A 72089-nucleotide genomic window follows, 5' to 3' on the forward strand; every position below is an offset into this window, starting at 1 on the left:
CCACCTTGTTGATTGAGGTCATTCCCTATTTCCATTAGATTCAGCATGATATGGGGATGTGGCAGTGCATGGCATTTTCTCTCTGTGCCAGAGAAGGTTTATGCATTCCTACCTGTCAATCTTGATGATTCCACATATCATCATAAAGTTAAAGGAATAAAGACCAAAGCTCATTATTGTTTTTTTTGTGAGTAAGATAGGCATAGCTACAGGTTCTTAAGTACCTCATGGTACTTGAAGTCTTCCTAGTCCTAGCCAAGGTTGTCCCACATGGGGAGAGCTGCCACTGCCTCAATGCCTGGCTGCTGATATACAGGTCTTTTGTTTTTCTAAGCTTGCTGGTGGTGGTCTCAGACATGACTGTCAGCCAGGCAGCCTATAAGTTATGCCTTTAAATGAAATAGGTTTCCAAGTTGAGAGGAGTGGTACCCTGTAGCATCCTGTTATGTCAATCTGCATGTGATCCTCACTAACCTTAGTCACCTGTATGATGAGGCTGTCAATTATTCCATGGTCAATGTGAAGGTGCTGGCAATTTTGGAGTATGACCCAGCACCAACTGGACAAGCAATTCCTTAAGAGCACTATGTCACTGTCCTAATTTGAGAAACACATCCCCTTCTGGGACCTTAATTTTACAACAGACAGGCTGGTCCATCCAGTAGTGTAGCTAGGTTGTGGCAGCCACCCCTGGCACAAAGTGTTATGGGGTGTAATTGGCAAAAGCCAATGTTTTTCAATGTATTATTGGTAAAATACTGGTGTCTGAAGTCAATTGAAGTGTTTAGCACTCCCTGTGTGGCATAAACTGTAGAACTGCTTGCTACAAATGCAGTATAAAAGGAGTTTTTTTCTTTCTTTCTTTTTTTTTTCCTAGAACTGAAGTGTTTTAGTACTCTGTGTATGGCATGAACTGTATGAACTGCTTACTACATTTGTAACAAGCAGTTGCTACAGTTTAAAAGGAAACACAAGACTTTTTTTCTGTTAGCACTTTATATGTGGCAAACTGTAATAACAGTTTAAAAGGAAAGATTTTTTTGAGTGTTCCATATGTTGCATTAAAAGAAGCTGGTAAGAACAGCTTTTATCTAACTCCTGAACTTTGGGAGAGCAGAGAACCTTTTTGTTACTCAGCTTAGAGTTGAGGGCGGATCACTGATCGGGGAACGGCTATGCAGATAATGTACAGATTTACCTCTCCTTATTTCAGGATAAAATATCTACAGCAGACTGTATTGATGGAGATTTGAAATACATCCACAATTAGATGATTAGAAATTGACAGCAAGTTAACACTTCTAAGACAGTGACCTTGAATATTAATAATACATTAAGAAATTCCAACTGCCTGGACTTAAAGATTTTACTACTGACTATCTCCCAAATAATTCTCCCAGAAGTACAGAATGTTATTGTCTATATTTGCTCTTTGTATATAAAGGCCAGCATCTTCAAAATCTACATTTTTCTTATGAGATTTACAGGAAATGTTGCTGTCATAATTACCTGTAAGACACCTAAGACCATGCTCCTAGGAAATCATGGAGGACTCCCAGGGAAAGAATCTGATGTCTTTCTGCAAAGAAAAGAAGTTGGATCTCCAAATGGTCTGAAAATGGCGAGCAGAGTACAATAACCTCAGTCAACAGGTGGACAAGGAAATGCTAAGAAGTGCAAGTGTGGATCAGGGTGGCAACCATTATTTCCTGAGCTGGAAGACATCATCTGTGAATGGATTTCTAACAGGAGAGCAAAGGCTTTGGTTGTACGCAAGGCTGATATTTCCCTTGCAATGGCACCACGGTTAGAAATATCCCCAGAAGAGTTCAAAGCATCACAACATTGGCTGGATGGCTTCCTTCAGCGATATGAACTGTCTTTGAGAAGATCGACAACACTGTTCAAGCTGGAAGATACTGAAGTTATTAAACGTGCACTTGCATTCAAGTCCTTTGTTGATGACATCGACTTTTCTATTTACAAACTCTCCAACATGATTGCTATGGATGAAACTGCAGTGTTTATGGCCCAAGGATCTCAAACAACAATTGATCATAGGGGTTCCTCATCAATCTACATTCCCTCCACTGGTTATGAAAGGGCATGTGTTACCTGTATTTTGGCAATTCATCTAGATGGAAAGAAAACCCCACCTTTTGTCATTAGTAAGGGCAAGAAAGATAAGATTGAACGTGTTTCAGGCACTTACATTTTTGAAACTGAAAAAGCCTGGTGCATACAAGCAGTTATGAGGAAGTGGGTCATTGTAATGCTGACACTTGTTTTGCGAGTTGGCGAAAGAGGTCTGCTAGTCTGGGACTCAGCCAGCAGTCTCCGCGCTAAAGACATGAAGAACTTCCTTGCTCAGAGAAGAATAGATCAGATAATGATTCCCGGAGGAATGACTGCCTATCTCCAGAATCTTGATATTGCAATAAACAAGCCATTCAAAGACCATTTGCGCATGGAACTCAATGACTACATTGAAAATAGAATGGAGAGAAATTAGCACGGAAACTTGGTGAAGCCTAGCCTGCAAGAGGTTGTGACTTGGGTGAAGAATTCATGTGATAAAATCACTGACAGCTGTGTTGCCAATGCATTATGAGCAGGCTACATGGACAAGCAGTGCTCATTTATGGAGAGCTCTATTGCTAGGCATGACAGATTGAGGTCAATGGTTCTACAGGAAATGGAGTCACAAGAAATTTAGGCTGGAATTTTGGGGTTGGAGACTTATGACAATATTCCAGAAGAAGATGACATGATTGTATTTCAATCATTTTTCTGTTACTGGGGCAACAGAATAGATTGCTTCTGCTTTTAGCTGCTAGCAAGCTCTTGTCAGTTTTTTGACTTTATTGTATTACGGTAACATTTCATTACCAAGGGGTAATTACAAAGTAAGGCCACTCATTCCCAGACTTCATTTTTATGACTTTCCATCATTCTTCTCTTATGGTTTGGGTAAGGAATAAAGAAAGCATCACCATTCAAAAAGTGGCAGTTATTCACCTGTTTTATTCCCCTCTTCCAATACACATGTATTGAGATATTTTTGCACTTTCTGTTAAGCATGAAATATTGCACTGTGAAAGCCAAGGTGTAGATATTCTGAAGTTAAAATGTTTGTTACTGTTTAAGTAGAATTCTACACAACTGTTAACGTGTTACCTAGAACCATACCTCTCAACCTGGAATAATCAAAAATCTGGACAAAGGCCCATGAAAAATAGGTACAAAACATAACATTTGCATACATAATTATGTAACCCCACCCACTTCAATGGAATTGTGGGATATCAGCTTTCAAATGCAAACTGAAGAACTGACAACCAAAATATGGCCCAGACCCTGTAGTAAATGGTAACCATTTATTTTTAATGTGTAGCAATGATGTTCACCTGGAAGGGAGAAGATGATGAACCTTAGGCTTAGGATTTTGTTTTTAGTGACTTGCAACATGTGGGTTTTGTGATAAAAGTAGGGCATTTAATGGTAGCAATAGTCTAATCTTAGCAAAAGATTATTGTGGTTTGCTAGGATCTCCAAAAGTCATTCTCCATGGCCTGCTGATCAGTGGGATAGCTAGAGTTTGTGCCACCCTGGGCTGTCTTTGAGTTTGCCGCTCTTCCCCCGAACAAAATCATGGTCAAATGGTGCCCCCCAATACACAGCCCTCCCCCCTGCAGCCATTCCAATGTCCTATTACTTGGCTATTTCACCCCATTTACCATAAACACTGTAATGTACATACTGATTTACTTCTATAATGATTATTTGGATTTCATTTAAACTTTTATTTGACATTTTATAGCACAAACACTGATAGACATCTGCTAAACAAAGCAATACAGTCTCACAATGAAAGTAGACTTAGCATTAAACTTCTCTGCCCTTGAACTCACATTAATTTAAACAGCATTGAAACCCTCATTCAAAGATTATACATCTGGCCAGTGGCGGATAAAGATTACCTTTATGCTGTTTTCAAATCATAGGCTCCTTGCACATGAAACACATGAGTTCTTTGATACACTTTCTTGATTGTATTAAATTATATTCCTTGTATAATACAGCACACTTGTTAGGGATTGTTTTAAATTTATTGTTCTGAGCATTTTTCCAGTAAGCAATGAAACAAAATGCATGAACTAATAATGACAAAATGGCCCAATTCAGAACATTTCCATCATAAGTGTCTACTCAAACTTCTACATATCAGTAAATATGCCCAATATCTGCAGAAGTAAAAGTCATCTAAATAATTCCACAGTAAAGAGATCTGTAACTAATGCAAAGGTTGCTGCTAGCAAACAACTTTATTTTATTGTTTCATCTACAAATAAAGTGCATGTTGCCCTTGAGGAATAGATTGCCTATGTCACATTAAAAAAATGATAAGCTAGTAATATTGCAATAGGACTGGATGGCAAACTGATAACAGGTTGATAGTTACTAGGTATCGCCACCAAAAAGGACATTCCCAGGACTGCAGCATCCACCCTATTTAAAACTAGAACCCACAGCCTTATGCATCAAGAGCAAGAATTTGACCAGTTGTGCTACTAACAACACAAGAAGGCTTGCTATAAATAGCACTAAACTTCTCTCCCCCTGAAGAACTATGCAGCGCAAGAAATCTGTAATTAGCCAAAATTTATTGGGTGGGGGGCAAAGGCACAAAATCAGAGGCACAGTTTAAGCATTACTTGTAAAATCTTACAAAAGTTGCTAGAATAAAATGTTTTGTGTTCCCGTGCATTTCCTGAAAGGTAGAAAGACTGAAACTTAAATGGCTATCATTATTTAATGAATTCAATTCTCACTGATTTGCAGAAAAACACAAATTTGTAAGAGGAACAGACCAAAAGTATGAGACAAACATTCTGGACATTCTGAAAAACTTTGGACAATTGATAACTATGGACTTAACTCCCTGAATCACAGGTGGTGGAATGTGTATAGAGAATTTAGGCTCTTGGGGCATTTTACACACACACACTCCCCAGTAAAGTACCATGTTAAAGAGTGTTGGTTAAGTTAAACAGTGATGCTTTGTAAAGTAAATGTCACACCTACCCCCATAAAAGTAATCTCCAAGTCAAAAAAAAACACACCTCGTAAAGTAGTGCATTGAAGGTAAAGTTAAACAGTGATGCCTCTTAAAGTAATCTCCAAGTCAGGTCAGTTAAATGCATTAAAGTTAAACAATGATGCATTCATTAAAATACTGCCATTTCTGTTAAGTTAAACAGTGATGCCTTGTAAAGTAAAAGTCACACATACCCCCATAATCTCCAAGTCAAAAGACACACACCTCATAAAGTAGTGCATTAAAGGTAAAAGTTAAAAAGTGATGCCTCATAAAGTAATTTCCAAGTCAGGTCAGTTAAATGCATTAAAGTTAAACAGTGATACTTTCATTAAAATACTGCCATTTCTGTTAAGTTAAACAGTGATGCCTTCATTAAAATACTGCCATTTCTGTTAAGTTAAACAGTGATGCCTTCATTAAAATACTGCTGTTTCTGTTAAGTTAAACAGTGATGCTTGTAAAGTAAAAGTCACACATACCCCGATAAAAGTAATATTTTTTTTTATTATTTATTTTACATTTGTTAACCGGGCTGGTCTATCTGGATACATATCCGTTTTCAGTAGAGGCCCGAGGAGAAAAGCTCCAATACACAATAGAAGTACATATTTAAATTGCAAGATTCAAAGTATTGTTACAACAAGAGAATACAGCTTACATATGCAGGAATGAAAATTTACATAGATGTTATATAAGACTAAAGGACAGACAGGAAATTATACACAAAACATTGATTTCGTTAAAGATACTGAGAAATAGACTGAAATCAGAGATTTTCCTTATTACTAAAAGGAAAGAGAAATTTTAGAGATCTGCAATTAGGGAAATGGGCTAGGGAAGTGGAGCTAGAAGTAATGAGATATGTAGTTAGTCAGGTTCTCGACATGGGCATGTCCATTGTGTGGAGAGATATTCTTTAAGGTTAGCTTTGAAATGATTGAGAAGAAGTAAGTCTAAGGTTGTTTGGCAGGGAGTTCCACTGCTTGCCAATGGAATTTGCATAAAGGGCATCCCCACCTGAGTTTTTTGCTTTGATGGTTAGGATCTGGATGCTGTTTGATGATCGGAGACTGTTGAGGTTAGTATATGGAGTTAGAATTTTGCACAGTGAGGGAGTTCTATCAGGATGGTTGATTATTTTATAAGCTTCGGCGAGTTGGCTAAGTTTGAGGAGATTTGGCAGTTCCAACCAGCCAAGTCTTCGCAGATTAAGGCAATGATGGGTTCGATAAGGGGAACCTGTAATAAATCTGACAATGTGGTTATAGGCAAGAGAGAGCATGTTAAGTTCACGTTTATTAAGAAAAGAGAGGATCGGGGAAGCATAGAGGAGGGAAGAGAGGAGATGGGTATCCAAGTCAGTTAACACAGTATGCCTGCCATTAAACAGTGATGCCTCGGCCGTTAAGGTTAAACAGTGATGCCTCAGATATTAAAGTTAAACACTGATGCCTTGTCAAGTAATCTACCCAAGTCAGGTCAGTTAAACGCATTAAAGTTAAACAGTGATGCCATCTGTTCACCTGTTGTTTCTGTTAAGTTAAACAGTGTTGCCTTCATTAAAATGCAGCAACAATACACTTGACTGCCATTCACCTGCTGCACTTGACTGCCGTTCACCTGCTGCCGTATCTTTTAACTTAAACAGTAATGCCATTGCCTCATAAAGTTAAAGTCACACATACCCCTATAAATGTAATCTCCAAGTCAGTTAACATAATATGCCTGCTGTTAGTTAAACAGTGATGCCTCATGCCATTTCTGTTAAGTTAAACAGTGATGCCTTCATTAAAATGCAGCAACAATACACTACACTTGACTGCCTCATAAAGTAAAAGTAATCTCCAGTCAGTTAATGCATTAAAATGCAGCTACAATACACTTGACTTACCGCATTTCTCACAGAAGAATTCAAATGCCTCAACGCCCCCCCCCCCCCCAAAGACTGCCATTAAGTAATTCAAAGTTAGATGCCTGGAGTAGATACCTGAAATAATCCATTTCCTTCCCACTTGCAGAGCCATTCAAAATGTCCTTTCCGCTTGCAGATAGTGAAAGCACAAAGCAGCCAGCCGGAAATGCGTGCCCTTGAGCTCAATTCTGGCAGGCTGATGGAGCTGAGATCACCGCACATGTGATTATGTCAACTAAAGAAGATTACCAGCCTCAAACATATGCCCTATGCAGCCCAACTGAAAAAACTCCGGCTGTACTCAGTGGCATATCGCTTACTCAAAGGTGATCTCTGCCTGACTTACAAAGCCATATCCAACTCAGAATTGATGGACATGCTCCACCTAAAAAAATCCAAATCACTGCGAGCCACGCTCTCTAGTGAGCTAAACCTTGCCTCAACAATAAATAGAACATGCTGGAGGGATAGATTCCTGTCACAGAGATTCCCAATGCTTTGGAACAAAATTCCAAACTACATTAGGCAGAGCCCCTCACTAACACTCTTCAAGAGAAACCTTGACGAGTGGATGGGTAACAGAAAATACACCCCTGGGATCATTTCATTGGCTCTGCTTGACAGAGGATCAGTTAATTAATCAATGGGGTGGTGAAAGCTGGCACACTCTGGCTAGGCATATAAATGCCCTCGGGCAGATAGCCTAGTACCTATCTATGAACCTATGAACCTAAAACTGCAGGGGGGGGGGGGGTTAAATAAAAACCTGAAAAAAATTTTACCCCAAAACTTGGTAAAAAATGAGTAATTCAGTACGGTTGGGAGGTATACCTAGAACTGTTGCCCAATAATGAAAAAGTACCAAATAAATGTCAATTTGTGTACATGAATAAATGTCGATTTATGTACATGAATAAATGTTGATTTTTGTACATGAATAAATGTCGATTTGTGTACATGAATAAATGTCGATTTTTGTACATGAATAAATGTAGATTGTTGTACAGGGGGTTTTATAAGGCATCCCCTGATAATACGTCCTAATGCGTATTTCGGCGGGGTAAAAAGTATAAGACCTGGTCTTATTTTTGGGGAAATATGGTAGCAGCAATTTTAGTTTCAGTACTGTTTAGTAAGGTTGTAATTTGTCAATTTCAAAACACCATTTTGGCCTAAATTTGACCCAGCCAACAAATGACAAAATTTCTGGACCATTTGACGATATTCTTATCAATGTTTCAGGAAAAGCATCTGGATAGTCATCCTTATGCAGCATATTACATGACTTAATAAAACATAAATTAAGCAGACACCAGAATATCAAAAATGTGAAATCCAGTAAGAACAGATACATATGTGTACTTTGCTATATTTAAAATGACTGGAAATATCACTTTTCTGATAAAAAGTATTATTTTTCAATTTGATTTTACAAGACTACACTAATTTTACACACACACACACACACACACACACACACACATATATATATATATATATATATATATATATATATATATATATATATATATATATGCACACACAGAAATATAAATTGAGTTTTCTGTTTAGCAATATATGAAATAAACATCTTTTTTGAACCAAACAGCAGAATACAGTGCACTCATCTGGTTATATAGGCATAGTAGTGATACATAGAAATAAAAGACAATGAGACAGATTCAAAGATGCTCAGGGCAGCATAGCAGAGAGCATCCACAATCCTATTTTGCTATTCCAAATCTGAATTACACTGCTTCTGGGTTTAACATCAGCTCAGTAGTGGGGTATGCCCATGATTGTTCCTCACAACACTATATGAGGACCAGCAAAGGATTCCCACTACTCAAGGAGTGGCTAATGAAATTCTAAAACATTTTGTAATAATGATTATCATTGATCATTACTGGGCAATGATATTCATTACTACAGAATGAATATAATTACCCAGGTTCAGTGCAAACTTCTCCCCCCCCTCCCCCCCAAAAGGAGAGATATCTATTCCAGAGGATTGTAGCCCCCCAAACATCTCCAACGCCCAGGTGAGAACTGCCCTCACTAAGGCAAAAAACACAGCATCCATGGGACCGGATGGTGTCCCTGGCTGTGTGCTTCATGAACTCAACGAGGAATTAAACCCACAGTTAGGACAGCTGTTTAATCTTAGCCTCACCTCAGGATATGTACCCAAGGAGTGGCGCACGGCGACTGTGGTCCCACTTCATAAGGGCGGTGCCTCCACAGACCCTGGAAATTACCGCTCCATTAGCTTGACAAGCCTTATCTGCAAAGCCATGGAGAGGATCATAATGGAACTCATAAATAAAGACATAGGGAACTTGCAGACTTTGGATCCAACCCAGTTTGGCTTTGTCAAAGGCGGATCCTGCCTCTTAAACTTGGTTGACTTTTTCGAGACAGTCACCAAGGCCATTGATGAGGAAAGGCAGTCCATACAGCCTACCTCGACCTGGCAAAGGCCTTGACACAATACCCCGCTCAGGTATCATCGAAAAACTCATCAGCTTGAATGTAAACCCATACATCACAAGATGGGTTGCAAACTGGCTAAGTGACAGAACCCACAGGGTCAGAGTTGCTGGAGCCATGTCAGACTCAAAGCCTGTCACAAGTGGTGTCCCACAGGGCTCAGTCCTGGGTCCACTCTTGTTCGGCATCTACTTTTCTGAAGTACAAGCAAACACAGGAGGGTTATGGCTGACAAAGTTTGCAGATGACTGCAAACTGGGCCATAGTCGAAAACACATCTGACACAGATATCCTCCAGAAGGGCCTCACAGAAATGGATAACTGGTGCCAGAGCCATGGCCTGAAGTTAAATGCCAAAAATGCATAGTCATACCCTTCGGGAAAAACAAGGTTACCCTAGCTACCATATAGGTGACAATCCACTGAGCACAGAAAAAGTCATCAGGGATCTGGGGACCCAAGTTGACAGTAGTCTTTCGCTTGACACTCATGTTGCTAAAGTAGTTAGGAAAACCTTCTATATCGCCCACCTGATCATGAAGGGATTCACATCTAGATCAAGGGAGGTCATCGTCCCCCTGTACTCATCACTCATTAGACCTATGATTGAGTACAATGCCCCGTTCGGAATGTATCTGACCAGACACCTGATGCAGCTTGAAAGGCCCCAAAGTTCCTCACCAAAAGGATAAAGGGTCTCAAAAATATGTCTTATGCTGCCCGACTGAAAGAACTCCAGCTTTATTCAGTCTCATACCGCTTGCTCAGAGGTGACCTGTGCCTGACATATAAGGCCATGTCAAACCCAGATTTGATGAATATGCTTCACCTCAAAAAATCTAGATCCCTCAGAACCACAAGGGCGGGAGACTTAAACCTTGACACGGTTATAAATAGAACATGCTGGAGGGACAGATTCATCACCCAGAGACTCCCTATGCTGTGGAACAAAATCCCGGTACATGTGAGGCAGAGCACCTCGCTGGCCTTGTTCAAGAGGAATCTTGACCAATGGATGGGAGATCGCAGATATACCCCAGGGATTACTTCAGTGTCACTGCTTGACAGAGGCACAGAAAAATGATAGGCATAGTTTTTATTCAAACAAAAGGGGTGGTGAAAGCCACATAACTATGGGCTCGGCTTATAAATGCCCTTGGGCAGATAGCCTAGTATGAACCTATGAACCTATGAACCTATGAATAATAACTAATGATATTCATTACTACAGAATGAATCTAATTACCCAATAATAACTAATGATATTCATTACTACAGAATGAATCTAATTACCCAATAATAACTAATGATATTCATTACTACAGAATGAATCTAATTACCCAATAATAACTAATGATATTCATTACTACAGAATGAATCTAATTACCCAATAATAACTAATGATATTCATTACTACAGAATGAATCTAATTACCCAATAATAACTAATGATATTCATTACTACAGAATGAATCTAATTACCCAATAATAACTAATGATATTCATTACTACAGAATGAATCTAATTACCCAATAATAACTAATGATATTCATTACTACAGAATGAATCTAATTACCCAATAATAACTAATGATATTCATTACTACAGAATGAATATAATTACCCAATAATAACTAATGATATTCATTACCACAGAATGAATATAATTACCCAATAATAACTAATGATATTCATTACTGTAGAATGAATATAATTACCCAATAATAACTAATGGTATTCATTACTGTAGAATGAATATCATTACCCAATAATAACTAATGATATTCATTACTACAGAATGAATCTAATTACCCAATAATAACTAATGATATTCATTACTACAGAATGAATATAATTACCCAATAATAACTAATGATATTCATTACTGTAGAATGAATATAATTGCCCAATAATAACTAATGGTATTCATTACTGTAGAATGAATATCATTACCCAATAATAACTAATGATATTCATTACTACGGAATGAATATAATTATCCAATAATAACTAATGGTATTCATTACTGTAGAATGAATATAATTACCCAATAATAACTAATGATATTCATTACTGTAGAATGAATATAATTACCCAATAATAACTAATGATATTCATTACTACAGAATGAATATAATTACCCAATAATAACTAATGGTATTCATTACTGTAGAATGAATATCATTACCCAATAATAACTAATGATATTCATTACTACAGAATGAATATAATTACCCAATAATAACTAATGATATTCATTACTACAGAATGAATATAATTACTAATAATAACTAATGATATTCATTACTACAGAATGAATATAATTACTAATAATAACTAATGATATTCATTACTACAGAATGAATATAATTACCAATAATAACTAATGATATTCATTACTACAGAATGAATATAATTACCCAATAATAACTAATGATATTCATTACTACAGAATGAATATAATTACCCAATAATAACTAATGATATTCATTACTGTAGAATGAATATAATTACCCAATAATAACTAATGGTATTCATTACTGTAGAATGAATATCATTACCCAATAATAACTAATGATATTCATTACTACAGAATGAATCTAATTACCCAATAATAACTAATGATATTCATTACTACAGAATGAATATAATTACCCAATAATAACTAATGATATTCATTACTGTAGAATGAATATAATTACCCAATAATAACTAATGATATTCATTACTACAGAATGAATCTAATTACCCAATAATAACTAATGGTATTCATTACTGTAGAATGAATATCATTACCCAATAATAACTAATGATATTCATTACTACAGAATGAATATAATTACCCAATAATAACTAATGGTATTCATTACTGTAGAATGAATATAATTACCCAATAATAACTAATGATATTCATTACTACAGAATGAATATAATTACCCAATAATAACTAATGATATTCATTACTACAGAATGAATATAATTACCTAATAATAACTAATGATATTCATTACTACAGAATGAATATAATTACCCAATAATAACTAATGATATTCATTACTACAGAATGAATATAATTACCCAATAATAACTAATGATATTCATTACTACAGAATGAATATAATTACCCAATAATAACTAATGATATTCATTACTGTAGAATGAATATAATTACCCAATAATAACTAATGGTATTCATTACTGTAGAATGAATATCATTACCCAATAATAACTAATGGTATTCATTACTGTAGAATGAATATCATTACCCCAAATAACTAATATTTATTTACTACATAGAAGATCAATACCCAATAATAACTAATGATATTCATTACTGTAGAATGAATATCATTACCCAATAATAACTAATGATATTCATTACTACAGAATGAATATAATTACCCAATAATAACTAATGGTATTCATTACTGTAGAATGAATATAATTACCCAATAATAACTAATGATATTCATTACTGTAGAATGAATATAATTACCCAATAATAACTAATGATATTCATTACTACAGAATGAATATAATTACCCAAAAATAACTAATGGTATTCATTACTGTAGAATGAATATCATTACCCAATAATAACTAATGATATTCATTACTACAGAATGAATATAATTACCCAATAATAACTAATGATATTCATTACTACAGAATGAATATAATTACCCAATAATAACTAATGATATTCATTACTACAGAATGAATATAATTACCCAATAATAACTAATGGTATTCATTACTGTAGAATGAATATCATTACCCAATAATAACTAATGATATTCATTACTACAGAATGAATATAATTACCCATGACTGGAACACAATCCCTGTTGATGCCTCTGCAGAGCTGCCAAGTCTACCTGAAGCTGTTTGTTGCACAGCTCCACTTGTAGAGTAGTAGTAAGCCTGACTGCATTACCAAACAGGCAGAGTTATATGTACAAGAGGCCACTCTGCATGACAGCACTACCTGTGTGACAGTTCAGAGAATGTATACATGACAGGTAGCACAGACATGCATTCTCACCATCCTCAGCTTGAGTTGGGCATGTGGGGGCACTAGTCCAACAATGAATATTATTTAATTTTTACTTTTGTAACTTAGGATTGACACATTTTCAGATACCCAAAGTGGGACATTTCTTTTAGAAATGTGAGACTTTGAAAGATAAACCATACCTGCATCTAGTGCAACGAACTAGACTTCACATTTTTGCCAAAATAAAACCTCACTCTTGTAGATTCTGAGTAGTTTGTATTGTTTCATAACCTTTAAGGTGTTTCAGACACAAACACGTCTTTTTATTTAACTATTGCAGAAAACACAGGAAATATTTGTTGTCCTACAATTTCAGAACATTGACTATGTTTTATTTATTTATTTTTTATTTTTGGCAAGACACAACTGCCTAAATAGGAACTGTCATGCGCAAAGAGACAGGTCTGTCAGATGATCATGTTTTCAGAAACTCAAAATTCATATGGTCAAGACTATATGATCGAGTTTCTAAAAATTCAAGCATAAAAAAAACCCCACAAAAAAACACAAAAATCTACCCTTTTTACATTTTTCAGGGGGACAAGCCCCCCTGCATCTTCCATGTGGGAGTTGTGCCCCTACACCCCAATTATATATACCAATTCTAAGATCCCAATACAGTGAGGAAAAGATACCGCAATCTCCATTCAAAAGCTTTGGGTTTTCAAAAACTCAATCATGTGGTCGCAACCATATGAATTTTGAGTTTCTGATCAACTGATAGGGACAGAAAGAGGGACAGGTGGCAACCCTATAATGTTACTATGTGAGCCACCTCCATTAAATTTGGGAATGTCTCATACACCACCTTACAGCATACATTTGCAGTTCTCGGCTACCCCAACAGTAGTTGAACAGCTCCAGCTATAAGTAGGATGTGTTACTGCAGACAGTTTGGCTTCCCAGCATGTACTGCCTGCAGTACCAATTCCCTCTTTCAGATAGAGTTGTTTCAATGCCAAAACTTACCATTCACATCTATGAGAAATGTCATTGCTTCACAGTTGCACTAACTTTGACCAAACAGCAGGCAGTTCCCTTTCCCACAATGAGTATTCATGAGCATCATCCAGGGGATCAGTCAGAATGCACTTGCTCCTCCAGATATGTACAGGCAGCCTTCCATTCAGTCACTTCAGAATATTAGAATTCTGATGAGCAATCATCTACTACTGCTCTGGCCAGACCGAACCCTTCACCTATGGCACCTGAGGGCTCTCAACCCCAGAAATAGGTTATTTTCCTACACAATTAAAATATGATGGAGAAGTTGTTCTTGATTTGGCAGAATGTGTAAGACCCTGCCAGTGAAATGTCTACTTAAGGAAACCAGCTTCCAAGAGAAAAAAAGGGGTCCCTCTTCCAAGAAAGGATTGATTTTTAATTCCTAAGAAGGGGGAAAACTTAGCTTATACCATTCAGATGTCTCCCCAACCCCTCCTTGGATAAGGATTGGGTGATAAGGAAACTATCTCCTCAAATTCTCCTACTGATGAAAAGACTGCAATTCTCAGTTCATGTTTGGTAGGTTGGTTGGTTTTGCGTCCAGCTTTCACTCAACAGAGCTATCCCAGGTAAGCCAGGCTGGGCAACCAGACATCAGCCAGCCAGTAGTTTATTGACCCAGGGCTGCTGGGCTTTATGGCAGGCACACACTGGCCAACAGGGGCACATATACCCCTCTCACCATTAGCACGTGTCTCTGGCGTGAGTCAGAATAGGCCGGGTCCTCAACCCACTTATCACCGGTAACTACCCATGCCCATTTTTGGCGACTTTAGTCAACATGACCGAATCACCTAGAGCCATATTTTACACTGTCGAGTGGCTAGCCCTGCCATGGAATTGATATGGTGCAATATTTATGGAAAGGAGAAAGCCAAGCTAATTAATATATAGAAGGCAGCCACAAAGATATTCGAAGAGAGATACAGACAAAGACATTCAGATATGGAAAATTTCACAATAAAAAAAATAATATCACAAAGATGGAATGTGGAAAAGAAGATTAGTAAAGCAGAAGTTAAAGAAATAGTAGTTGAAGTTATGGAGTGTCTGTGAAGTGAAGGATTTAATGTAGAAAGTCTAATGCAGACTACATCACAGCATGACGGAGTGAGTCCCTAAAGTAAGGAGAAGCAGGACGGTCAGGAGACATCTGAAGAAGAAATATGGACATGGGAAAGAAAAAATGATTTAATATGGTGTAATGTTTATGCAAAGGAGAAAGCAAAACTAACCAATACAAAAAGAGCAGCACCAAAGGTATTTGAAGAGAAATACGGGCAAAGGAATCTGGATATGGAAAACATTACAATGCAAAAAATATGAAGACAAAGAGGAAAAGTAGAAAAGGGGATTAGTAATGGAGAAGTTAAAGAAATATAAATTCAGGTTATGGAGCATCTGCAAAGTGAAGGATTCAGTGTAGAAAATCTTATACAGAAAGGACCACAACAGGCTAGAGCAATGGATATCCAAATTAAGGGGAAACCAGTGGAACAGAAAGTAATTGGTCAGGTGCCATATCAAGATATATCAGAGCCTTCCACAGGATACCAGTATAAAAGTTCACTTGAAGCTAGACAGCAAGGGAAGGAACAGGAGACTGTGGAATCTCTAATGCAGTCAACGTTGAGGAGTGATAGGCCAGTGAGTTCCCATATGACAGAGCAACGAATGGCACTGGCTGAAATTGAAGAGAAGGTGCCACAGGAAGATGCTATAGAACTTTCTATAGAATGCCAGCAGGAAGTGGAAAACAAAGGAAATGCACTCAGTCAGGAAGAAAATGAACTAAGGGAAGAGTTGCTTGATTTAATAGAAATGGAAAGATATATTAAAATCAATGAAAGAAATAGATTGCAGAAGGTCAATAAAACCCCAAAAGTCAGAAGTCTGATAAAACAAATGAACACAGTAATTAGGACTGTTCATAGAGATCCATGTGATATAACAGAAGTGAGCAGGATATGTTATTGTGCAGCTACATTAATAACTGATAAAGTTCTACTGCAAGAGCACAGGGTAGTGAGACAAAGGAAAGGGAGAAATCGAATATCATCATGGAAGTATTGAACAGAAAAAAACATAAAACAAGACAAGAAGTTTCATTGTTGGAAGACTATAGAAGAGAGAATAGATCAACAAAAATACTAAGAAAGATAGATGTGATAAAAGCAGTGCACAGTATTAGAACAGACCAGGATCTATCATGCACCATCACAAATAACAAATTAAAAGTTTCAGCACAGGCGGAAAAGCTTAGAAGACACACAGATAAATATAAAGGAAAAGTACAAAATAAGCAATTTAGTGATGACCCAAAAAGTTTTATAGAGAATTGGGAAACAAGGTAAAAGGAATTGAAAGACCACCAAAAAAAAAGAAATAAATGCATTTTGGAGAAGTATCTATGAAGATCCTGTGGAACACAATAAAGATGCTAAATGGGTAAAAGAAGTAAAAGAAAGAATAAGAAGTTCAAAGGTACAGGATATGAAATGGGATGAAGTAACAGCCACAGAGATTGAGACAAAGGTAAGAAAAGCCTCTGACTGGAAAACCCCAGGCCCAGATGCAGTGCCTAACTTTTGGTTAAAAGTATTAACATCTTTGCATGAAGACCTAGCCATGAGTAAGAACTATTTATATGCACACCCTGAACAGACGCCAATCTGGCTAACAACAGGTAAAACAATGCTCCTACCTAAGAGTGAACCTGCAAGCTACTCCAAAAATTATAGACCAATAACTTGCCTTCCGGCGACGTATAAACTATACATGAGAATTGATGCTGACAGAGTTTATAGTCATTTAGAAGAAAACTTATGTCAGTAGAACAAAAGGGCAATAAAACAAAGTCATATGGAACAAAGGATCATTTGCTGTTATATAAAGTCATATTGAAGAGCTGTAAAAAGGAGAAGAATCTAAGTATGGCATGGATTGACTACAAAAAAGCATTTGATAATATCCTACATTCATGGATAAAAGAGTGTTTAAAGATGTATAAGATACAACCTACACTGATCAACTACGTTACAGTGACCATGAAACAATGGCAGACCACTTTGCAATTAAACCATGATAAAGGACAAATTACTATCCCAGGGATAAAAATTTAAAGAGGGATATTCCAGGATGACTCTTTGTCACTGTTGCTATTCTGCCTTGCCCTTAACCCATTAAGCTGTATACTTACCAGCTTAGGCCATGGCGTGGAGATTGTGCAAACATTATGATTTTGAAGTGGCTGAAAAACACTGGAAACATGAGCCACAAACCATCATAGAAAATGATGAAGCCTACATCACATGGGATCATTCATTACTAACAATTCAAAAGACAGATGCTAGAAAACCAGATATAGTAGTCCAAAAAAAGAAGACAAAAGCAGCATTGATCATTGAAATCGCCACACCCAGTGACTACAGTGTCCTGCGTACAGAGAGTCACAAAGTCATAAAATATCAGGATCTGCAAGCAGAAATGAGAGCAATGTGGAAGAAGGATACCCAGATAGTTCCAATAGTAGTAGGAGTAATGAGTCTTGTAAAAAAAGAGTCTAATATCAAATTTTGACATGCTAGCAATACACATAACTCCATACGAATTACAGAAGGAGTCATTACTGGGTACATTGTGGGTGCTGCAAAGAGCACTTTTGGCTGACATCAAAGAGTGAAGCAATGCTAAGTTTATGAACTTTAATCATACTTTGACTTAGGAATGGGGTTCATTCCTGTCATGGTATTAGAAACCCAAAAGATTTGGAGAAATTAAAAGGGGAGAGAACAAACTACCAGTAACATCACGTTTGAAAGGAATTTGTCTGGTGTGTATCACAATTCATAGTGATCATGGAGATGTATTTTAACACCCTCCACATAACCAGTAATTAAGAATTAATGTTTAAGATGGATCTTAAGCATAGTAAATGTAGAGGGAATGACATTATTCAGAGCAGACAGAATTCAATCACTCTGTGGCAAGTCTCCAGGAGGGGGAGTGTCTATATACGTAAATAACAGCTGGTGCAGTAACTGTGAAGTGGTTAACTGTTTCTGCTCAGAGAACATTGAACTTCTGTCCTTCAACTGCAGACCCTTCTACTTGCCTAGAGAGTTCAATGGAGTATGTATTATGGCAGTCTACATTCCACCCAATGCAAACACAAGTGAAGCACTGTCTACTGTCTATCAGTCTATAAGTGATGTTCAAAACAGCAACCCAGACTTTAACCAGGCCAACTTAAAGACTGTATTACCCCATTGCCACCAAGATGTGGACTTTGCCATGAGAGGGGTAAATACACTGGATAAGGTATATACCAACATTAAGCAAGCATATAAAGCAGCACCTTAACCACATCTAGGTAGCTCTGACCACCTAGTCATCATGCTGGTTCCTGCATATAAATCACTACTGAAAACCAGCAAACCAACTAGAAAACAAATAAGGCTATGGCCTAAGGGAGCAGTCTCAGCTCTGCAAGACTGCTTCGAATGCACGGACTGGTCAGTGTTCAGAGAGGCAGCCATGATAGACAACCACATTGACTTGGATACAGACACAGAGTCAGTCACGGACTACATCTCAAAATGTGTGGATGATGTAACAACCACCAGTGCATCACCATATGGGCAAACCAAAAGCCATGACTAACCAGTGAGGTATACAAGCTTGTAAAAGCTAGGAACGCAGCATTTAGATCAAATGACTGGGATGCTCTAAGGGTTGCTAGAGCCAAACTGAACAAAGATATTAAGGATGCAAAGAGAACCTATTGCAGGAAGATCAGGGCCACTTTAGTGTCCAGAGGGATACCAGATGACTATGGAAGGACATACAAACCATCACTGACTACAAACCTACTTCAGGCTCATGTGATGACAGCACTGAATTTTTGATCCACCTGAACATCTTCTTCAGCAGCTTTGATGCAGATAACAAAATTGTGGCAAATAAACTACCTGCTGACAAGGATGAAGCAGTGCTGAGCTTGAACACAACTAATGTCATCAGAACCTTGAGACGAGTCAACCCGAGGAAAGCAGCTGGCTGAGATAACATCATGGGTAGGGTACTAGGGGAATGTGAGAAAGATCTGGCACCAGTACTCATAGACATCTTCAATACTTCTCTACACCTAGCCAGTGTACCAAAATGCTTCAAGAAGATGACCATCATTCCCTTACTCAATAAACCACAACCAACAACTCTAAATGACTACCAACAAGTGACTTTAACTTTGACAGTGATGAAATGCTTTGAGAGGCTGGTTAAAGATCACATAGCCTCAAGCATAACAGCGACTCAGGACACACTGTAGTTTGCATACAGGATGAACCGTAGTACAGCGGATGCCATCTCCCTAGCAGTCACTTGGAAGTCAAGAACTTCTGTGCAAGACTACTATTCATAGACTTCAGTTCTGACTTCAATACTGTCATCCCTCCGAATCTGATAATGAAACTACTGCAAATGGGCATCAACTCCCACTTATGTAATTGGATTCTAAGCTTCCTCACAGAAAGGCCTCAAAGGGTTTGTAATGGTGACAACAGTTCCAAAAGCATAACCCTGAATATAGGATTATCACGAGGATGCATCTTAAGTCCTCTCCTATTCGCCTTGCTGACACATGACTGTGCCATGCCAGACATGAGTCCAATAAAAGCATCAAATTCCCAGATGACACCACAGTCATAGTTCTGGTCAGAGACAGAGAGGAGATGGCCTACAGGAATGAGACTGAACATCTGTTGGGCTCGTGTGACAAAAACAACATGAAAGGGATGACAGTGGAAGTGTCAAAAGTACAAAGTTTCTGGGAGTACATACCATTAGTGACCTGTCCTGGTCCATCCATGTATCTTACATGGTCAAAAAAGCTCAGCAAAGCTTGCACTTCCTAAGGAAACTGAGGAAGGTAAAACTATCGAAGACCATCCTCCAAATTTATTTTTTACCATCAAATGCATCCTTACCAATAACATCACTGTCTGGTATGGAGGCTGCAACACCTCCGATTATAAGTCTCTTAGGTGAGTTGTAAGGGCAGCAGAGAAAATCATTGGTTCCTCTCTTGCACCTCTGGAAGACCTACATGAATCACGCTGCATCAGTAGAGCCAAGAAGATATCCAATTATCCTTCGCATCCCCCAAATGGTATGTTCTCCTGCCTCTCTTCAAGTAGGAGATACAGAAGTATGCACTGTAGGACTTTAGACTTAACAACACTTTCTTTCTCCATCAGACTACTGAACTCTTGTGAAAATCGAGCTAGGAGACTGTCAATGCATTCTTCCCCTCCTACCACATAGTTATGCTATTTATCTGACTGTACACATCCTTACATATCAGGTTTTGTTGCATTATAAGTTTTAAGCTTTTTCATGTGCAGTAACTAACTGATGTTTATATTTAATGTTGGTTCACACCTTACCTTACCGTAGGACTCTATAAAGTGCAATATAAATCACACTGTGCAACATTCATGCTGACCATTCCATATGCTGCTTAGTTCTTATGTTATAGTAATGCCGTGCACATGTTACTCATTTCTATTTATGTGTAAAGTGCATCTGGTCATTATGTTATTATTTTATTCTATTTTTTACTTTTATTTTTATTATGTTATTTTATTATTATTATTCTCTGTATGTATGTTTTTGTACTGGGAACAATGCATCCCAATTTTGTTCAGCTAGACTGTGGTATAGTTCTGAATGACCATAAAGTTTTCTTTGACTTTTGACTTGACTTAAGAAGCTTACACCACCAGCCTCAAAATACAATGGATATAGGATCCCAGACAATGAGAAGCATATTAATATCATAAAGATGTTGGCAAGGATTTTAGCTCTCAAATTTTTCCAACCATCTTGGAAAGCAGGAGTCCTGCATCAACACAAACAGTACCACAGTCACGATATTAGGGATGAGCTCAATCATACCCCTGTGCAGGCCAGCCATGCAGCCATGAGACATAGCTTAGGAATCTCAGATGTCCCTCAGAGTATCCTACATTCCTTCAAATCTGAATTAAATGGTGAATTCTTTCAAAACAGGTCTTCAGCCAACAGCCATAAGTGGCAATTGAAGAAGTCTATCTTTCAGATGACAATTAAGAGATGGAGCGCACCAGAAATAAACGTGTTTGCTTTTCCAATAAGTTGCCAGCTTCAAGAGTTTTATACCAGGCTTTCATGCAAAAAGGTGTTTGCAGTGGATGCCTTTCATGCATTGGCAGGTCTGTTTCTCTTTGCTTACTTTCTTCTCCTCTTGCTGACAATTTTGCAGAAAGTAAGAGAACAGGCCAAAAGTGATCACACTGTCCTCCTTTTGGCTGAAACAGCAGTTTCCCACACCTGGTGCAGGTAAGGTAGGAACTTCCTTACAGCCTGCCTTAACCTGTCAACCTGCTGACTCAGCATACCAGTTCCTTGATACACCCAAATATCAGAAGACTCAAGCTAACCACATGAATGATTTGATCTTTGGCCTTTTCACAGAAGATGTACTAAGGAACCATATTTGGCTAAGTAAAAAAAAAAAAAAAAAAAAAAGAGTATGAATTTGCTGCAGCAGTTCACAACCAGAACCCCATCTCTGCAGTGGTGTCATCTGGTCTTGTATTTGTCAATCCATTTATAGGTTCATAGGTTCATAGGTTGATACTAGGTTATCTGCCCTAGGGCATTTATAAGCCTAGCCAGAGTGTGTTTGGCTTTCGCCACCCTCTTAGATTAGTTGACTGTGCCTTTTGTATAGTAAGTCACAGAAGAATAGCCCTTTTAAGGTTAGTTTACTGTGCCTCTGTCTAGTAGGAACACAGAAGAGATCCCAGGAGTAAACCTACAATCTCCCATCCATTCGTCAAGATTTCTCTTGAAGAGGGTCAATGAGGGGCTATGCCTAACATGGAGTGGGATTTTGTTCCAGAGTGAGGGGAGCCTCTGGGATATGAATCTGTCCCTCCAGCATGTCCTATTTATTTCTGTGCTGAGGTTTAGGTCCCTGGAGTGTGTAGCTCTAAGGGATTTGGATTTCCTGAGCTGGAGCATGTCCATTAATTCAGGGTTGGACATGGATTTATACGTCAGGCACAGATCGCCTCTGAGTAGGCGGTACGCAACTGAGTAGAGCTGGAGTTTCTTTAGCCTAACTGAGTAGGGCATCTGTTTGAGTCCCTTGATCCTCTTGGTGAGGTACTTTTGGGGTCTTTCCAGTTGCTGCAGGTGTCGGGTAAGGTACATCCCAAAAGGGGCACTGTATTCAATTATGGGCCTGATAAGTGATGAGTAGAGGGGCACAATGACCTCTCTTGATCTAGATATGAACCCTTTTGTGATAAGGTGGGCTATATAGAAGGTCTTTCTAATCACTTTGGCAACGTGATTGTCGAAGAAGAGCTTGCTATCTACTTGGGTCCCCAAATCCCTAATTACTTCTTCCGTACTTAATGGATTACCACCTATGTGGTAATTTGTGGGCACTTTGTTTTTTCCAAAGGGGATGACTATGCACTTTTTGGCATTTAGTTTTAGGCCATGGCTCTGGCACCAGTTATCTGTCTCTGTGAGACCCCTTTGAAGGATGCTTGTGTCAGTCGGCGAGTCAATTATAGCACCCAGTTTGCAGTCATCTGCGAACTTCGTCAGCCACAGTCCTTCTGTGTTAGCCTGTACCTCAGAGAAATATATACCGAACAAGAGAGGTCCCAGGACTGAGCCTTGTGGGATGCCACTTGTAACTGGTTTAGAGTCAGACATGGCACCTGCAATTCTGACCATGTGGGTTCTATCCCTGAGCCAGTTTGCAATCCATCTTGTGACATAGGGGTTGATATTTAAGCTGATGAGCTTATTTATGATGCCCGAGTGGGGTATTGTGTTGAAGGCTTTTGTGAGGTCCAGGTAGGCTGTGTGGACTACCTTCCCTTCATCTATGGCCTTGGTGACTGTTTCAAAGAAGTCTACCAGGTTCAAGAGGCAAGATTTGCCCTTAACAAAGCCGAACTGGGTAGGATCCAGTGTTTGGAGGTTCCCAATGTCTTTGTTTATGAGTTCCATGATGATACGCTCCATAGCTTTGCAGACGAGGCTAGTCAGGCTTATAGGGCGATAGTTCCCGGGGTCCGTTGTGGCACCACCTTTGTGGAGTGGGACCACTGTTGCTGTACGCCATTCCTTGGGTACATATACTGTAGTAAGGCTGAGACTGAACAGTGATTTTATGTGAGGGTTCAGTTCTTCTTGGAGCTCGTGTAAGACACAGCCTGGGACACCGTCTGGTCCCATTGATGCTGTGTGTTTTTACTTTGGAAAGAGCAGCTCTCACCTGTGCATCTGTGATGTCAGGGAGGCTACACTCTGTTAGGATAGACAATTGCTCTTTTGGGGGGGAAGGGGGGGGGGAGTTTGCACTGAATCTGTCTGCCAGGATGTTGGCAAAGTCTGTGGGTTCAGTGTATTTTTTGTCATTTTGCACTAACTCCGAGCATATCTGGGAGTTGCCACCCAGGTTCCTGACATAACTAAAGAAGGCCTTGTGATTATCTTTAGTGTCTTGTGCAATTTTTCTTTCGAAGCTGGCCTTAGATGATTTTATGAGGGATCGTAGTTTTTTGCTAGTACTGATCAGAGATGCCTTCCCTTTTTGGGATTTTACTCTATCATGTAGTAGCTTCCTCCTTCTGTTGTATAGCTTATTTATGGCTGGGGACCACCAGACAGGTCTCCTCCCTTTGGTGGAGTGAGTCTTGGTTTTATTTGGGATAGCATGATCCATGCATTCATGTAGGTGTACATAGAATGCGTTTGTAAAGGATTCTGTGGTTTGAGCTGTATTTTCCACTGGCCTGGGGGCTTTGAAGGATTCCACCTCGGTTTTGAGAAGTGTGAAGTCTGCTTTTGAGAAGTTCTTCCACGTGATTTCATTTGCTGGGGGTGGGGACGGGATATCAATGTCCAGTGAGATTAGTTTATGGTCAGATCTTACCAAAGAGGGGTATACCTCTGGTATGGAACATAGATTCCCCATGTTGGTGATGATCAGGTCCAATATGTTTTCCCCTCTTGTGGGAGTGGTGACCAATTGTTCCATAGCATTTGAATTTATAAATTCTAGGAACCATTGGGCGAGGGTGTTGGGGCTTGAGTAGTGCTCCCATTCTATGTTTGGGTAGTTGAAGTCACCCAATATAATGGTGTTTGGAGAGACCTTCATATTCTCCAGTGTTCTCAGGAAAGCCGAGTGGGGTTCCTGAGTTTGGGAGGGTGGTCTGTAGCAGGCTACAAACTGAAAGGCAGTTTTACCCACTGTTAGTTGCACATAAGTTCATAGGTTCATAAGTTCATACTAGGCTATCTGCCCTGGGGCAATTATAAGCCTAGCCCGATTCTCTATGGCTTACGCCACCCCTTGATTTGAGTATACTGTGCCCTTTTTAAGGTTTAGTTTACAGTGCCTCTGTCTAATAGTGACACGGGAGTAATCCCTGGGACAAACCTACGATCCCCCATCCACCTATCGAGATTCTTCTTGAAGAGATTCAGTGAGGTGCTCTGCCTCACATGAACTGGAATTCTATTCCAGAGCGAAGGGAGCCTCTGGGTTATGAACCTGTCCCTCCAGCAAGTTCTATTTATTTCTGTGCTGAGGTTCAAGTCCCTCGAGCATATGGCTCTAAGGGATTTAGATTTACTGAGGTGGAACATGTCCATTAATTCTGGATTTGACATAGCTTTGTATGTCAGGCATAGATCGCCTCAAAGTAGGTGGTATGCAACTGAGTAAAGCTGAAGTTTTTTTAACCGAGCAGCATATGGCATCTGTTTGAGACCCTTGATCCTCTTGGTGAGATACTTTTGGGGTCTTTCTAATTGCTGCAGGTGTCGGGTAAGGTACATCCCAAAAGGGGCATTGTATTCTATGATGGGCCTGATGAGGGATGAATAAAGGGGCATGATTACCTCTCTTGATCTAGATGTGAAACCCTTCGTGATGAGGTGGGCTATGTAGAAAGTCTTTCTAACCACTTTGGCAATGTGGTTTTCAAAGGAGAGATTGCTATCAACTTGGGTCCCCAGGTCCCTAATAACTTTCTCTGTACTTAATGGGTTTCCGCCTATGTGGTAATTTGTGGGCACATTGTTTTTGCCAAAGGGTATGACTATACATTTTTTGGCATTTAGCTTTAAACCATGGCGCTGGCACCAGTTATCTGTCTCTGTGAGACCTTTTTGAAGGATGTTTGTGTCAGCTGGAGAGTTGATTATAGCGCCAAGTTTGCAGTCATCTGCGAACTTGGTGAGCCATAGTCCTTCCATGTTTGCCTGTACCTCGGAAAAGTATATACCGAACAAGAGTGGTCCCAGGACAGAACCCTGTGGGATGCCACTTGTGACCGGTTTCGAGTCTGACATGGCTCCAGCAACTCTCACTCTGTGGGTTCTGTCTTTGAGCCAGTTTACGACCCATCTTGTGACATAGGGGTTTATATTTAAGCTGGATAGCTTATCTATGATGCCCGAGTGGGGTATTGTGTCAAATGCCTTTGCAAGGTCCAGATAGGCTGTGTGGACTACCTTCCCTTCATCTATGGCTTTGGTGACTGTTTCGAAGAAGTCAACCAGGTTCAAAAGGCAGGATCTGCCCTTGACAAAGCCAAACTGGGTAGGATCTAGTGTCTGTAGGTCCCCAATGTCTTTGTTTATGAGCTCCATGATGATCCTCTCCATAGCCTTGCAGACTAAGCTAGTCAGGCTTATGGGGCGATAGTTTCCAGGGTCCGTAGAGGCTCCACCTTTGTGGAGTGGGACCACTGTTGCTGTCACGCCATTCTGTGGGCACATATCCTGTAGTGAGGCTGAGATTGTATAGCTGTTTTATTTGAGGGATTAGTTCCTCTTGGAGTTCATGTAGGGCGCAACCTGGGACACCATCTAGTCCCATGGAAGCAGTGTTTTTTGCTTTGGAGAGGGCAGCCTTCACCTGAGCATCAGAGATGTTTGGGAGGCAGCCCTCTGTCGGGATAGATACTTGCTCTTTTGGGGGGGAGGGGGTGGAGAAGTTTGCACTGAACCTGTCTGCCAGGATATTGGCGATGTCTGTGGGTTCAGTGTATTTTTTGTCGTTTAGAATCAACTCAGAACAAGTCTGGGAGTTGCATCCCAGGTTTCTAACATAACTGAAAAAAGCCTTATGATTGTCTTTGGTGTCCTGTGCAATTTTTCTCTCGAAGCTGGCCTTGGAGGATTTTATGAGGGATTGTAATTTTTTGCTAGTACTGATCAGAGATGCCTTCCCTATTAGGGATTTTGCTCTATCATGTAGTAGCTTCCTCCTTCTGTTGTACAGTTTATTTATGGCAGGGTCCACCAGACTGGACGCCTGCCTTTGGATGATTGGGTCTTGGTTTTGTTTGGGATAGCATGATCCATGCATTCCTGGAGATGTCCGTAGAATGCATTTATATAGGATTCTGCAGTTTGGGCCGTAGTTTCCACTGGCCCTGGGGCCTTGAAGGATTCCACTTCAGTTTTGAGAAGTGAGAAGTTCGCTTTTGAGAAGTTTTTCACTGTGGTTTTCTGGGCTGGGGGTGGGGTCGGGATGTGGACATCCAGTGAAATTAATTTATGGTCTGATCTTGCCAATGAGGGATATACTTCTGGTGTGGAGCATAGAGTCCCCATGTTGGTAATGATCAGATCTAGTATGTTGTCCCCTCTTGTGGGAGTGGTGACTAGTTGTTCCATAGCATTTGAGTGGATGGTCTCCGATGCTTTGTGCAGTGCCACTAACCTGGAGGTGTGGGTATCTTTGATGAATATGGATACTCCCCCTCCTTTTGTGGTTCAGTCCAAGTTTTGGAGCTGAAAAGCATGGTATGAGGTATAACCTGGTAGTGCTGGGGTTCTCTCGGGAGCCTTGAACCAGGTTTCTGTTACTGCACAGATATCGATATTCTCCATACTGAGGAGAGCCACGAGTGCATGCATCTTGACGTTTAGACTTCTGGTGTTGAACAGCATTACCCTTAGTTTCTTTTTCCTTGTGTTGTTTATGGAGGTGGGTTTGTCTTTTGAGCCTTGCCTAAAAAAGGCACTATGGGGGTGGCAAGAGTCTTAGCCAGTATTCAAAAGCCCAGGGGTGACAGGTGCAAGCCGTCCCTAGCGAAGCAACATGGCTTGTCAAGCATGTCATCCCAGGCTGACAGACACTGGATCCCCTTTGAATGACACCAATACTTTAACCAATTGTTAAAATTGATCATTTTGTCTTTGTACTGTGGCATCATTCTTGGTGAGGGTAAGATGCTGCTCAGGGTCAGGGTCATACCGGCCTGTGCTACATGATCAGAGAGCTCCTCTATGTCTCTTTTCATGTAGTCCAGGGAGGTACATCTCAGGTCATTCACAACAGCATGGACAATGACGGAGTCATATTTGTACTTGCTTTGGAATGACCTGAGTGCTTGTGTTATGTGGCGGATCCTGTCACCTGACAGGCAGCTTACAGTGACTTTCTCCTTGTTCAGCCTGGTGAGTGGGACGTCAGTGTGTCTGACAAGAGAGTCACCTATTACATGTGTATTAGGTGTGTTGTTTAGCCTTAAGGGCTCTGACTGTGTGGCACACTGACTTTGTGAACTATGTGATACATGGGTATTGTTTTGGGGTAGTGGCTGCTTGGATGTCTACTTTGGAGGTCTCTGCTGCTTGGGCAGATTTTTATTTAGAGTCTCTGAGTATGTTTTTGTGTGTTTATGAGTTTGGTTTGCTGTTGCGATAGGTCTGTGTGAGACTGGCTTTGTGGTGTGTGTGGTTACCTTCTCCTCCTGACTGACTGTTCCAGTCCTGGGTTGAGAGAGCTCAGCCTCCAGTTTGGCTATATAGTTGCATCTCTCACATATATTTGAGCTTGCTGGGATGAGGAGAGGGTGGTCTGTGTACATAAGGCAGTTGTAACATTGCCTCAAGATTCCCAGATTCACCAGCTGGACTGGAGAGTATACCCAAAACTGACCTTTGGACATGTCAGGATAGTATACTTTTAAACTAATCAGAAAGGACCTATAGGGAGTCAAGTACTTAAAAAGAGTATAAGAGGGTGTAGTGCTTAAGTTTATTGATGATTTACTATAAGATTACTTATCAGAGCAAGTGCAAGGCTTGAAATGAAGATAGAGTGCTTCCTTTGAGATTTGATCAGTTCTAAGAGAAAAAGTGAAGAGTAGACTTTATGGAGTTGGTAATAGTTTAAACCTGTTTAAGCAGGGGACTTGAAAGAGCTAGGAATTAGCCCAAAATGACCAATAAACAACTTGTTTCTGGGCTGAGACCACTCCTTCAGGGACAGACAGGCTGCTCAAAGCTCCCCACTCCCACTGGTGAACAGAGAAGCTTCCTCTTATCCAAGTAAGGAAATGGGCAACAAAGGAACCTTGTACTATGTCCGGATTCCAGCAAACCTGAAATCAGGACAATTCTAGTTAGAAAAGGTAGGAAAGAAGGATATTTTTTGTTTTTTTTCTTTTTTAAGGACAGATAGCAGGAAACACAGTAAAATGCTTAACACAGGCTAGTGCACTTGAGTGAGCAGCCTCTACAATTAAATTAAACAACAACAAACGATTTTCAAGTGCAGGTAGCAAAAAATGCAAAAACAAGCTTTTCTAAGTAACACAGCAGTTTCAATAGGTTCTACTTTCTCTTTCATTAAGGTGCTTATATCTGCAATCGTACCTTATCTTCTCCTGGATCCCACTCTGCAAAACCACAGTTCAGTTAAGCAGTTCCTTAGAAGCATGTTATACCTTTTTTTTTCCTTTCCTCCTCACTCCAGCCACACAATTTGCCCACTGGCTCTCCTACCTGCACCTAAATGGATCAATCCTTTCTCTGGCTGCCCTACATGCACCTAAATGGATCAATACTTTCTCTAGCTGCCCTACATGCACCTAAATGGATCAATCCTTTCTCTGGCTGCCCTACATGCACCTAAATGGATCAATCCTTTCTCTGGCTGCCCTACATGCACCTAAATGGATCAATCCTTTCTCTGGCTGCCCTACATGCACCCAAATGGATCAATCCTTTCTCTGGCTGCCCTACATGCACCTAAATGGATCAATCCTTTCTCTGGCTGCCTTACATGCACCTAAATGGATCAATCCTTTCTCTGGCTGCCCTACATGCACCTAAATGGATCAATCCTTTCTTTGGCTGCCCTACATGCACCTAAATGGATCAATCCTTTCTCTGGCTGCCCTACATGCACCTAAATGGATAAATCCTTTCTCTGAATGAAGTGAGAGCCAGACTCATTTGTTTCACAGGCAAGGCAAGAGCCTTACTGTCCATTCATTCCCTAGCTGGGAGTGATAAGCTAATCAGCTCAGCCTCAGATCCACAGGGGTGGAACTCTTGAGATTAGCTAATAGGCTGTGCAGCCAGAGAACCTAACTTGTGGCTTCCTTGATTGCTTGTTGACTGGGTACTAGGTATGTCAGTCCTAACCATGCCAGCTCTAACAGGCCACTAACTGAACCCAGGTCATCAAAGTTTCCATCAGAGTTTAATCTCTGTGTGTCAATGGAGCTGGTTAATGGGGTGCTGTACCTTTGTTTCCCAAGGTTCACCCTCCTTGGAACCTCAATATTATATTAGAGAACATCATATTAGATTCCTTTCATCCAGTGGCTTCTGCCCCTCTCAAATATCTAACATGGAACATGGTTTGCCAAGTTGCTATGACTTCAGCCAGAAGGATCTCAGAATTACAGGCCTTTGTGTGCAGGGGGCCATTTACTGTGTTCCACATGGAAAGGGTGAGACTTAGAATCAACCTTTTGTTTATGCCAAAAGCTGTTTTTGTGTTTTTTTGTTAATCAGACTGCCTGTATTATATCCAAACTTGGGATAAAAGTGAAAGAATTTTGCATCTGTTGAATGTTCACAAGTAACTCAGGTACTATTGTGGACAGAATTAGGAAATTCAGGAAAACATACCAGTTACTTGTGTCCTTTGTTCTGGGGAAGTAGGGCAGACTAATGGCCAAGCAAACAGTTCCTAAATATCGACAAATTACATTTTAAGTTATGATGAAAGGTATTGAAAGTCCTCGTAGGAGCACATTTGAGCCCATTCTACCAGGACTGCTGCCACATCAACAGCTTTCTTGAAAAATATGTCTGCTAATAGAATTTGTGAAGCTGTTACTTGGTCTTCTACCCATAGCTTCTCTAGACATTATGAACAGAACATCCAGTCTTACAGTAGGGGAAGTTTGGGCACTGCTATCTTGGAAGGTCAATTATAGTTCCTTTGGCACCAATAGGGAGGGAGATGAACAGGTCTACTCTACTATCCAGACCTAATTCCTTCCTACCTCTCCATACAGTTCTTTCCATATGGATTTAGTAACACTGGAGAGTGATCCATATGAAGGACATGGTACAGAAGCATAAGTACTCTCCATAATACCAGATGCTGCAGTAAGAACATTACTGAAGTACTGGCTTCCACCCATCTCAATCCTCACACCCTTGTTTCTTTCATTTTTCTCCACAATGCTGAGGGCTGGGGCAGTCACATTACTTCTGTAGCCCCTCTTCCTCTTTCGCTTTTCCAGAGAGGTGGGTACTATGAGGAAAATACTTTTTCTGCAACCACACCCTAGTATATGCAAGATCTACTTGTGAGAATCTTGCTGTCTGGATTCTGCCTTGGAGAAGACAAAATGATAGGGTCCCATTTTCACTAGCAAGAACGGAAGATAGCACAGGCTTACTGGCCATTTTATCTGTGATGTATGACCTGGGACATCTGAAAAGTTCTCAGAGTCAAGGCCGACTGAGTGGACATCTGCCTTTGACTAATTCCCATATGAGATAAATTATACTGCCACAGTGATCCTATTTAAACATCTGTTGTTATGGTAAGTTATTCACATAACTCTTCTATTTTAGATAGGAACTCTTGCAACAATAGCCCTACCCATCCACTACCCTTTTGCATATTCCTTCACACAGGCTGTCTGTAGTTTTATATGTACAATGTAAGTGTAGTTTTTTTTTTTTTTTTTTTGGTTTGAATGTTGCTTACTTTTTGTAGAGTCTCAGAGGAAGAGATGAAGACAAATTCGGGCAAACTTATTTTAGGCACTAGTGTGAGCTGACAGCAGGGATGCTCAAACACAAGACCAGTGTAGTCATGTATCAAGGGGGTTGTAATTAATGCTTGTAGAAATAGACTGGTAAATATAAACTCCATTAACTTTTACAAGAGACCATCTTCATAGGATCATACCAGGTTACTAGGCTATCGACCCAGAGGTCATTTCAAGCCTAGCTGTTTCATCCCAATGTAATACCATAGATACTCTAGTCAACAACCAGGATTGTACTTAGTAATGACTTTCCATGTCCAGGAGGGTTGTGGGCACTATCCCCTGTAAGAATTTACGGTACCCCATCCACTCATCCAGATTCCTTTTGAACAGTGTCATAGAGGTGCTCTGCTTCATATGAATTGGCTGCCTATTCCAAAGATGAGGCAGTCACTGGGAGACAAATCTGTTTCTCCAGTACATCCTATTCAAGTTACAGGCCATATTTAGATTCCTAAAATGGGGAGTTCTAGTCCTGTTTGATTTAAGGATGTCCACCAGTTGAATTAGGTTTAGGTCGGAGATTGCTCTGTAAGCCAGCCATAAGTTTCCCCTAAGAAGTATATATGATTCTTTTGGGTACCTACTGTTATGATGAATTTCTTCAAATTATTTCAAGCTGCTTCTGTTAAGTTGGTAGTTCTACTTCTGAAGAAAAATATTTAGTCCCAGATTTAAAATGTAAATAAACATGTTTCATCACTGAAAAACAGCATCTTTGTAAATGTGTGTACCTTTGTTAAAAAAAAAATAAATAAAATGTGCCTGCTTGATAATGTAAACTGATTAATTCTTTATTTCTTTTTGTTACATTTCAGTGTGTAGAAGGCAAAAAGGTGTCGATATACAGATACTTGAAGTTAAGCTATTGAATCACCTATAAAATTAAACAGAACTTGGGTTTATCATTTTGGAGATATTTTATATGTGTTTTAATACAATGCAGAGTGTGAATTTGTTTGGTAATTACCTAACCATCTTCACACAATCACACTTCAATCATCTAGTGCCTGGATGCCATAATGAATAGCTTATGCATTCTGTGATCTTACTGCTTTGTGTTCCTGTTTCTCAGAACATTTATCATAATGGGATTTCTGCAAATGTTGGCACCATTTCAACTAAACTGGTTAATGAAGTAAGTTTATTATGAGTAAAAGTCAGTACACATGATGTTTAGTGAAAAAAGTGACATTTCAGATATAGTGTAAAGTGCATGATCTGACTTGTACAGGTAACTGCATAAACTTCTAACCAGGTTATTGTTTTTTTTAGGTATTTATTTCCAGTCTTGAACTTTAAACATACAGCCTTGACAGTCCTCATGCATGGTGACAAATAATTGCTCTTTTGTGGCTGATTTACATATCTTACATGACCCACTTCCCTTATACATATTCACATGAGAGAAAATCCAATGCCATTAATTAGATTATATTCATGATTCCTTCTGCAGTCCATCCTTCATAACCTACACATTTACATATACCACCCAGTGTCCTAATTCTGTTACACCCACCGGTGGTATCCTTTTTCTTTACCTTTCCTGTCTCTTATTTCTCAGTTCATTCTCATCTAACAGACTTTCTCCTCTCTTTTTCTATGTATCTTCTGTTCCCACAATACTCCATTTAGCTTTATACCCCTTTTTTCTACTTGCACATTCAATGTCTTTTTCTCCCAGAGATATCTTATTTATTATCACTTTCCCTTCCTGAATCATGGATGGGATTTCCTTCTTGCATTTTTGTTAATTGCTTTTTTTCACTCCTAACACAATTGTACCCATTAACTCTTTAGAGGTATCTGTTTGGTCATTGTTCTTCCTTCCTAAAAACACTTAACTTTGGACATTCTCAAAATATCCATGCCCAAGTGCCTCTGCCTCCTGTAAGGTAACTCCGGCACCTGTTTCATATTCCTTGGAACATCTCTGCCAATTTTGTGGGACATAAAAATACAGGTGTAGACATTGGCAAGCGAATATTCTGAATCCCTATGCATTTGTGGTGTACCTAGGTAACTGAAAACTCAAAATCAAAACTCAAGGTCAGATAAATGGTCAAAACAATCAATGAACAATGAACCATAAAAAAAAAAAAAAAAAAAAAAAAGAATGCCAACCTAATATTTTCCAGTGAAATTCAATGATTTTGTCTCACTTTTATTACATCCTTCTTCAGAATACAAACACACAGTAGCAATCATATTTTCCCAGTTACCACCTCGTACTGGATAAGGAACTTGTTCCAATGTGAAAAATAACTTTTTGAAACTGGTACATTGTTGTGCATATTTACTAAGGGTATTAGTTAAATCCTTGGTTTTAATACTATAATTGTGCTCAAATATCCTTTATGGGTAGGAGTTCTTTCTTCCACACATAAAAGCTTTCACAAGATATACAAGAGGTGATATAAACCACCCCTTTTGTTCCACAATTATAATGTCCCACACAACCAATGGTCCTTTTATATCATGGTACAGATATATTAGTTGCATCACTAATAAATCTGAATTGGCTGCAACAGCCACATACAGTCATTTTCCTAATTCTACCCAAGTAAAAGTGAGGCATACTGTAATTTCATTCAACTTGTCTTTAAGATTACTCCTCCTTTTATACACAAATAAAGGCTTATCACCCAAAACTCGTTTGGGGGTATCATAATTGATGGTTAAGTTCAAGGTATGACATACTATTTTTTTCAAATCCCTGTCATTCTTGTCAAAGGGTAAAATCATAGCAGTTTTAAAACTGACACTCTCATGCTGGACATTTGTTTTTCTAACTGAATCAGGTTAATTCAAACTAGGTGGCAAATCACTGCCCTCCTACTAGAAAATTCAATTACCAAATTGTAGATTAGTTCCTTGGGGTATTGTTCCTCGTCTTGTTTCTCATTGAAGATGAACAGGTGGGGTACTTCTTTTATATGCTTTATTACACAGAAACACATCAGGATGGATTGCAGCAGTACAAATATAAACAAACTGATTAACTGCCAGACCACACACACACATACATGCTTACATCTTAACAGCTAACTACAAAATGGCAGTCAGGCTTGCACGTGCTCAGTATTTATACACTTGTGCAAGCCCCTTGAAAGTTTCTTAAAGATATCATTAAATGAAAGTATTTCCATTTTCAAACTGTCTTTGAGGCCTAATAATGACTGTACGTGGCATTTGACCATGTAGAATTGCAAGTCATAGCTGTTCCCAGCAGAGTAACATGAAAGCACTACTGAACCTTCAGTTTGAATATCTTCATCACCATAAGCAACAAACTTCACACACTTTGCCATACTCTAGCAAATGTTTCTGCTGACATAACATTGCACTTTCAACCTGTGTCAGCTTTGCACTCTATGGATTTTCCATTTATCCGAACAGTATAAAATGCTTCATTCTTTGTCCATAAATCTATTGCATTGACTATTTCATTAAGCACTGACACACCGTCAACATAAAAAGTAAGGTCACAGCTTTCTATTTGATCAACTTGTCTCTTTGAATGTTCTCTTTTAATAAAAGAATGCCCCTTGTTTGATTTACAAAACCTTTTGAAATGATTCCAGTTACTACATTTGTGGCATTTCTGGCCAAAAGCTAAGCACTTTTCTCTTTTGGGTTCATGATTACCACCACAATTACAACAGTTGACTGTGAAACTGGGTGAGGGCACATGCTTTGAGTTGGTTGACTCGCTCTTGTGCTTCACTGAGACTGTGCACACTCTGGAATTTGCTAGAAAGGTACAGGGTTTCCCAGTAACTGTTTCAGAGCTTACAGTTGCTGACATGTGCTTGGGATGTTTCTTTTAACCATGTGCTGCATACTATTAACATAAGCACAAGAAGATACTGGAAGCATGTATTTCTCATTTGTAAGCATATTTGTGTGCTTTTCTGAGAACTCATATATCGGAAAAATCTCAATGGCCTTATTCAAAGTTAAATCACTGTCGTGTAGCAACATATTTCTCACAGCATCATCTTTAATACCACATACTAGTCTGTCTTTTATCAACTTGTCCCTTAAATCACCAAATCTGCACATTTTAGCTTTGTTTCTTAAATCAGTTATATATGCTGCAAAAGTTTCACCAGGCTTTTGATCTCTTGTGTAAAATAAGTGCCTTTCCATTTTAATATTTATTTGGGGGTTACACATTTCTCCAAATTCATGTTTTAAGCACTCAGGGTCTTCCCTTGAGTCAGCTGGTACAACTATATGACAGCTTTCCCTCTCCCCTCCAAACACAACAGGCGCATACACAAATGAACACTCTCTTTCTATGGCTTCTGAACCAGCTAAATTAAGCAGAATAAATGCCTTTGTGCGGTCATCTTTACCAGAAAATGCAGCTTGTATGAAAATATCGTACTCTTGCTCAAACACTCTCCCATTCTCTGTAATATTATTATCTAATACAAGAGGACCTGGTTTTCGAAATCCTTCCGCCATGCCAAAAAAGTATGCCCAAACACAGTGAAAATATGGCCCTTGTAACTATATATGAACATGCGCACACACCCAGCACTTGTAATAACATTCAAATGCACAATAAACTCTTTGAAATACTTTACTTTGCAAAATATGCTTTGAAATGGCTGTATTGTGTGAAATAACTGTACTGTAATACTGCACAAACTTGTGAACACTTTGTATACTTCGGATATTTTGAATAGCTTTAATTAATGCGAAAAAGCTCATAGCGAAAAAATGTGGTCATTTCCCTTATTTATTCATTTTATGTGATTCAAACTTTATTTCAAACATTTTCCATAGTTATTCAAATATTTTTTTCAATATGTCACAGTTTCAGACATTCTGTTTACTTAGAAATTAGTTTAGAGCATTCTGAGTGCTTTGCTTTATACTTTGCAAATAGGAAATCACTTAAGTAATCTTTGGTACATTAAATACGTCTCTGACCTTTTTTTTTTTGCAAACCAAACGTACAGTGGGGATGATGCATATTCCTCCACCTTTAACTGAGTGCCTTCTTGGTCCAGAATCTCGATTTCTGGATCCCATTCTGTCACCATGTCACTCATCTTGTTTCTCATTGAAGATAAACAGGCAGTGTAGTTCATTTATATGCTTTATTACACAGAAACACATCAGGATGGATAGCAGCAGTACAAAATATAAACAAACTGATTAACTGACGGACCACACAGACATACATGCTTACATCTCAACAGCTAACTACAAAATGGCAGTCAGGCTTACATGTGCTCAGTATTTATACACTTGTGCAAGCCCCTAGAAAGCTTCTTAAAGGTATACATACATACTGATCTACAGGTATCCTCTCCAAAAATATTGAAGAGGGAACATCCCCTTCTTTCATGAACATTTCATCATCTGAAATTAGTCCAGAAAGCCTAATGAGTTGATTTTTGACCAACTCTTTCTTCCACATTGGGTGTTGGCTGCTAAAATATATATACAAACTGTTAGAATAAATAGGCTTCCTATATACACTAGATTCAGACTGACCCATAGTTATTATTTTTAGTAATTTTGACATCTAAAAAATTAATTGTGAATTTATCATATTTAAAAGTAAATTCTAAAATGTCAGCTGTAACATTCAAATAAGTAAAAAAAATAATAAATAAAAAATCCATAGTCATCACCAAGCCACAATAAAAAATATTGTCCCAATAAGGTAAATATAATATTTTGGTCTTGAACAGACAATCAAAGACAAAACATTTCTCCCAGTACCATATAACTATGTTTGTATTAACTGGTGCCCACTTTGTTTTCATGGCCACATCTCTTTTCTGGTGGAAATATTCTCCCTCAAAGAACTTAAAGTTGTTGTTTAAAACTATTTCCTTCACATCAAGAAACAAAAAACTCTCTGTATTGTCAAAAGGTGTGTTCATCACAATGGCTTTGTAAAACCAAGTAAGACCAATGTTGTGGAAGATACTGGAAAAGTTCTCTCACATCAGCTATCACCATTAGGGTACATTCATTAATGTTTATACCTGTCAAATGTTCTAAAAATGCCAAGAGTCTCTTAAAACATAGCTGGCACTTTGAAAAACAATGTTTTTAACTTGACATCAATCCATGTGGCTAGTCCTTAATTTCTAGAACTATGTGAAGAAACCATCAGCCTATATGATGGGTTAGGCAATTCCTTTTGAATTTTTGAAATACCAAACACTTCTGGGGTTATAGGAATTTTAACCACAAGAAATTATTCATATAAAGTACTGTCAAAAAAACCCTCAGACAGTAAATTTTCAAGCAATATAGCAATCCTTCAATATGGAATATTAATAAAATTCTTAGATGTGGGTTTAGATGATTCATCATTGAATAAAACATAAGATACTTTAAATATATAAGTATTGTGGTCAGCTACAACTATCCGCCCCCCTTTCTCCAGTTTAATGATATGGATGGACCTTTTAGAACATATGGAATCTAGTAACTGTTCATCATGTTTCTGGTTAAAACCAAAGTGCTTGTTATGACCATAGAAGTCCCTGATGTTTTTTCACATAACTTCTCAAAAATAGCAAACACAGGATTGGGGGGGGGGGTAAAATGCTATTTTAAACCACAACATTTGAAAAAAAATCATTACTTACTGATTGTGCATGAAGAACTGTAAGTTAAGTGCACATACAAAACATCTGAGCTCAATTCGTAGCTTAGTCATTGTAGTTTGTGTCATTGGTTATTTAAGGGATTGCTCAGTAATGTACATTTGTATTTTGTAGAAGTCTCTAATAAAAGTGAGAAGAAAGTGTTCACTTTCACTGAAAATGTGGTTAACATTCATTTTCTTTATAGTCCCTAGGTAATTGCACTAATTGTTTCCAGTGCTGGTCCAGTATTTTTGTTTGTAATTCCATCCCCCAGCCCTCTTTAACCTTCCTAAGTGTGTACCACAGTTTTTGCACAAGTCTAATATTTTGGCTGTCAAACCCTTACTGTACCCCCTTTCCAGTCTTCAAGTGTTTATTTCCTCTATTATTCTAGATAATTCTCCCTTCCTTTCTCTGTTGTGGATCATTTGCTTTCAATCCATCACCATTCCCTTGTTCTCCTTTTCCAGATCCCCTGCAAGATCAAACTCTTCTTGCAACTCCTCTAAGCTTTTTGGGGTCTCTCCTGTTGGCATCTGCAGCCAGTATTTAACTGTATAGTATCTTCTTCTCTGCCTCCAAAGTACTGCCTGTCTCTCCCTTTCCTTCTTTTTCCCCCTATGGATACTATTTCTTTCTTTCTTCCTTCCAGTCCATAAACCCCTATCCTTCCATATTCTGATTACCCTTTTCTGCATTTATTGTAGCATTGGTAATGCTGAATTTCTCACTGGGCTATCTAAGAAATAACTCCATCAGATCAATCCCTCTTCTCATATCTTCATTCATCATTTTTATCATTTGTTTCCAATCTGCACTATGTTAAATATCTAATAACATCAGCATATTCCCTACTCTACATGGTTATAAGTAGTTATTGATCTCTGGTACTCTCATCCCACCTGTACATTTCAGTAATGTTAACATTTCCAGGTGGTTCTTGGCCTTAATAATACCCATTTCTTAACCAAGTATTTTATTTATTTATTTAACATTTGTTTACCGGGAAAGTCCGATTTGGAATGAAGGCAATTTTCAGAGGAGGCCTGGGGAGAAACACTCCAGATGAAAGTCTTTGTGATGTGGGAGGAAACCAGATCACCCTGAGGAAACCCACATGAATGCAGGGAGGATCTGCAGACTTCACACAGAAGGCACCCCAGCCAAGAATCGAACCGGAAAACCTCTTGCTGTGAGGTGACAATGATACTGCTGCACCACTGCGTTGTCCTGTATGGCCTCTGGACATACAGTCCCTTTTCAGGGGAACTCGGAAGCAATGTCTGTTTGCGTCACTTGCTCAAGGTCATACTGTAGGCAAATCAGGGCTGAGGGAACCACGCTTTGTACTACTGGAGCTACAGCTCACAGCTTTAACCCTCTGCATCAGCTGTGAACATTCCTGCTTCCCAAATATACATCCTTACCATCTGCCTCACTTTTCTTAAATATACCTTTCTTGGGTTACACCAATATACCATACCTGGGTAGAAGAACTGTGGTAGGAGATAGAAGTAAATGATATTTAGCATTTCTTCTGAATCTAACTTAATTATTTTCCACTTATCTGTCTCCTAACTTTCTTGAAAATATTGTTGCATGTTGCTTCCAATTAATCCCCTCTCATTGTGTCTTGCAGCCATATTCCTAGTTATCTTCTTTCCTCCAAATATCCTGTGCATGTCATCCCCTACCTGATCTAGCTCCATGCTAATGCATACTCCCAGTGCCTTTTGTATGTTTACTTTATATCCTGATTTTCTGCCTAAGTCCCATAATAGTTTCCATATCTTCCTTAGATCTTTCACAGGCTGTGTTACTGTCAAAACTGCATCGTCTGCATACAGCATGCTCTTCCTTCTCTGTCTGCCTATTCATGACTATTTATTTCCAAATCCTTCATAAATTTGCCCAAAGACATCGGACAGAGTACAAATGACAGAGAGTAGAGTGGGCAGACTTGCCTCATCCATCATTACAATTTTATTTCCCCCAACAGTGCTGCTCGAACTTTTACTGTCACCCTAGGCCATTTGTGGGTCCTCTCTAACAGAAGAACTCACTCTGGGGGAACCCCCACTTCCACCTTACATTAGATAGGGAGATCCATCTGACACCGACAAATGTGTTTTCAGAATCTAAGGAGAGGAAGGCCTTTCTATTCTCTTTCTGATGCATGTCCTGTATCAGGGTCAATGTTCATATTATAGCATCCGCTGTCTGTCTCTCCCATAGAAATCCTTTCTGGTCTTCATGAATTATTTTCAGAATTAACTTAGCTAATCTTTCTGCCATTATTGCCATAAGGCATGTGTAATCATGATTTAATACCAAAATTATGGTTGACATGAGAATGGTATAACTGCTATTACCACTACCTTTCAGGATGATGGAGGATCCTCTCCTTGCATGATCCTGTCAAGCAGCTTTTTCCAAATACTAGCCGCACTGTCCTTGACTTCTTTCCAAACTTCTCTTGGCAGCCCATTCATTCCCAGAGACTTCCCTTTCTTCAAATTACTCATCACTTTCACAATTCTTGCTTTGTCATTGGCGTTGTTAACTCTCGACGACTAACCTCATCCAGTCTTGGAAGTTCTATTTCACCTTATCTCTGTCTCCTCATCTCCCTCTTGCTGTCTTCCATTCTCTTCTTTATGCAAGTTTTTCTAACACTTCCTAAATTCCTCCACAATATGATGCTTCATTCGTATTCTCAGTGTTCTGTCTTTGAATTGTTAGCAAAATATACAAGGAAAACTCTTTTTGATAATATCGTTTTATCTTCTGTTTCTTGTATTCTGTTTTAGCTACCTTCTATCCTTCATCAACTACCCCCTTGGGTTCCCATTTGTTGCATTGTCACTTAAAATTGCCCTCCTGTTCATTTCCATATTTTGGGAATACTAATGAAACTAATGAATCTTAGCTTATAATTTCACACTAATCTCCATCTTGCATTTGTCCCAGTTGTCACTTCCCCCATTACTCTTTCACTTCTAGCTCCTTTGTTATTTCTCCTTTCAAACAAGACCTATTCCTTTCTCTATCCCACCACCATACTCTAGAAGTATCCCTTATCTAGTCTTGACCAGCATCTGCTATATTGGTCCTTTTTGTTTGCACAGTATAAATGCTCCTCTCCTTCTTCTTGATTTGTAGGAGAAATGTTGCTCCACAAAAGACTTGCTGTTCTCCAATCATAATTTTCTTGTCTGGTTGTGAGAATTATTGAAACCCTTTTCCCACATAGATCTGAAAGTGTATGATGGCAGTCCTATGCTTATCATTCATCTCCCTACAAACTATCCATGCCCTTCCTATTTTGACCTCCTCAGTCTGTATAACAGTTCAGCTGTCTAGAAAAGCTATCATTTTCACCTTGCAGTTTTGTCCCTCATACTTTTCAGGTATACCACTAACTTTTAAATTTCTTCTTCTAGGTCAGTCCTTGTGATCTATGATTTTTCTTCCAGGCACTAACAATGAGCTTCAGCAGCATCTGCCTGGACCTTCAGTTCAATATTGGTTTTACTAAGGACTGAATTATTGGTGTTTGTTAAGAGTTGCTTCTATTTCTCCTGGTATTTTCTCATGCCCAAGCAGGCTTCCTTGGAGTGTTTAATTCATCTCTGTCAACTCCCTCCATATTGTTGTTATCAAACTCATTTGTTCATCTGCCTCTGCCATTCCCACTTTAGCCGCAGTTTTATCGAATTAGCTGAGCTTTCCTTGTTGGCCATTTCTATTTATTTGTTTGCTTATTTATTTATTTTATTTTGACATGCAGACTGTTTTAGTGTCTCTGCTATTCTGCTTATAACTGTAATGTAAATTTCTGTCCAGACATTGAAATTAGACTAAAAGATATGTTATGTTTTAAAACTAAAATTAATTTTAGAAATAAATACATAAGTAAAAACTGTAAGGTAATATTTTATGTTTTATGTTTTACACTGTGTGTTGTTTATAAAATTCAACATTAAATGTTAAGATGCTATCTTTGCAGTGCTTTTAACTTAAGCAAGCATGCAATAGATAACTGCTCATTTAAACCTAACTACAAATCTGTCTTCAGGAGCAGTTGCTAATTTAACTCAAGCTTTTCAAGGTTGGGTGTCCATGCCCCCCTATCATTTAATAGTACTTGTTCGAAGATCACACTATTTAAATGTGGCAACCACTATGACCACTTCTATTTATGGGGTGCTGAAGATCCACAAGAACATTGAACAACCTCCAATTTGACCAGTAGTGGATGCCAGAAGATCAATTACCCAACCAAGTGCAACATTTTTGGACAAGAGGCTCAAAATGTTAGTTATGCAAGAACATCATGTTTGCTGTGACTCGTGGAACTTAGCATATCTTTTAGTCTAATTTCAATGTCTGTTTTAAGTTTTTTAGGAAGGAAAGGCTACTATCAAGGGGTTGTCCCTTGTAAGGAGGCTTGGTAGTCACATGATATAGTCACGTGATGCGGTTTCTTGAATTCTATTTGTCAAAGCAGTACTTTTAAAGAGGAAATTGTTAAGTAGTTCCATGTATTTTATCTGATGAAGTTTTTAATTTTAAGAGGAAAGTGCTCATGTATTCAAGTAGTTTTGAATTAAAGGATTGAACTTTCAAATGATGCAGTGTATTTCATTTACCCTTCAGTCTGGATAAGTTTGCTTCAGCTTGCCACTTGCTTCCATACTAGCCAGTACACAACTGTCATTAGTCTAGTGTTCTTACTTTTTAAACAAATGGAATACTACCCATGAACTTACAGTACTGAACTAGTCTCTAACTAATGATACATTTCCATATTGTCCTTGTTATGTGATAATTAGCCTATCATAGCTCCTGAAGTATTTTGTAATTCTTTTTTTCTATATGCATTAATAAATGTTTATCCATTTATCATCCCTAAGTAATAACATTGTATAATAAAGAGTTTTTCTCCTGTCCTTTACTTACACTGAGCTTTGGCCATTTGGGTTTTTTTGGCTAACAAGTGTGTATGCATACATAGGTTCATAGGTTCATAGATATATACTAGGGTAACAACCACCAGGGCCTTTATAAGCCTAACCATGCAATCTAACCCAGTTATGTCCCTATCTACTCTGAGCATTTATTAGGAGGGGTATACTGTGTGTTAGATTGGCCATTACTGTCTGCCTCTGTCTATCAGAGACATGGGAGCCAGACCCAGGGTGAATTTCCAATTTCCCAACCCTTGGTCAAGGTTACACTTAAATAAGGTTAGAGATGGACCCTTCTTCATATGGATGGGGAGCCTGTTCCAGAGCACGGAAATCCTCTGAGAAACATATCTGTCTCACCAGCATGTGGGGAATGCAGTGTTCTCCTATATTGATGAGTATCAGATCCAGTTTGTTTGAACTTCTAGTATGTGTGAGCACTATCTGGTCAATGGCATTTGTGTTAATAATGTTCAGGAATCATTGTACCTGTGAGTATGAGTTAATGTATATTTCCCAGTCTATGGGGGGAGTAGTTAAAACCCCCCATGAACAGGGTAGTTGGTTTAATGGTGAGTCTCTTCAGTAGTTCTAGATAAGAGCTGTGGGATTCTAGGGACATAGAGGATGACCTATAGCTTGTCAGGATACTGTATGGAACTTTGTCTATGGTGATTTTCATGTGGATAAATTCCATGGTACCTACCTGTTTAACCAATGTATAAGCTATGCTTGCAGCTAATATAGATTGAGATGACATCACCTTTTGCCCCTGTCTGTGCAGCTAATGGTCTCAATGTGTGAAAGACACTGAAGCCTTGCACTGCTTGAGTACTTTATGTGGATTTAAACCTTGTCTCGATAACAACACAGATGTCTGTATTCCAGGTTCCTATTACGGCATTGAAAAGTGTATATATCGAACAGCCTAAAGCTCGAACATGCCGGACCTCGATATGCTTTTTGTGAGATTGCGGTACAGTGAAAATCAGAATATTTGCCCTTTCCTCACTGTAGTGCGATCTCGGAGTTGATATATATATTTAGCAGGGGTTGTGGTGGGTGCAGCCCCCCCCACAATAGCGAGTTCGAGGTCCAGCATTTTTGTCCTTTAGGTCGTTTGATATTTCATTAGTTTGATGTTCTAATATAGACTCCTATATTCCCCAGAGTGAGGAGAGATTATTGGGTGTGGAGTTTCGTGTTCAAGGCCCTAGCATTGAGCAGTAACACCTTTAGGTTGCTTTGGCTTTCTTGCACAAAACAAAAGTAAAAATAAGTAACGTTCTGCTGCAGTATGCAGTTCTGTCACTTTAAACAGATGTGCACTGATCTTTGTTTAACCCAGCACATCATTCTTCATCTGCTACTACTTATCATCAGCCTTTGTTTAAAATGTATGTATAAGTCTGCAGTGCAAAGGAGCCCGCTGTCTGATCACTGACAGTGAAAGGCTATACTTCAGCCTTAAATTAACAACTGCTAATTGTCAGTTTCATGAATTTATAATTAGCTGAGAAAATAAGGGCAGTGACATTGAGTTAAAGGGAAAACATTTTGCTTTTGCTTTCCAGTTTTGGTACATTTATGTGTGGGTCAGAAGAGTGGCAGTGCAAATCTCTATAATGTAAGAAGGGTGGCAGTGCAAACCTTTGTAATGTAGGTTAGAAGGGTGGCAGTGCAAACCCCTGTAATGTAGGTCAGAAGGGTGGAAGTGCAAACTTCTGTAATGCTTTCAAGTCTGGTTGGCAGCTGTAGATTTATGATTTGGCAGTTAGTGCTTATGGATGAACATAGAGAGTGAGTTATCACACAGAGAAGACAGAATGGTATTACAGAAGTAGGGTATGATGAATCATGTTATCCAGCACTGACACACTTTGCATATACTTCAATTTAATTTAATAATACTGGGACTTTACACTTGTTTTTATGTTTGTAGAACATGCTTTTATTTACTAATACTGCAATCTTACAGGTCATTTCTAAAATTTAAGTTGACCCTTTATAGCATAAGGTGGCAACATTGCTTCATCTCATGATATGTCTTGTACCCAGGTGTTTGAACAGGCATGGAAAATCAAGGCTTAGTATGGAAAAAAAAAGGAAAGACTGAATGTAGATGACAAAATTCCTTAGTTCATGGAAAGGTGTATATATATATATATCAGAACTGTAACTAAGGACTACGAGGGGATGCTTAAAACTGCTATATGAGAAAGACCAATAAAAAAGAGATATGTTGCTCATTTTCCTTTTGTGTAGGCACTGCACTTATGCTGTTGCACAGTCATACTTCACCATGAAAATCAAAGGCCTCATTACTGGCAGCATGCCTCATCTCTCTGCCCACAGACAGTCCCGTAGATAGTAAGGTAACAAGCCTTGATGGAGAGCCCCTGCGGATAAAGGGAGGAGAAAATTAATACATTAATCAAATCAGAATTCAGCTGTGTTTAACTATTTTTATATATATAATTTTGTTATGTAATTTATTGTTCATTTTGCCTCTCCTAGTTTTATCTAATAAAGTAACAGAATATTTATATGGACATGATATAAACACAAAGAAAGTGACACAGAAGTATGTTTTTTTTTCTTTTCTTTTTCTTTGTATTGTCTTTCAGCAAAATGAAGTAACAGTGATATATGAGCTTGATCTCAGACAGTACCCGTAGTGAATGTAACATTTTCACAGATGAATGTACAATCACTCTGGAGCACTATGAATTACCTTTTGAAGTGAATCCTGATAGTGCCATTGGCACTGCATTCTGACATCATCAACAATGGCCACTTACTGCATACTTCTAGCAAGTAAGTGGAGAAAAGAAAAAAAATGCAGTTTATTTTTTTTAGTACAGTAATTTGAATTAAATACACCTAAATTAAGAATACAGTCTTTGCACCCCTATTAAAAAATGCATACAGATACCATTGATAAACCTGGGTAAGTAGAGTGGGACATATTGAGTAGGATTGTCCTTTACATAGGCTGTCATCTGACAAGAAAAACATGCTGCTGCTGAAATTACTGTGTGTGTACAACAGAAATTTGCTGTTGTCCTTTTAATTGATTTAGACCAGAGAAAAACATCAGAGCGGTCATAAAATTTTGACTAGCACAATGGCATCATGACCAGAGTTCATTTCTTTCTTTCTCACCTATGATTATTTTACATAACTTTCTATCTCTTCTGTTTTATGAGCCGGGGGTGTGAGGGAGAATAGAGCAGATGGTAATTGACTTTGAGAGGCAGGCTGCAATGAAGCAACTTCCTCTCAATGTTTTTAATACATACATTCATGAGACAGCAGAAGACCACCAGTGATCAGTCTAGTCTACCAGAGTGATGGATCTAACACACCTTGGCTACACTTTTACATATCCCACACACTTTCCATCTTACCCATGCCATTCTAAATAAGTTTGTTGTCCTGCTGTTTACCAGTCTGCATGGTTTCTGCCTGTTCATCATTCTCTCTTGAAGAGGTGTTTTCTTATATCCATACTGAAGTTATTCCTCTTAATTTAAATTTCATGATGCTTTCTGTTCATCTTTTTTTATATAGGTTCATAGATTAGTACTAGGCTAATTGCCCTTGCGAGCCATTTTAAGCCTAGCCAATTATCCCTTGTGAGACTCAAACCCTGCACCCTGTGTTTGTAAGACAAACACCTTAACCATTAAGCCACCCTCCCAACCCTCTATACTGTGTAAAACTATTATATTTTAAAAAAAAATGTTTCTACTCAAAAGTTTTTTATTAGGTCACTTTTTACCTGAGTAACTTATTTGTATATTATTTTTTATAATTGTTCAAGTGGTTTTAAGGTATGTTTAAAATATGAGCAACACCAGTGAATGTATTTATGAAAATTTTTGACATCTCACAAGAAACACTTTGAAGGAACTATGGAGTTTTACCTACTCGGTATGTGATTCTGATTAACTTAATTGGGATCACATGATTAGATGAAACTTTTTGAATTTATTTTTAAAAGGAACTTGTGAGTTTGATGTGTGTTATCTGATGAAGTCTGACTTGGTTTGGATGAAAACGACTCTTCCATTTTATTGGCATTAGTGATTGTGTGGAATAAAGCCTTTTTTGAATACATTGTGCTGTCTCTCCACTTGTGTGCCTTTCTTTATTTGACTTCATCTTTTTTTCCTTAACACATTCACTCTTCTCTGATTACTTTGTGGGTTCCTATAGTGTCCTCCACTTACCTCATATTTTCCAAGGGCAAGAGACTTAACTCTTCCAAGTTTTCTTTGACATTCATCTCTTTTACCCCTGCTATGGCAATTTAGATCTTTTTGCTAAATATCTGAAGTGTTTGTGTTGGTTCTGTTCATTCTTTTCTGTTCATTCTTGGCTAGCGTTGCCACCCCTCCGTTTTTTTTCCGGAGTGCCCGGAAATCAGTAGGGCACTCCGGTTCTCCGGTTCTTGTACTCGGAGTCCGGAAATAGCGACGTCAGGCTCGTCAGCACGTATTAAAAAAAAAAAAAAAACATTCCCGTCTTGGACTCTCGTTGATTGGCTGCTTGCTGCAGACAAGGCTCGTGCAGCAAGCAGCCAATCAACAAGTAGAGTTAGTAGTCAAAGCCCTGCAAAGCCCGCGAAAATTTAAGAATATAAAGCGGCGCTTCAGCTTAACTTTTTACCTTTTACTTTTGTACAAAGGGTGCTGCTTAAGATCTGAAATTCTTGCTTGGAGCCTTGGACATCGTCTTCAGTGGATTGCCTGCTGCCTGGAAGCCCTGCCTGGAAGCCCTGCCTGCCTGGAAGCCCTGCCTGGAAGCCCTGCCTGCCTGGAAGCCCTGCCTGCCTGGAAGCCCTGCCTGGAAGCCCTGCCTGCCTGGAAGCCCTGCCTGGAAGCCCTGCCTGCCTGGAAGCCCTGCCTGGAAGCCCTGCCTGGAAGCCCTGGTGCCTGGAAGGATTGCCTTAGCCCTGCTGCTTGCCTTGCTTGCTGGAGTCTTGCCCTGGCTGGAGAAGTGCTTTGGACTGGGTGGTGGTGATTTTTCTGGAGGTAAGTGGATTTTTTTTAGTGGATTAATTCTTTGGAATTAAGGTAGATTTTCAAAGATTAGTGTGACAAGGGGAATGAAATATTGCCAGCACAGCTACTAGTGAATTTTTAAAATATTAAATTTATATTAATTCACTAGCTGTGCTGGCACTATCTCATTCATTGATGGTGACAAGATGTGTGTAACTATCTAGATGTTCAACATGTGGTGATTAACTAGAACAGTTTCTAATCTGGTTTTGGACTTGGTTGCAGTGAATGTATAATGACTTCATGATTTGTATAAGATGCTTGGACTGTAGATCTGTCTTTCTAGTCTGTCATCACCGTGATGTTTACCTTGACCTGTGTTTCTTCCTAGAGTGTCTTTCTAGGGTGTACAGTCTTCGTAGTATAGTGAGGCTTAAATGTAGCTTTTTTGTCATCACAACTGTTTACCTTTTATCTGTGTTTTCTAGGGTATACCGTCTATACCAAAGCTTAGCTCATTTGATGTTACAGTGAATATATGATTACATGATTTGTATAAGATGCTTGGACTGTAGATCTGTCTTTCTAGTCTGTCATCACCGTGATGTTTACCTTGACCTGTGTTTCTTCCTAGGGTGTCTTTCTAGGGTGTACAGTCTTCGTAGTATAGTGAGGCTTAAATGTAGCTTTTTTGTCTAGTTTGTCATCACAACTGTTTACCTTTTATCTGTGTTTTCTAGGGTATACCGTCTATACCAAAGCTTAGCTCATTTGATGTTACAGTGAATATATGATTACATGATTTGTATAAGATGCTTGGACTGTAGATCTGTCTTTCTAGTCTGTCATCACCGTGATGTTTACCTTGACCTGTGTTTCTTCCTAGCGTGTCTATCTAGGGTGTACAGTCTTCGTAGTATAGTGAGGCTTAAATGTAGCTTTTTTGTCTAGTGAACCTTTTGAAGTATTGCTAAATAAATTTTTTTATTTACTTTTTGACTCGTCGCATATTTTTCTACTTATTGGTAACTGTATGTGATATTAAAGACTTATGCTGAAGGGTGGAGTAAAGGGGTGTGGCTATTAAAAGGAATGGGTGTGGCTTGATTGTGCATGGGGCGGGGCTTGTTTGTCAGGAAATGGCACAGTAGAAAGGTGGCAACCCTATTCTTGGCATATACATGTTCTCTGTGAATAGTCTTAGTAGATTCTGATATCCTCATCTGCCTGCCATTTAGCAGTTATCATTTCTGTAGTCTGATTTATGTGCTACAAACTGAAGGTGGTCTCTAGTGAGTCAACTGCAGCACTGCATCTACTAAAGGAAAGACCCTACATTATATAGCACAGCTTCCATACCACAGAGTATTGCTCTGCTATGGATCATACCCCACAGAATACCCTTCTACCACTGTTCTCTCTCACAGATTACTATTCTACTGAAAATTCCACTACTCATGCTACACTTTTGTAGTAGCTCACCCCCCTCACCCTGGATTGCCCTTTTGTATATCTACCCCTCAATAGTTTACCCTTCTGCTGTATCTCCCACCTCACATATTAACCACTTGGTATCTCTGTCAGATCACAGAATACATCTCTACAACAGCTCCCATCTCATAGATTATCTATCCATCTGCTACATGTCTCACCTCGCAGATTATCCATTTGGTCAGCTCCCATTTTACATGTTATATACTTACAATAGCTCCCTCCTGTAGGTTATCTACCTGCTGTATCATTTACCACACAAATTGCCCATCTGGTATTTCTCCCACCTCACAGATCATATTTCTGTTGCATCCCACACATTACCCATCTGATACATCTCTCACTTCAGGGATTATGAATTTGTTGAAAAGAATACCATTTTCAGCAGCTACCATCTTGAAGATTATCTTTGTTTTACATCATCCACCCAAGAAATTAACTTTCTGATACATCTAATGCCTCACAAATTACATGTTACTCTTGTGTCATATCTTCTCCACACCTCTCAGGTAACACTTCTGGGACATCTTCTACCCCATGCATTATTCTTATTCCAGCTCCCTTCCTGAAGATTGCCCATGTTCTGCAGCTTCCACCTAACAGATTATCCTTCTGCTGAATCTTTCATTCCAAATATTACCCTTGTAGTGCACCTCCCACCCCTCAGATTACCTTTATCATGCATCTTCTACCCTACATATTACCCTTGATGCAGCTACAAACTAGAGAATACCTTTGTACCACAACTTCTGTCCCACAGATTACCCTTCTCTTGCTGGTGTGGTGATGTAGATAAAGGCTTTGATTGGTTTTAACAGTGCAAATCAGGGTCAGATTCAATACTGTTACATATTTACAGTCATTTATCAAACATTTCTACTCTGGCCCTCCCTCATTTGATGTGCCATCCTGATTGTTTGGCATTGGCCCAGCTCAGCCACTGCTACATGTTAACCAAACTATCAAAACCATCAATAAAAAACTAGGGTCACTTTACAGAATAAAAGCCTTCCTAACCCCTCCAGCTAAAATTGCCATAGCTCGCTCTCACCTTATTTCAACCCTTCTGTATGCATCCCCTCTACTCTTGAATTTAAACAAGACTGTCCTTAACAAACTCTCAATTTGCTACAACCACATTGCCAGGTTTGCCACTGGGCTGCCTTTTAGGTCACATCATTGCATCAATCTAAATCAGCTTGGGTGGCTTGAACTACCCAGCCTAATCCAGTATAACCAACTGATTATGGCCTATAAAATCCTCTATAATCCGGACAATACTCCTGCACTTAAAAATATTATCACCCCCTATAACAATCCTAGACCGCTTCGATCCTCTAACAAACTACTAATTCAGACTAGCAAAATTAATAACACAGCCAGTGATTCTCATTTTGCAAACTCTGTAAGTAGAACCAGAAACTCTCTTCCAGCTGATATTACCTTACTTTCCACCTTAGGTCAATTTAAAACTAGACTCAAACAACATTTGTCACTTAACTGGCTATGTCAATGTATCAAGCCTGGCTAACTCTCTCTAGAATGTATAAAAATCTGTTAACCAGTTTACTGTGTAATTTAATTTAATCCTGACTTGTGCTCAGGATTAACTGTAACCTGTGGAACTTGTTTAACTTGCTTACTTATGTAATCTCTGTAAATAGTCTGTTTGTAATATGTAATGCTGGTATTATGTAATGCTGTATCTGCTTACCCTTGGAGCTTTTCTCCCCGGGCCTCCACTGAAAATGGACATGCATCCAGTCGGACTATCCCGGTCAACAAATGTAAAATAAATAAATAAAATAAAAAAATAAAATAAACAAGGGTGACACCACAACAAACAGCATTCTTTAAGCTATTATTTGCAAAACATTTGCAGCCATTAGTTATATTAGGTTAATCATGTAACTTGCTGTGTCTTAAGAAGAAATTTCAACAGCTGGTTTTACCTGGAGCACAGAATGCTATTCCTGCTATCATGATCACGATACTTCTGCATCCTTTCTATTTCATCAATAATCTGATGCTTCCTATGGATAAAACAACTTAACTTAGTAGAAGCTTCAACTCAAAAGTGGTTTTGCATTCTAGGAAGCCAGCCTGTATCCTCCCCACACAAATATATATGTAATATATATATATATATATATATATATATATATAGAGAGAGAGAGAGAGAGAGACAGAGGAATGCATATGTCTATATATGTGAATATGTATATATGTATTTTATACACACACACACACACACACACATATATATACATATATCAATATCATATATATATATATATATATATATATATATATATATATATATATATATATATATATATATATATATATATATGGATTCACTTTATAATCTCGAAATTCTGAAATCTCGAATTTCAGTTTTTCGAGACCATGAAACTGAATCCACACAACACAGAAGCACCAAAACCACAAAGCCCAAAACCGCAAAATTCAAAACACCTAAACACAGTAAACACCAGACCACACATATATCACAATACCCACATCACAACATAAACAAAACAACACACATCCATAAACCTACAACACAAATGACCAGGGGGGCAAGCCCCCCTGCACCCCCACCCTCCTACTTATATATACTAACTCTGAGATCACACAAACAGTAAACAAAAGCAAGCACACACACACACACACACACACACACACACACACACACACACACACACACACACACACACACAATCTACAGTCCCTCACACACACATCACACATATCAGCACACTCACATACACTCAAACTCCCACCCAAAACCCTTATAAAACACTCACTTACCTGACATAATACCTAAATCCACACACTGCACTGCACACCATCCACATACAATCCAGGACATTATGTAGCATAAAGCCATAACCGCAAATTCAAGATATTCCAATTCACGATTGTGCACTTTCGCTATTTTCAAACTTCGACTTTATAGCTTCAAGATACTAAAATTCGCCATTTCACTATTTCGAGATTATAAAGTGTTTATATATATATATATATATATGTACATATAAAACTCCACAATCACACAAAAGTGAAGGAAAAGACAAAATCACATGCAAAAGGAATCACTGCCCGTGCACAAGCAGAAACCACATCGGCATAGATTTCTTATGGAAAACAATGACTGGTTAATGACAACATCACAGAGCTGAACCTGATCCAATTAACATTCAAGGAAAAGCTGGATAGTATTTTTATTTATTTTTGGTCCAGTCACCTTGCGATTATTGAACCGCCTCCTCCCTCAGACACTCTATTGACCATTTTCCACAGGGCCAAGAGCCCCTGGGCTCATTCATTTCCTTAGAAGGCAAAGAAAGAGCACCCTGAGACTGATGCCATTATCCATATGGGGAATCAAGATTTTCTAACTCCCCACTCTGTATGACTGCAGCATCCCCAGCAGTTGGTGTGCGGTGAGTATTTGTTATGGGCATGTCTCCTTCTACAAGAGATGTCCTCACAAATCACCCCTTTCCTCTTAAAGGCAATAATGGTCTCTTGAGATCTCTGGTCTATACCAGCAATTCACTCAGAATACAAGCTCTGGCTATACAATCACTGACCCTCCCCCCAGAAAGAGGTGATTAGGCATTACCTTAGCATTCCTCAACATCTCTCTTTCTCTATCTCTCTCTCTCTCACACACACACACACACACACACTGTCTCACACTCTCTGTCTCTCCCTGTTAGTGTCTCTTTCTCTTTTTCTTGGTCTCTCCCCCCAGACTTTCTCTCTCTATCTCTCCCTCTCTCTCCATCTCCCTCTGTCTTGCCCCCCCCCCTCTACACTCTGTCTCTCTCTCCTTCTCTCTCTCTGTTGCTCTCTCTTTCTCTCTCTCATTCTCTATCCCTTTCTCCCCTTCTCATTCTCTCTCTCCCTCCTCTCCACACTCTCTCACACTTCCTCTCTGTCTTGCCCCCCCCACACTCTGTATCTCTCCTTCTCTCCCTCTCTGTCTCTCTCTCTCTCTTTCTTCCTCTCAGTCTCTTTCTCTCTCTCTCTCTCTCTCTCTCTCTCTCTCTCTCTCTCTCTCTCTCTCTCTCTTTCTCTCTCTCTCTCTCTCTCTCTCCCTCTCTCTCTCCTTTGTCAGCAGCTCCAGCATGTCAGCTGCTAGTTTAACCCAAGTCATCTGGATCTTAGGCCTTTATCTTTCACTAATGGAAAAGACCACAACATTTGCATTTTACTGTCATTGCAGCCTGTTTACAAGAGCTTATGCTAAAGTAACAGCTTATCCTTTCCTGTAAGCCTTTTCATCCCCCTCCCCAACAGGATCTGTTGGGATTTGCAATGATTTCCTTGCTGTCTCTTTGGGGAACTAATCATTTGGCTTTACATACAAAACAGCAGCACACTCACAATATTACAGAAGAATATAGTGCTCTAAATGCCATATACCTATTCACAGCAAACATAATACCTTCTCTTTACTTTGACAATTAGTTTCAAATCCCTAGTGAATCTGCACACAAAAATACAGGCAGCGGTATTATAGAACCAGATACTAGGTCCCTTGGAGTTTAAATGCCCAATGTCTATTCACAGCCAAAAATAAGCATCTCAATATATGATGTTTAAGTCTCAGTTATTGTTAATAAATGTTATGATATTCCTTTGTATTTCCTGCACTGTATATTGTTCACAAAAGAATTTAGTAGGAAGAATATTCTTCTGTCTTCGGAATGCCTGCCACGAGTATTTGCAAAAAAGGCATTCAGAATTATAAATACTCTAAATTAATTTTAGTTTATCTGAGAAACAAACTGCCTTAAAAATATCCCCTAATGGTCATCTCTAAGTGATTAGTAACTGCATTTTAGTATAGATTTATAACAACATATGGTCTGGCAAACTGAACCAGCTCAACTTGCTATTGAAGGTGTAATGCTATCTTGTGGCCAAAGCTGAATAGCACACTTGTTAATGAAGACTGCAAAACTTGATCATATGAAGTAATAGAGACAGAAAAAACAAAACCCTACAGGGTCTAAGTAAAAACACAAAAAGCTACATATTTGTTCTGCACAAACTGTCTGTTCTTTTGGGGGGGGGGGGGTGGAACAGTGATATCTCCTTAGTGTTTTACAGAGAACATCTGAAATAAAAAGGTAAAACATGTACATAAGTTTAATGTAAACATTTTTTCCCTGAATTTGATATTTTTCAACAAAATCCTACAGTCACGGATGTCTGCACTCAGCCAATGACAACACCACATAAAGTGACAGTAACATAAGCAAATTCATCTTTTGAGCTTTCAATTTGTTTTTTTGCGATCATGGAGTCCAGATGTTGAACCTTGCTTACAGTAGTGAAGTCCTGCATTCCTAGTCCTAAATAACATATTAAGTGTCCATGTGTTTAATAAAATCACCAGTCATGACCTGTACCAGTGTTGCCTCTGCTGTTTGGGGGAAAAGTGCATCAGTGACAACTGCCACAAGTGTCAGTAGCTCAGCTCATTAGCTGTAAATCAGTGTGTGTGATATACCTTTAAGAAGCTTTCCAGTGAATCAGCACATGCATGTAAGTATTGAGCAGTGTAAGCAAGAGTGCCGATTTGACTGAGCAGCCAAAGTGTGAGCATGCAAGTATGTAGTCAGTCAGTTAGACAGTTTGTTTAAGTTTAATGTTCCTGCCATCCATCCGAATGTATTTGTATACAATAAACTATTTAATTGAACACCCAATCCTCAATATCTTCTTAATGCACATAAGAAGAGCAACATGGTGTCAGAATGGTATTCAGAGTTACAGCCCCAAGGCAACCGGTTAACGTTGTTAGGAATATACAGGAGTGGATCATTCCTGCTGCTCAAAAGATGAAAGAAGTTATGAACCCAGATTTTTTTTTTTTTTTTTTTTACATGGACACTGGTAGGATGGTGGTCCTCTCAGCTCCAGTCACAGGCTGGAACATCTCGCCAAGGGCAGCTGCTCCAAAGACATGCCTGGTCCTAAGGTAAGGCCATTGTTCAATCAGCCGCCTGGACCCCTGAGGTGGGGAGCTCATCCTTCCCTAGTGAGAGCTAAGGCATCACTAAGACTTGGCCAAGGACCTTGGGAATGGGGGTGTTGTAGTCTCAGCTCCCACAATCCCAAATGGGGGAGAGTTGCAGACTCCATTTAATAATGTGGAATGCCTCATGAGCTTCTTGCAGCACCCTGTCTTTGTATGATTAGCTGACACTTGTGATCACCCAACCTGATCTTGGAGACTGGCCTTTGAGTTACAGGACCAGGGGCTGCCCTTCTGAGCCAGGCAAAAAGTAATGTCTACCAGCAAACATCATTTAAAGAAGGTTCACTTGGTCTTTCAGTACCATGGCTTGTATTTCATGGTCTAAGACAACAAGCAAATGTTTGACATTTGGTGGGAGCTTGAACTGCGAGTCCAGGAACTCATTATGAAGAAGTTTAGGCTGAAGACCCCACTAAGTCCATCATCTTTCCTCCATACACACACTACTCCTGCCTGGTGCATTGAACTAATACCAGTTCATGATCTCCCAGTGCCCGGTGCTTGCTTGCCTCAGTGTTCATGAGTGCTCATGCATGTGAGTAGCAGGGCTTGTGGTACTCCCTTACATTTCATGTCCTTGGAAGTGTTGCAGAATTTTGAAGCCATTTTCAAAGAAGTTGGCAAGCATGATGTCTGTATCCAGTGATCCACTTGATCCGTGAAGGCCCCTCCTCTGAAAATGGTCTCAGGATAGTGAGGAATATTATAGATGAGCCTTAGCCCATTATTCCTGCCCCTGAGAAATGCCCCACAAAGTTTCTGAGTAAGATTCCTGAGAAGTCTGGTGTCTTTCCACTCTTGCAGATAGTAATTAGGCTGCCATCAGAGCAACCTGGAGACTCTCTGAGTATACCTCATTGACCCAGAAAAAGCCAGCACCCTTTAGAAGTCACTACTTGAGAGGACAGATCAATTCGTGAAGGATTCTACTGCTGACTCATATGTGATCTCTACAGGTTAGCATAGGTCACTGAGACCAGAGTAATGTGGCACCTTACCACCAGACAAGGGGTCGGCAGCTTTGGGCAAGTGTGGCAAGAGATTCTACTCTTTGGCCACACAGGAGTTAAAGACTGTCATCTTACTTGTTGCAGTTCTAGGCCCACCTTTTGACCAAGGATTTGGATAATGTAAGTGACCTCCTTGAATCTGATCCCAAGAAGGAACTTCATGAGACCATATCCACTACCTCCATGGTGTGATATCCTCTGCATCTCTATAGTCTGCACTTTAGATAGCACTGGTGTCTTGGTTAGGGCTGCAGGCTTAGAGATTTGCCAATGCAGGTTGTCAAGGCTGAGATTTACAAGATCCCAGATGCCCATTTTTTAGGGAAATGCTGTTTGGCCAACTTGCTCAAGATAGGGTGGATGACCTCCTTAGAAAGAACCAGGCCCATAGCTAGGTATATGGCATTTATCACCCTCCTCTCATTTTCTCTAAGCAACCCCACTGCAGTTCTGACCTGCTGTGTGTGTGTGTGTGTGTGTGTGTGTGTGTGTGTGTGTGTGTGTGTGTGTGTGTTTGTGAGCCTGTGTGCATGTGTGTGTGTGTGTGTGTGTGTGTGTGTGTGTGTGTGTGTGTGTGTGTGTGTGTGTGTGTGTGTGTGTGTGTGTGTGTGTGTGTGTGTGCATGTGGGGTCTCTGAATTATCCTGGTTTTGAGAAACGTCACAAAGGCTCTGTAGGATATGGATGTTTTTTTCATTCGGTCACGTTCTGGTACCCATAGGTTCTCTACCTGAAGAATCTATATGGGTAGACAAAGCCATTTCAGTTGAGCTCATGGGATAGGTTCGGGCTGTACTAGAAAAGGGGCTGTAAAGGCTATTCCACCACTGGAAAAAGGGCAAGGGTTTTACTTCTGTCCTGAAGGGTATGAAAAGTTTCAGTTCTGTTCTACATCTGAAAAAAAAACTTCAAATAGAACATCTGATATGATATATTTTAGATAGTTACCTTGACCATGCAACCATAGGGTGTCACTGGATATGATGGATCCCTATTGCTGCACCAATATTTGGGGTCTGCATAGGAAACTTCTCAAGTTTGCTTATGGTAGGCTTTGCTTTCATTATAAAGTGTTGCCACTGGTGCTTTCCTCAGCACCTGAGTCCTCACCAAGGTGTTTACTATAATAGCTGAGGTACTGCAGAAGTAGGGTTTATTGGTGTTTTTGAGAGACAGCATAATTCCTTTGTGTACACATCTTATGGATGTAGTACTTGGGTGTGATATATAAATATATATATATATATATAAAGAAGTCCTTTGTTTTGTCAGCTTAGAAAATGTCTTTCATTGAGACACAGTTGAATGTTCTCCACTATCCATTATTTCTGAACTTAGAAGAAGATTAGGAGGTGGGGGCATTCATTTCTTAGGTAAGGACACAGCACATAACCCAGGCTAACACTCAGCTGTAATGCACAGGCTTGATAGAAGCCACCATGTCCATGACAGAGGCTACATGTGCTGCAATAGATTTTTGATGTATCATTGGCTTCAGAGCCATCATGAGCTCACATATATGCTTTTGAAGTTGAACCTTTGCCACCAGGACTTAGAGTCGTGGTCAGTCCCCACCAACCTCCTACTGGAACGTCTCTTTTCACTTGAAGGTTGGGAGCTCTCCTAGGCTCCCATACTGCAGGCAGTGAGCACCTTCTCAAAGAAATGGACTCCACATCTATCATTGTAAGCTGGTCCTGAAATTCAGTAAAAAAATGATTTGGGGGCTTTTTACATCTGGTCACACAACCAGTCAATCCATCATGTTCTTAAATGAGTAAAGGGGCACAAGGTTTTACTCCCCTCTCCTTACAGAAAGGCAATGTCCATCTGGTATTGTGCAAAGGATAAAGAGATGACATGCCTGCAAGCTGAAGGAACAGGGAGTTGCTTTCAGTCAGGCCTCCAGTCCTCTCATGTAGTTCCAGATTCAGAGGCTGTGCCTAATCAGGGTCTTTTAGAAATGAGTTACTCCACAGATCAACATGTTTGGCTCTTTGGAGCACATGGTCCTCACCATCTTCTCTTGACTTCACCGGGGCAAGGGGGGTGTAGCAGTGAATGCTTTCTGTCTTTCTTGGCACAGGGAGGTCTTGCATGCATTTCTTTTGATTCCATGCTGCACAGCAAAATACGGGGAAGAAAGACCAAAGGTTCATTCTTGTCATCTCCTTGGCAGTTGAGAGGGCATGGTTTCAGATGCTAAGGACCCCAGTGGTACAAGAAGCTATTCTAGTCCTATCTTAGGATGTCCCAACAGTTGGTGGCACAGTCACCGTCTTTTCACCAGGCTTGCTGCAGGGTCTTTAGAGTGACTATGGATGCTAAAAAGCCTTCTGCTTGAAAGATCTATACTATCAATGAAAAATTATCTCAGTGGGGATTGATACCTTGCAATGTCATGGTTTATCTGTATGCAGGTCATTCTGGTTCATTTCAGACACTATCTTCATGATCTATGCCTCAGTTATTTTAAAGTCAAAGTGCATGCATCAGATGTTTCTGACCAGCCTGTCCTTGAGGAGGACAGGACTGTGGCTCAGCAATGGTAGGTCAGTCAGCTCCTTATGGGAATGTTGTATCACTGACCACCACTTAGGAACTCCTGTTCATGGAAATTAAACTTCATGGTAGATAGGCTTGCATACCCATTTGAGGTCACTTACTCACTACTATTGAAGTTTGTTTCTTGAAAATGCTTATCTGTGGTGACTGTTGTCTTCATGCAGAGTATTTCAAAGCTTTGAGACTCATGTGTATGGAGCCATGTTTGGTCTTTCTCTAAGTTAGGAAGATCATCAGGATGAACTTACATGTTCTCCACAGGTTGATTTTAGAAGTTTCCCTAAACGAGTCCATCCATCTCCTGGTTTCCATGGTGGCTGTGGAAATTAGGAGATAGAGGTCCATTCACATTCTATATATGCATTGACAGCTTACATATTACCTGTGAGGTTTATAAATTTAGAAATGTTCAGTGCGGCCCCAAGATTCCAAGCCATAAACATTGGGAAGTAATTGACAGAAAATATATTCACTGGTATCACATGCAGAACAGAACATTCACTGAAATTGTATGATATTTAGCAAAATATAAGTGCAACTGGCACAGTGTATGGAAATACACTGAGAAATTATTTCGAAACAGAACACATAACATTTAATTTATTTTGCTTTAGAGAGAGAAGGACTAGCATTTGTCAAACACTTTTCAAGTAGATTGCTGTATTATCCTTTGCAACTAGTCAGACAAGAGTGTGTCTGTTTTTGACATTTATGCCTCAGGCACTTTATCCTCAGCTAACTTCACCTAAATGTTATTGTCTCAACCATGACCCAAAGAGTCAGGCCTCCTTCGGAAAGTCAGTTATCCAAGATCCAACCATCTGATGTCTAGCCAGGGGCAGTCCTCAGGCTCTTCCCACCCTGGTGTTATTGTGTGTGATTCAGCCCCACCTAGGAGATGTCAAGAAGGGTAATCCCACAGATCACTTGGCATGATAAGAACATAACTGCATAACTGTTATAGTGAATGTCAAGGACCTTTTTTGATGGGTCAGGAATACAGCCGTCCTCCCATCATCCTTCTGCACAGGAGTAGATTTTCCTCCAGCAGCAGCTCATTGGAGTTTCCTGTAAGACCAGAGATGTATATGTTCCAAAAGCGCCTGTTCAGTAGTGTTAAAACTGAGCAGTAAGGTGCTCACTAATTATATTGCAAACTAGCAGGTTCTGGGATTAAGATTATGTTGCTGGTCTCTTACTCCACTCTGTGTATTGGCTGACTACATGAACATCCCCATGTGTGGAGCATTGCTGAAAAAGTTACTGAATAGTGAATGTTAAAATAAAACCCACCCTAGGACCCATAAATGAAGGCCTTGCAGATCAGCTAATACAGTATGAGTTTATCTGTTACTTTCAAAACTTTATTACATGACAAAAAATAATGCTTTTCTGAAATGCCAGATAACTAGTAATAATACAGTGGTGTTAATACTGTGCGTGCAATCGTAATGTATCACTATGCTATTCATCATGCATTTAGCTTAATGTGGTACTAAAAACTTTAAGGATTAGTAGATAAGCACTCACATTGTAGCCCAAAATGAAGTTGTCATCAATAGCTTCTTTTTTCCATTTTTCCATGAGCTCTGGGTGTTACATCAACGTTAGTCAATCTGACCAAATGTAAACAAAATATCATTAGAGACAGATTATTATGAGTATAGCAACTCACAACACTTAGAATCAAAATGGTAAAACATCATTTTTTTAGATGGACTTCACTCCCCTGAATACCACAGTACTTTGGCAGTGTCCTCTACCAATCCCCCAATCTCTAAATATACTACCTCTGTATCTACATAGACTTTGAGAAATGGGACATTTAAAAAAATAAAGCACGCATAGCTCATTTCATCTCCTCTCTTCTGTTTTGTTCAAGTTGCATGTCATTGGTGAAAAGACAACTGCACATAGAATAAAAAGAGCTTCTACATATTAATACTGTACCAGTCTAAATAATTGATAAGACAATTACAATAATTTGACTAAATAGCAGTTGGCCACCCATAGAAAAGCCTCACACTAAGCTATTCAGTGTTCTTACTGCATTTTAATGAATACGAATGCTTTAGAAATAATGTAAAATACCAGTTTACTATACTAATGTGAGTTAGTCTCATATGTGACTCAGTATCTCAGTAGGTTTAATGCTATCAGTCTGCAGAATATTAGAAGCCTAGCTGATAACCAGAGAACAGCATCAAACCCTGTACCTTGTATCTTGTCACAGAGTGGATTTATCAATAAAATGTTACATGACTGATTAAGCAGTAGGGTTACCACCTGTCCCACTTTGTGAAGGACAGTCCCGCTTTAGGCAGTTGTGTCCTGCAAAAAAATTGAAAAAATGGCAAATGTCCTGAGATTTTAGGACAAAACTATTTCCTATATTTTATGTAATAGTTGCATAAAACAGTTATTCTGTATCTGAAACACCTAAATGTTATAAGAAACAGAATAAGCAACTAAAATGCTATAAGAATAAGCTTTTATTTAGGCAAAAAAGTGAAGTTATGTCCTTTGTACTGGCCGTGGGTATGTTGCTCTGCAAAATCTAACGTTTGTACCAAAAAAGTCCCACTCTGGGCATTTGAAAAGGTGGCAACCCTATTAAGCAGTGGATGTTTGTGTAGGATGGTCACAAGTGATTTATTTATACTTTATTTGCTCACTCTTTAGGTAACTGATCCTCACACAAATTTACATGGCAAAAATGTCTGCCTGCCCACTGAGTTACAGAAGCAGATTAACAGTCCCTAATGAGTGAAATGCCTACCTTTTTTAATAGCAGAAATGTCAGCATCTCAACATCTGATGTTAGCTAATAAAAGTTATGGTATCCATTTGTATTTTCAGCTCTATGTAGTGTGCCCAGATAAATTTAAAAGCATATTCTTTTTATTGGTTTAGTAAGTAGACATATTCTCTTTGCACCATCCCTACCACCAGAATCCACTTATGTTGGCAAAAAAAGGCATTCAGAATTCTGGATACTCTAAATTAAATTTATTTTATATAAAATTAAATCTGATAACAAAATGTTCCTAGCAGTTATTTCAAAATGATTAACGGCATTTTAATGCAAACTGGTAACAACATTAAAAACTAGAAAATAGCTCCACGGTGTTGAAAGCAAAATTATTCCACATTCCTTTCTGAAGGAACAGTGCCATCTCATGGTTAAATTTGGACTCTGTATGTTTTAATGAATGCTACAAAATTTACTTGACTGATTGTTCTTTCATTTATTTTCTATTACCTGATTTATTCTATACTGGGGTGCCAGGGAGCTGAAGTCACTACTGGTAACCAGTGGTCCTAAGGCAGAATGTACAAAAACACACACATATTCTCTGCCTCTCTCCTGTGGACAATATAGAGTTTTGCCAATTCACTTATCAGCAGGTAGTATATTAAAAGCTTTAGAAGCAGTGTAAAACTTAAAAATGTTTTTCTTTTTTCTTTTCTTAAAGGTTTGTGTTTGCGCACAAGCTATTCTTTGGGTGGATGTTATCTCCTTAGCACTTGCAGCGAACATCTGAAGTGAAAAAGTTTGTGCTACTTAGTTCATAGCCTTTGTAAACCTTCAACCTCTCGGTGGATTCTATCATTTAGATGTTGTAGAGTTTGGCTCACCTGTATGCTACTAGATTCTCTATTTATCAAAGGCTTTACCCCTAATTTACCTCTTCCTTTCTTCTGATAACCTCTTGCTGCTGGAAAGTGGCAGCGCATTACAGATGATCGCCTGTTTAGAAGCTTCTGTGTCAGTAACCTGCAAATGAATGTATTTCAGAACAAATTGATGGTATATAAGCTTCTGTGTCAGTAACCTGCAAATTAATGTATTTCAGAACAAACTGATGGTATATAAGTTTCTGTGTCAGTAACTTGCAAATGAATGTATTTCAGAACAAACTGATTGTATTGGTACTCCACAGAGACTAGCATCTTCTATACCCTGGTACTTGTGGAAGTCTTAACACTAATGATTATCAGGGACACAGACTTTCCATTTTTCAGACAAATATTTAGAAATTTGGGAATTTGAACTTCTTAATATTGGAGGAACGTGGAATTTGGCATTGTAGATGAGGGTAGCCTTTCACCACAAGTTATTTTGTCTTATATTTACTACTTACAGCACTGCCAGCTTGCTTCAGTGAGTGTTCTGTATTAAGAATTTGTTTTTATTTTGCATATATGAGTAATAAAAGCACACTAATGACAAGAAAGGGTGCTTGGAAATCATGAGTATTATTCCCAGAAATTCAGCTTGTAAAAGTGGAATTTTACTTTCAATAATTATAAACCAGTGTCCCTCACTACTGCAAATACTTGGAAATGTGCTTGTCGTGTATAACTATGTTCATCTGAGTCACCCTAAAACAAGCCATGCTTAATCAATTTTTCTGTATCATGAAGTGTAACTCAAAAATGCTAAAAAGATAAAAAAATATTTTATGCAGTGGAACATGCCTATTACATCTTACATGTGGGGTGCTTGCCACCCCCCACCTCCCTTGCTTATATATGCCAATTCCACAGCCACACAATAGCAGGGGAAAAAAAAGAAAGAAACACCCCACTGCACTACACCTCTGTCTCATGCAAGATACATCAATATGGTTTTGATAAACCATGAAATAAAATCAACGTAAAGCTGCTTGCATGGCCACGTAATACGCCGGTTATGATCAGTGACCCCATCATAATCCTCTATATAAAGGATCTTGTCAATCCCTTATCACATCTAGAAACAGTGAATCTCCATTTCTTTTTGGCAGCAGATTGTTTTAAACAAATGGCCTCTAAAAGAGATACAGCAAAGTTACAGATGTCATGGGAAGAAATTCCTTTTTTCCAGGGAGCTATTCCACATCCACCAGACCAAACCCCTCTGTTTCTTCCTGTCCTACAGCCCATGCTGCCTCAAAGGATAATAGAAACTGATGTTCTTCATATTGATCACTGGTGCAGTGAGTTCCTATCAAAAGAGCGAATGCTTAAATTAGCGAATGCTCTTATATCGAACTTTAAAATGTGAAACCGGAAAATGTCGAAGGTACGGAACAATTTTTTTCCCAGGGAAAAAAAAAATCAATAGGCCATTCTCCGGACTTTGCTGTTTTCTCCACTATGTTGTGATCTTGGAGTTGGTATATTTACGTTGGGGGTGTGGGGAGGGCACAGCCCCCCACTTTATTTTGCCTGTACATTGTTTTTTTTTTTTTTTTTGGCTCAGCAAATTTTTTTCCCTGGGAAAAAATTCACTGATCTGTTCCTTCAACATTTTAAGGTTTCATGTCTTTAAGTTCGATAAAAGAGTGTTTGCTATTTTTAGAGTTCGATCTTGTGATATAGACGTGGTGCAGTAGCATAAGCTATACTGATTACATCCTAGATAATGACCTGAGGAACCACTTGTATGTATGAAAGCTTGTGTTTATTAAACATGTTTTTTTATGAGTTCTAGTCTAGTTACTTGAGTTGATTTTGGTCTTTTCTTCTGTATTCTTGTATTTATCCAGGCTTGTTTTACCCACTGTGAGAGACCTGGTGTAGTGTTATATCCTACATAGGATATAACACCTGGACAGCTTTCAAAGCTTCAGGGCACCTTCTCCACACCTAAACCATTAGTCAGCTCGAGCTGAGTTCCCCACCTTGCTTCTGTGGACATCTGTATGGTACATGGCCCCACCGGTTACATTAAAACATCTAAACCTTGATCCTGGCTGTGTACTGTACCTGAGCTAATGGCTTCCCCTGTTACTGGTGGACTCTGTTGGTGTAGTTTAGGCTGCCCACCATGGGTTTCCTTATATCCATGTGCAACACTGGGCATCCCCTTCTTATGCAGTGATTCTCTGCTTGCTAAGTAGATATCTCCTTTTCTCTCCTGCTCATCTGCAGAGTTACACTCTGGTCTGCCAACCAGATTCTCATGTCCTCACGCAAAGTGCTAAGGGCTTGTCCCCTCACCAAAATGTCTGCCAGCCTTTCAGAAATGGTGGCCTGACACCCAGTCACCCACCTAAGAAAATAAGTGCTTAGTTCAGCAATATATTCATACACACTCATCTGCCTTGCATCTATGCTCATGAAACTTTTTTCTTTACGCTTTAGGTAGCAACTTCAAACATTCCAATAATTTAGGCAGCAACTTAAAACAGTCCAATAAACATTGTTTTACTATATCATAGTTTAAACAATCAGTATCAAACAATTTAGAAACAGCAGTTACAGCTTTGCCATGGAATAAGGGGGTCAGGAACTCTACCCAGAGCCCTTGGTCAACATTATACTGTTTGCATACTCTTTCAACTATATGAATAAAACTATCAAAATTATCACCCTCTGTAAACTGTGGAAGAAATTTACTAACCTTTATTGCTTCTGGAGTTCAGTTATTCCCTTCCCCAGTACCTTCATAACTCTGATGAAAGGTCAACATCTCCCTCTCATGTTGCCACTATTTCTCATTTTCTTTAGCCTCCAAATGCCACAACCTCTCATTTTTCTCACACGCCAAATGCAGCAGTCTCTCTGCTGATTCTAATTGCTGCAGTCTCTCTGCTGATTCTAATCCCAAACATTTGGCCTCCAGTTCAAGTCTGTTTAACATCAGATGGATTTTTAAATCCTCTGAGGAAAATGTGAACTGTCCTGTTTCTGAGGGCTGCACATCCCCATCACCAGACTGGTTGTTTTCCTGGTTACTAGTCTGTGCTGCAGCTGTGATTAAGGCTGAAATAATTTCCTCTTTAGTCAGATTGGCATGCACCAATCCTTTGGCTTTGCACATCTTGGCTACCTGGTTCATTGTCAACTTGCTACAATCCTCTGCTGACATCTTTGCCTGCTTTCCCTGACTAAACTAAACTAACAAAAAATAAATAAAACTGTTATGAAAATGAAATTCTGTATATTTACCTTGTGGATGCTAAGAGTACACACACACCTTCAGTGACAACTGCGTACAGGCTACAGAAGTTCAATTAATATCCACACCATTGCTCACCAATATGTGACATTCCTCCTCTGGACAAGTAATCAAAGAGCCTCTGATAAGGGGTTCTGGTGGCAGTGATAACTACCTTATAGTCTGGGCAAAAGACGGCATAGCTAGTAAACCTGTGCCAGCCATTCCCAGTTATGTGCATGTAAAACAAATCTCCAAGAGTGTGTGTGTCAGCTACTTGGGCATGGACAAGAAGCACTGGTTGGACAGACAGAGTGTTGGAGGACTTTGCTTGGAACCCTGGCTAAGGACTCCACTCTATAGCTGTGCCATTGGGGAGTCTTACTGTGGATCTGGAAAAAGAGTGAGAAACCAGCCCCAGACTGACTGTGGTCTCTGTGTGCACTTAAGGGAAATTGCACTTTACTGCGTGTGTACTTGTCATCCTCCCAGTGTGTACATCCCCTACTGTTGCCAGTGGTGAGAATTGAGGCTCCTTGATTACCTGGCCGGTGCTGGGGCGGAAAATTGTGTATGCTTCTACAACATCGATTTTCAGAATTTTGAACTGTCAGGCTCACATTTTAATGTTTATTCTGACTAATTGTGAAAGTATGAGGAATGTTTGGCCTGCAGTTTCTTCTTATGAGGAAAATCTGCTTTAAATTATTTTTTTTCTATAGTACTCACTGCTCTCTGTTTACAGAGTGTGTGTATAACTCATTTGATACTTCTTCAAAGCCTATGGATTCTAGTACTGCTGTGAGGAGGTTTGTCTGGCTACATTCTCAGACCCTCCCAGGAGGATATGAATAATGAGATTTTTATTTCTCCTTTGGATAGAAATTAATTTTTTTGTATCTTTGTTGCAGAGGTGATCAAAAAGTGTGATGAAAGGGGTAATTTAACTCAGGGAATCTCAGCAATTTTTTTGCCCTCATTTTTCAAGTATTCTGAGGGATTCTCTAACCTTTCATCCAATTTTGGCAAAATAGAAATGGTGTTTCAAAAAGAAATCAGGAACCCCTCAACACCAAGAACAGCCCATCAAGTCAGTTTGACTATAAGGACGATGTTCCCTCTCCCACCCTGAGAGTTTATTTTCCTTTCCAGAAAGTTAAAATCTTCACTTTTCTCTTTGGCAACAGGTAGTTTCAAACAAATGGGTTCTGAAGATCATTCATCAAGGTTACAGATAGCAATGAGAGGAAATTCTCACTTGCCAGGGGGTTATTTCTCATCCACCAGACCAGACTCTTTTATTTCGATCTGGGCTTCATCCCATGCTGTTCCAGGTAGTGATAGAACCAGTTCCTTCTTCCCAAATTTGGAAAGTTTTTTTATTCAAAGATGTTTTAATGCCAAAGAAAAAAGATGCTTGGAGACTAGTTCTGAATCTTTCTTTCTTAGATCTGTTTGTGATGGTGCCTAAGCTCAAAATTATTGTACTTTGCAGTTGGTTTCCTATTCATCTTCATTCAAGTTTCCTGGTAACATCAGATTTAAAAGATGTTTAGTATCACATTCCTTTTCATCCAGACTTCAGGTGTCTCTTAAGGTTTTGTGTATCTGGATCATGTTATCAGTTCTCTGCTTTAACCTTTGGACTATCCACTGCACGAAGAGTGTTCACAAAGTATTTAGCTTCAGTTATATCTCATTGTAAGCAACAGATTATCCATATTTAGATGATTTGCTTAGCTTTGCAGAATATTTTTCAGTGTCATGAATCTTTCACTTGGGTGGGATATCTTTTACACAAATTGGGATTCCAAGAAAACATTCAAAAGTCCTTTTTCACTCCTTCACATAGGATTGTGCTCCTGGTGTGTCAGCTAGACACTTTCAAAGAGTGTTTCCTCTACAGGAAAAATAGCTCTAGATCTATTGCTAAGGTCTTCCACTCAAATTTCTGTCACTGCTAGGGAATACCTCAGGATTTTGAGTCTCATGACATTATGATTCTCATGACAACTCTAGCAAGTCTCCACTCAAGAGATATACAATGTATCTCAAGTCTATTTGGTCCCAGTATCAACATCCTTTGTCTTTCAAAATCCCAGTGCTGGGATTTGTCAGAAAAGAAATTACTTGGTGGAAACAGCAAATATCCCTAAATTCGAGTCCCCCTTCTTTCTCCCTGTTCCAAAGCAGTCGGTCATCACAGATGTCTCAGACTTTGCTTGGGGAGCAGTTTCAGTGCAAATTGTGTGGGGCACATAGGACAGATTCAAGCACATAAGATGCTTGCCCTGATAAAGGAACTCAACTTATCACCTTTGTTTTACAGGACCACTTCAAGTTGTTTCAGACAATACCACAATCAAATGGAAAATCAAGAAGCAGGTGGGGAACCAGGTCAAACCCCCATTGCAGACTATCCATGTTAGCTTAGCTTCATAGCACAGTCTTACTCTACAGGGATCCCTTATTCCATCAGGGCAATATTGTGTGTCAGACAAGCTGAGCAAGACAGGGCAGACTCTCACATATGCAAACTAGATAAGGGGGCCTTCCAAGATTTTCTCCATCTGTGTGTATTTCCTCTAGTAGACCCATTTGCCTCCTCTTTGAATAATCAGCTGACAAGATTCTACTGAAAGACAGATGCCTTTTCTTTTCATTGGACAACAATACTGCTGTATGCTTTTCCACCTTTTTAGCTGATACCCAGAGTACTTCTGAAGATTCAAAAGGAACCCCCCAGATCATTGTGGTGACTCCCTTTCTGGCCCAGACAACACTGGTTCTCCCTTCTTTTAGAACTGGTCAGGGGCAATAACCACAAGCTTCCTCACAGAATGGATGTACTAACAAAATATCAGGGGTGTTTGATACACCCCGATCCTGATCAACTTTAACTGACTGCCTGGATGATAAGGTCTTAATTCCCTTTAGGCACCTGTTTACTGAGGATGTGCAGCAGGTATTAATGGAGGCAAGAAAGCTGCTATTAGAAAAACATATATTAGCAAATGGAAAAGGTTTTCTAACAGGTGCCAACAACATAACTGGCACCCATTCAGGGCTATTTCACAATATGTGTGTGAGCTACTTTCCTATGGCCTCTCTTACTCCTCTGTCTACTTTCATTTATTGGTCACTTCAGCATGTCTGCTCATGGATCTTCCTCTTTCAAATCATTCTCATGTCAAAATGTTTTTAAAAGGGTTTTGCTTAAGAGGCCTCTAAGAAAACAGGTGGCCCCTTGTTGAGATAGAAAGTCTAAACACTTGCTGCATTTGAACCAGCTAATTTGGCTAACTTGAGGTTTTTAACATGGAAAATAGTTTTACTGATGGTTTTGACATCTTCAAGAAGAGTATCTGAGTTGCAAGATTTTATGGTGAATCAACCCTATCTCATTTTCTACAGCATCAGGGTTTCCTTGAGAACTAATCTTTTTTTTATACCTAAAGTAAAATCAGAGTTTACTTAGGCCAAACTATCTATTCCACCATTTTCCTTACTGAGCCCAAAAATGATGGTAAAAGGCTACCCCATACCTTGAATCTCCACTGACAACTCGGGTACTATCTTGACAGAATTAAATCTTTCAGATCTGTGGATCTGTTGTTCTTTTCTTGTGAAGGTAAGAAGAAGGGACAGCCCGTGTCAATACAGAATATTTTGAAATGGTCATCTAAGGCTATTACTTTTTGTTATACTCCCCTCAACAAAACTATTCTAGGCAGGGCCAAGGCCCAGGACACCAGGGCATTGACTTCATCTGTGGCTTCATGGAAAGGGTTGATTATTAGAAATATTCAGGAAGTTGCAACTTGGTCCTCCATACCGTACTTTTAAAAGGCATTGCAAGCTTGATTCTTTCCCTAGGCCTAAATCATGTTTTGCTATGACCATTCTCCAGGGGATCTTGGGCTCTTCTCCTTCCACCTCCCAAATGCAGTTAGCTTAAGCTACTACAGCAGTGATTGATGTGAAGAACATAGTAAAGTTGCTAAGTAAACTTATCATAACAGTAAATGTTCGAATGATCACTGCTGCATTTGCCACTCCCTCTCAACATTTCACCTTGTTTTTGGTATGTTGTTTATGCTGAGGTGTGGACTTTTATTTTTTGTTGCTCCTGGCATCATCCTATCAGGGCTCAGTCTCCCTCTCTCTATTGGTATGAAAGCTCTGAAGGTCCTAGCAAACAAATCTATATTTTCAGTCAGCTCAGCTGTAACTGACTAATGGTTTAGGCATGTGGAAAGTGCCCTGAAGCTTTGGAAGCTGTCAGGTTGTTATATCTTATGCAGGACATAACCCATATAACTTTGGCTAGTACCATCTACTGTTATGGTAAGTTTACTTATACAACTGTACTTTCCTCCTTCCTATATGGAAAAATGGTTTTATTCAAGAATGTTTTTGGTACCAAAGAAAGAAAGAAAATGCCTGGAGACCAGTTCTGGACCTTTCTTTCTTAAACCAGTATGTGATAGCACAAAATTTAAAAATGCTTTCATTTCATGACCTGTTACCTCTTCTTCCTCATTTGGGTTGTAGGCAATCTTAGATTTAAAGGATGCTTAACTTCATATTTCTATTCATCCAAGCGTTAGATGTTTCTTCATGTTTTATGAGTCTGGATCATATTATCATTGCTCTGTCTTACTCGGTTTAATTTCTCCAGGTATTTAGAATTTTTAATACCATGGTGGGAAAGTCCCCCATTCCTAAGTCAAGGTATGATTAAAGTTCATGACATTAGAATTATTTCAGTCTTTGATGTTAGCCAGCAGTGTAGCTGCAGTGTGCCCAAAAGTGACTCCTTATGTAATGCATATGGAGTTACATGCATATCTAAATATGACTGCAGGTTCTTTTTTATTAGACCTGCTGCTAGTACTACTGTTGGAATTGTCTGGGTATCTTTCTTCCACATTGCTCTAGTATATTATGACTTTGTGTCTTTCTGTATGTAAGACATTGTAACCGGGTGTAGCAATTTCAATGATCAATCCTACTTTTGTCTTTTTTTCATGGACTGCTATATCCAGTTTTCTAACATCTATTTTTTGAACTGTTGGTAATGGATTATCCCATGTGACATAAGCTTCATCATTCCCTACAATGCTTTGTGGTGCTTGTTTCCAATGCCTCCCAACTACTTCTATATTCTAGTGTTTGCACAATCTGCAATGCAACTGTCTTCCCATATTATTATGCCTTTCAGTATATAGGCCCCTTGCCATGAGTGCATCATACCCAGCAGCAAATAAAAGTATAATATCTTATTTTTGTTTTTTGTTTTTGTTTTTGTTTTTTCTTTTTTGTGGGGGCAGTGTAGAAAAATATTTCACAAATGAATTCCTAATATATTAAAAAGTTTGCCACAGGTTTATGAATCATGACAGGTGACAAAGAAATAATGCTGACTCCTTCAGTTTGCTGTTGTTTATTGTGCTATTGCAATGACTAGCACAATCTTTCTAGCATGCTGGTTGATAAAGTATTTGAAGAGTACTATAGCTTGTGTCACAAACAACTGCTTTGAAGCTCTCTCTGCTGACCTTCTCAGTGACCTTGAAATGTATACATAATAAACGTCTTGCTGTGTGATGTTGTATTATGGTAGCATACGAAGAAATCACACATCTTATTCCCATTTTAACATAATGTTTGCAAATTAGTGAGTAACC

Source organism: Protopterus annectens, chromosome 8.part0, assembly GCF_019279795.1.
Source record: "Protopterus annectens isolate FY-2018-M chromosome 8.part0, PAN1.0, whole genome shotgun sequence".
Lineage (NCBI taxonomy): Eukaryota > Metazoa > Chordata > Ceratodontiformes > Protopteridae > Protopterus > Protopterus annectens.